Below are 72,089 nucleotides of genomic sequence, written 5' to 3' on the forward strand. Positions count from 1 at the left end.
TTTTATGCCGATAACTATAATACATGTTACCTCATATGAGAATGACACCTCAGAAAAACTTATCATTGTAGAAAGTTCCTCTGTATTTTTCATCTTCAAGCAGTCCCTGAATTAAGGTCCCTGCTATTTAACTTGACCTTTTAAAAACAGTGTGAGCTAGCTGCATTGCAAAAACCACAAGTAAAGGCATTCCTCAAACATTAAGAGATTAATTTTAAAGCAGAACTTTAAATCTAACCCACCAGTACCAAATATTTAAAATTCAGATTTTAGCGAAACCAAACAGGATATACTTGAGCATTACCCAAGTAAGATAAGTGGTTTGCCATTTAAACCGCAGCTTTGAAACATCTCAGCCCCTTAGGGCCACTGATACGAATCCCAGCAGGATTAGATCAAGGGCAGTACATCAAACGCACAGTAAGTGGCTCAGGTATCAGTCAACATACAGTGCTCGCTTTATTTTAGCCCTGTATAAGGCACTGATTATAGGCAACGCTTACCCAAAAGGACATACAAAGGAAGAAAAAAAAATTTGTGGCCTTTTTTAGAATGAAATGGACTCGAACTTAACTCGGATACTCAGTATCATTCACTCAGGCTTGCCCTAAACTTAATTTACATAGACAAGTTTATAATGTATCAAAGATGGCAATAAGATCTATAGTGAATCTTTATTCCATGTCAGGATAGCCAAGACTAGTCCTGTGGGAATACGGTCTGGAATCTAGTCATACATATTACACAGGCCCCTCGCATGTTTTCTAAAGGTTAAATCAGAGCCCAGCAAAGGAATAAAGTGGCTTATAATAACATTACCTTACAAAGTCATCTCAGGAAGGTTGGTTCAAATACAGAGCATTGTGGACAGAAAACCCAGAAGTTATAACTCTGGTAATCAATAGGGGGTCAGATGCCACATCACAACATCTCTTGTACAACCAAAAACAAGTCACAAGAAGCTTGAGAGGATCTATAGAATGAAGGGCAATGAGGCTCAAGGCGTGGGAATGATTGTTAAAGGCTACTTTTTTTCCTCCTTTCTAAACATGTGGAACTGTCTTTTCACTTTCTAGAGTTATTACTGTCTCCAATTCAAAACAAGGCATGACCCATAAACATGTTCTCTCAGTAATCTTAAAATTCTGTCACACTCCAGGGGTAGGTAGTCCCATCAGTGGCAATGTACACATATGCGACCTTGTTATGGTAGTCAACTCTACTTCAGAACAGAATGATTAAGGACTGAGATTTAGTAAACAAAGTTTTCGTTAACTGAATAATAGCTAAGTTTCAAGGAAGTGTAAAATTTAATTTACGTGGTCAACAAACACTTTTCAGTACAAAAAAGGAAAAATGTTAAAATCTTTGGAAAAGGCTTTAAAAAAAATTTTATGTAGGGAAAGCAATTATGAAACTTAAAAAGGCCTCAGGTTCATCACTGTGACTTTTTTGTACAATACTCCTGCAAATGTTGCCTGGTCCAAGTATGTACCAAATTTAGAACACACTAGAAATGACTTTTTAAAAATTGCCTTAGCTCAACATGTCATGACTGATAAAAGAGGATTATGTAAAATGAACCCAAAACCGGGTTATTTTCTTTTCCTGGTTGCTCATATTCCAAATAACTGTTGAGTTTAATGTATACAATCATACAACTACTATTTATAACACTCCAGTAATGAAAATATGTAGCATTCATATGAACCTACCTCATGGTTATTGATTTAAATTTTATTTTTTTCTGAACCAACCCTGTTAGCACTAAAAGGCATGAAAAATGAAAAGGTCTCTTCAGGTTAGGTATACCAAGATAAACCTTTCCACAGGGTGAAAATAAAAATCTGATAAAGACAGCCCTTTATCATCTCTATATTTTCAGATTATCTAGCTAACCATTAGATCAGTTGTAGAGATGAGATTACACGCCTCCTTCCTGAGGAGGCCTTAAAAATTCCATTTCTGGGGTGGCAGGTTGGCTCAGTTGGTTAGAGCACAGTGCTCCTAACACCCAGCTCACCGGTTCGATTCCCACATGGGAATTTTCACCCTCAACTAGAGTGAAAACGACGACTTGACTTGGAGCTGAGCTGTGCCCTCCACAACTAGATTGAAAACAGTGACTTGACTTGGAGCTGATGGGTCCTAGAAAAACACACTGTTCCCCAATAAAAAAACTAATATAAATTTAAAAATTCCATTTCTTGAAAAGGAACTACTGGGATACTGAGCTGGCATGCAATGGCAGTCTATAAATGTTGCACACTTTTTAAAAGGAAATCCCCAGTCCAAGATGACTTTCAAATTTTCCTATCTGCAAAATGAGTGGCACTCAAGTTATTCTTCATTTGACCTACTAAGTGTTAACCCAAATTATAGACTAGAAACTGCAAAACACTTCAAAAAAGCCCCTTTCGAGGTGATACTGATAATCTTTCCACTATTTAACTCTCATTCCTTGCCCCAAACACACAAATCCTGTCTTTTTTGTTGTAGTCCAAGTCCTACTTTACCTTAAAAACTAAGTTTAAAATCTATTTACCCTACTTCTCAAGCTATTATAGCATTTATTGACTGCACCACCTATTTGTTTCGAAGGCTTGGCTAACTTATGTTGTTAATAATCACACCCAGAGTTGGCACAACAATCATTTCTAAATACCACCACATACAAAAAGCACCAAACTGGGTGCTAAGCTATATTTTGGTTTGACCGATCTCATTTCCTATGTTTCAGCTGAGCACCAAGTAATATTAGGTTAAGAAACATACAGAGATTTTATCATGAATATGTGATTCTTTGAAAAATCTTATATAGCTTCACAAGAGTTTTGTATTCATATGTTAAGGTTAAAGGAACAGCTAACAACCAATAGGTATTATTTTGAAAATCTTTGGGAGACTAAAGATTAAAATTTTAAATTATTGATTCCTGACATTATGCTCAATCCCATCAGTTCTGCTATGAGGAAAAGGTAAAAACCAGGAAAATCGGTTATTTCATGAAATTAAGATTTTTTTCTTTCAAATAATTTTAATTAGGCATATGAAAAGTTGCTACCCTGGATTAGAATGCAAGTGATTAAAAAAATGAAATCAAAAGAATATTTCCTGACATGAAAATTATATAAAATTGAAATTTCGTTGTCCATAAATAAAGTTTTATTAGAATACAGACATACGCATTTGTTTATGTATTATGTATGGCTGCTTTTATACTACAATAGAGTAGTTGCAACAGAGACTATGACCCAAAAGTCTTAAAATATTTACTGTCTGGCCTTATCAAAGTCAAATGAGTTAATTTTATTTCTTGTAGACAATTTAAACATAAGGAAAAATGGGGGAATATCTAAATATGTAAATTAACAAAATAATGAGGCACCTTTTTTGGTCTTTAATTAAAATAATATTTTTGAGATTACAAAGCTGCAGTAAGACAGGCACTTTACTACATTGCTGTTAGGAATGTAAACTGGTTTATCTGTTCTGCGAAGCAGTTCAGGAATAGGTATCAGGAGTCTCAAATATCACTTTCAGTGCTGTAAAGAATTTGACCATAAAAACATACCCCTATTTAGTCAACCACTTCCCTATTGATAGCTATATGTATATTGTTTTCAATGTTTTACTATAGAAACAATGGAATATATAACATTTTTATGAATGCTCTATTTTAAAGGTTTTAATGTATTCAACATAAATCAACTGATGCTAAATCTATGGGAGTCACATTTTATGAGAAACAGAGTATTTTATATAATCTCAGAGTTCCGTGAGCTTGCTGGGTCACAGGTTATACACACCTTCAACTTCACGAGACAGTGCCAAAATGTTCTCTAAAATAAGAACAATTTATTCTATGTCAATACTTTTCAGACATATTATTGCCAATCTGATGGAAAAGAATTGTTGCCAACCTGATGGCATCTCACTGTTATTTTCAACAGTCTTTTCCTAATTACTAGGAAGATTCAGTATCTTCTTTATTGACCATTTGTGTTTCCTCTTTATAAAGTGACTGACCAGGTTCTTTGCCCAATATTCTATGATAATATTTGTCTTCATTTGTTTCTTTTTGTTTTGTTTCATTTAGTAATTTGAAGATGAATCCTCATTCTTTTTTTTTTTTTTTTAAAGATTTTATTGGGAAAGGGGAATAAGCCTTTATTGGGGGAACAGTGTGTACTTCCAGGATATAATCCTCATTCTTTTAAGAACAAACTTTATAACCACCACTTTTCCTCCAAAGCTCTTTCATCTTAACTAGATCCGGTATTATTCCCTTCATACTATTTCTCACAGCCCTCTCAATGGAAATAAATTCCTCTTATTGACACCATTTTCACAATTACCTTAAAGCTGTAATGATGTCATCCATTCCCCTCCAATATATTTACATAGAGCACAGAAAATACCCAAATTCCATAATGTGCCTTTCAAAGCCTTCCATAATCTGTCCTCAACCAACATTTTCATCTTATTACTCTCCTATATATACTCTATGCACCAAATAAACTGTACAGTTTGCCACCTATCTCAGATACCCCCTGCTTTCTAATTGTCTTGATCTATGCAGTTCCTAGCACACATCTGATTATCGGAAATTCTTCTTCAAGGAAAGCTCTTCCTTATAATATAATGCCAACAAATAAATATAGGAAAGAATTAGAAAAAAAAATCACCATTTTTCAACCATATGAATAAAATTCATTCAGGTAAGAATCATCAGTTCATGAAAACCCACAGGATGGTAATTTATGAGGAATAGGCTACTTCACATAATCTCAAAATATCCCTCCCCCAAATTACTTATGAGTAACTAAATTGAAGAAATAAAAAAAACACTGAAACCAACTAATCAAAATTAATATCATCAATAAGGGGCAAATACCACGTGCCTCCAAATTGGATGTCTTGAGAAAGACACTGTTACCACTTATGCAGTATTCCAGTCAAAAATGCATAACCATGAGAAACCCAAACTTAGGACATTCTATAAAACAACTAGCCTGCATTATTTAAAAATATTATTCAAAAATGTTAAATGTAAAAGACAGACTAAGGACTTTTTCCAGATTAAAAATTATACATGATTCTTAACTGGATCCTGAACAGGGGAAATTACAAAGGACATTATTGGGAGAATTAATGAAATTTGAGTATGGACTATAGATTCAGGTTGTGTGCTTAATAAATATGTACTGAAATAAAAGAGCTTTCATTCCAAGAATCCACATCTAGGAAATGCAAAGATACATATACCTGAGAAGAGAAACTGACAGGACTAATGTGCTGAAACAGTGTCTGGAGCACTGAAGATTAAAATGAGCAAATTAACAATTCTGGGAATGTTCACAGAAACCATCACCACTCACCTTACTTCAAGAACAAACACATGGTCCACATGTGATTTTTCAATAAAGGCTTCAAGTTTCTAATATTGAACAGAAAACTGTTTAGCTGCCAAAGGAAATAACTGCAAAAGTGTTAGTCACCTATAAAAACATTAGATTCTTAGTTTTTACCAAAAAACAAAATAAATCTAAAAACACACATTATACTGCCTTTTGAATTTTAATGACACTAATAGCTTTATTTAACAAACATTGAGTGACTACTATGTGCAAAGCACTGTGCTAGGTGCCATGAAAGATACAAAGATGAAAAAGACATCGTCCCTGCCCACAAGGAGCGTATAATCTAGTGGGGGAGACAAGTACACAAATAACTAGAATACAAGGCAGTAAACAACAGAGTGGGCAAGTGTTGAATGTGGCCTGAGTGTGATGCTAATTAGCCTCAAGTTTCCAGTTTGAGACACTGGTGATGTAGTGTTGGCTGCTTTGAAAATCCCATCTCAAGATTGGCATAATAGATGTTTAAGTGGTCCTACCCAAGCAGCTGGAGGCAAGAGAGTATGCCAGGTGGAGGGGCTGTTTGAAACACTGTCATACCTACATACATGGTGCTGATACAAGTATGCAGGGACAGCTAAAAAAAGAACATATATATATATCATCTGTCCTTTGGTTAATGGCTATAGCTACTGTTTTAAACAATATACTTTTATATAAAAAGGAATTTGTATAATCCCAGAAAAATCAATTTAAGGATTAATATTAATTCAACAAAGAATCTTGCCATAGGCAATTTTCTTATTTACTAATTGATTAACTTTTTTCTCTAAATATCTATAAAGCTCTTTAGCAATTAAACAGTTAGACATCTAAGTATTGCTGAGTAACAACCTCTTATGTTCAGCCTTCTGAAGGAAATGGTCACATACCTGATAACCTGATATAATACTATTCTAACAGCAACAAGAAGGCCTTAAAGAGATTTAAGGAAAATAATTTTTAATGCGTCAATGCAAATGGAATACATGTTGATTACATACAATTCAATGTCGTTTGAAAATATCTCAACAACAGCATTTGAAACCAGTTAAGGCCAGCAAAATTGAAGTGAGGAAAAAATGTCACATGTCCTGTCTTTCATTGGTTTCATACAATATTACCTACGACTATGGCAATCCAATCTTTCCTTTGAAAATTCCATTTATTAGTATTGACGAGCTTTGGTTTACTTTTAGCTCGTATGCTAATGACAGCTGCTGACCACTTCCCTCTTGGTAGTGCTGACATAAATGGCAAAGTAGAAGCACACTTCCTGGCTGCTTTTCCTACTTCCTGAATTGGAGGGTTGACTGCTTAGCCTGTTTCCTTCAGTGTGTCACTGTGATCCTGGGACCTCTGCTGCTTTCTCTCAAGGAAACGAGCACGTGCATCTGATATGGATTTATCATCATTTCTTCTTTGCATTTTCTTTAGGACTTCTTTTGATATTCCATCTGAAAACATTACAAATTAATTCAGTAAAACTTTAGTTTTGAGATTCAGTACTAGAAATTCAGGTTAAAGAGAAAAAGATGACCTGATTTTTTAATGTTATAGAGAAAAAAGAAAAATAAATTCTGTCCTTTCAAAAAAAACAGAATGCATTCTATGGTTAAAAAATGGTCAGTTTTCTGAGTCCTAAGGAGTCAGAAAAATTGACCCTATTCAAGCATGTAGTGCAGTTACACCCTGCAACAAAGCATATGTCTAATGTTTCTAACATGGCTGTTCTATGATCTTGAGCAAAATTTCTCACCATTCTATTTCTCAGGGATGTCAAGTAAGGATAATATAATTTGCTCCATCAATCAGCTTCCAAAAGCTTTACTAAGAAATAAGTTTTCTTATTTCTCAAATAAGAAATATGTGTGAGCTGAGAAATAAGTTTTGTGTCCTAGATCAGTATCCCAACTGTTTCAGCCTTCCAACTAGGGACCTAACATTTTATGGAAAATAAAAGATCTTCTGAAGTAACAATTCACAAAATTTTATAAACCAAATAAAAATAGTAAAGTATACTGGGAAGCAGTATGGTGTAATAGTTAAAAAAGAGTACAGGACAAAGAATCAGGTTTCTTGGATTCAGAATCCAGATGAACCAATTATTAGCTATGGGATTTTCAGCAAATTACACACTGCTAAATACTTCTTCTGTAAATGGAGATACGTACTTATGTCATAGGGTTATTGTGAAAATTCAATGGGGGAAATACAAGCTTTCAGCACATGGTAAAATCTCAGTCCATACTGTTGTTAATAATGTTTTTGGATAGAGGGGTTAAGAAAAACAAGATTAACTGAAAGGAAAGAAGGAAGTCAAAATAACTAAGTCTGAGACTCATGACAGCTCTTTCCTTTCTGAGTAGATAGAGCCAGACTCTAAGCCATGTAACAATATTTCTGTAATTATATGAGAATTTGGACATTTGTGTTCCCTGGACTAATATCACTAGAACAAGTGATACACTCACCCTTTAGATGTTTTACATTTTCCTTATTTGTCCATCTCCTTCTTGCATCTTCTCTTGCTTCACGTCGGGCCACACTGCTCAAATCATGTGCATTAAATTCATGCAACTTGGGTAACAAATCTCTCACCCACTCATAACGGATTGGACACACAATTCTTGCGTAGACTTTGGTGGTAACTAATACCTCGTGAAAAATTATCCATTCAAGTTTGGTTTCCTGTTCATGAAGCTATACAAAAGAATTCATTTGAGGATGATAACTCAATAAACTGCCTTATTCCACATTAGACCAATCAAATACTAATAGACCAAACTCTTCTGAATTAATCCCTGTATTCTTCAAACAGGAGATATGGGCCTACTCAACACCTTTTCAGTTTTGTGTAATATAGACGTATGCTAAACTTAACCTCAAAGTGAAAAATAGAAGACATTTACATATTACTTATTCCTACACCTTTACAAAGTTCTTCTCTTTATTAAAAATAAGGTACTTACTGCTGAGGAAGGATGAATGTGAACTGGGCTTCCACGCCCATCCATTGTGCAAAACGTTCTCCCAACAGATCTAAAAACAAAAAAAAAAACCAAAGGATAAAGACAATACTGTAAAACAAACAAGTAAAGCACTAAGTCAAACAACGAACTATTATAATATGTTCTCTTACAAAAAATACTATAAACAGGTTTATTCAACTGTCACTATAATTTCTCTGCCAATTCATCTAAAATTAATGATACAACTTAAACAGTCATTTCAGTTAAGTATAAGCATTTTTGGTTAATAAGTAGTAATATTAACAATAATATTGTATTTGTGTTTTAGAGTTTCAAAAATGTTTTCATAATAAAGGCTCAAAAGAACCTGTAAGTTTTGAGAGCCAGGCACTTTATGATCAAAACTGAGATTCAAAAAGTTAGCTAGACTTCTCAAGGTGACAGAGCTAATGTTTGGTGAAAGCAAGTCCCAAACATAAGTCTTCTAACTTAAATATAGTATTCTTTATATTATATTATGTTACATCTCCTTTTCAACGTATGAGTTTCACCATTCTAAAATCTGACAATTAGAACATCTCATCTATACTTTTTCTAATTCATGTTCTTCATATCAAATTCTTATCCTCTTCTATACTTCCCTAAATAAATGTTATTCCAAAAACTTGTCAAAATAATAACCCTCATTCAATCATCACAACTGATTTCCTATAGAACTTATATATATATTCCTATTATAACCCAGATCAGACTGCATTATAATTATTTGTTTATATATCTGTACAGTATATACAGAGGGTGCCGAAAAAAAATGTATACACATTTTAAGAAAGGAAAAAACTGTATTAAAATTGTAATACTCAATATATACCAATAACAAAAGACGAATTCAAGTCACGTGTATACATTTTTTTGGCATCCCCGGTATTTGTATAGTATAAAAATCTTTACTTGAACCATTTGAGAGTTAATTCCCAACCTATGCCCCATCATCCCCAAATACCTGAGCGTGCATTTCCTATAATCAAGGACAATCACCTACATAACCATGATACAACCAACAAAACTAGGGAATTAACACGATACATGACTAACATTTCTTCGGACCCCACTGAAATTCTACCAAATGTCTTAATATCCTTTATAGCAAAAGGATCCAATTCAGAAACATGTATTGTCTTTACTTTTCATGTCCTCTTAGTCTCCTTCATTCTGGAATATTCCCCCCGTTTTTCATTGACCTTCATTATCTTGACACCTTTAAAGGTTAAGTGATATTGTAGTATGTCCCTCAATGTGAGTTTGTTTGTTTTAGGATGATTAGATTCAGGTTATGCATCTCTGGCAGGAATATCACACAGAAGTGATGCTGTGTTTTCATTATATCCTATCAAGAAGAACACAATTTTGATTTGTTTCATAAACTGGTAATATTCACTTTGATTGCTTGATTCAGTGGAGAAGCATCTGCCAGGCTTCTCCACTGAAAAGTTACTTTTTCCCTTGTAATTAACAAGAATTTTGTGGAGAGATGCTCAACTACGTAAATAATTCCATTTGTCATTAAACTTTTAATTTACTCATTTATTAATTTATGATTACAGACCCATGATTTCACATTTTATGCAATGGATTGTATAAACCCTTACTATCTATTTATTTTGATGCTCAAAATTTTCCACATTTGATCAGTTGGGGCCTATACAAACTGGCTTCTGTGTACTTGACACGGCCTCAACCTTCAGTGATCACTTCTTTGCTTGCTGGCAAAGTAAGATGTTCTGGGCTCATCTTGTTCTTTCCCAGTCCTATTTCTCCAAAGAGCCCTGAGTCCTTTATGCGGCAGATGGTTTTTCCAAGTCAAGATCTGGGTACTATGTATATTCATTGCTATAATGGTGTCATTGCTCCCAGTCCATTTCAGAGCTAGGGTATATGTGTATATAAATATTTATAGACACACATATATGTTATATATACACACAGTAATATCTATTTTTATTCCCATTTCTATCTACCCATCCAACTATATTAAAAAAACATACGTTCACAATGATACCCTGAAATTCCATTCCAGGACCACAAAGCTCCTTCTCGTTGTCTCCCTTTCCATATTTCTAACTCCCTACGCCATTATCTTTAATATATTTAATTATGTGATCAGTTCCTCTGTATCTAACGAATCTCCCATCACCACCACTGTTACCCCTTTCCCTAAAGAGATGCCTTCTCTCACTACACTCAAACTCTGACACTAAGCACTGAACAATGCCCATGTGAATGCTTTTCCCATCCTGCTCAGGCCCTGACACCCCACACCAACTTTCCCTTCCTCCGGGATGCCTCCTCAACCTGTTTGGCTTTCATACTCCACAGAGCCATCCCTTTACAAGAAGCCTTGTAATTCAACGTAGGCACTGACACCCTGTGCTGAACAGCTGTCCTACAGACCCCGCCGTCACCCCACTTGAACTCCAACATCCCACTCTGCATCACTGCAGCTCCCCCTGCACAAGTTATGAAAAGGTTCACCGTAGCTGATGTCATCATAATCACAGAGCTTAAATCAAACCATCAATCTTTAATACTAAATAGTTCAATAATGTAGTCAAGCTCATATTGCTTACCTTCGGGCTACATTTTTGAAATAACCTGCACAGAGACATCTTCGTAGTACTTCATGTTTAGGGCCTTCAAAAGTCTCTCTTGGGAAATCACTTTGCTATTGAAAGAATATATATGTGGTGGTAAATCTCACAGAATAATTTAATCTTTTCTTTTGAAAAGTCAGTATTTCTAAAGATTCTGTTTCTGGCCAATATGGAGTAAGAGGGACCAGATTTCCCCTTCTGCTTGAAACAACCAAAAAATAGACAAAACATATGAAGTAATGATTTCCAAAATACTGTATATCATGCAATAAGGGTTAGTGATCTCTGAGAAATAAAAGGTGAGTACTGATCAGCATAGAAATGTGAGGAAACTACCCAAAGCCAGGAAAAGAGCCTCCTACAAAGATAAGAGATTACAATGCTTGGTGCTCACACAGGATTAGGAATGGTGCCTGTTCCCACAAGCCAGACTAGAGTATCTCATAATTTATATGATTTTGGTACTCAGAGGGTCTTGCCAAAATGCTACTCAAGGAAAAAGCCATTATAACAATCACCTGTTTAAGCTTCCTGATCAGTTCTCGAAGTTGAGCTTCAACACGAAATGCAGAAAATAAGCACCTCCAATGAATCCAATGTTTTTGGCACCACGAAGCTGGAGCTCCACTGTAAAACAAAATACCAGTATCTCAAAAATATCTTCTATAAGTGAAAGTCTAACAATCTCATTTCTATTACAAAACTAGAAACCCATAAGCAACTGTCAGCCCTTTTATGAGACCTGTCCAATTACTGAAAAAAGCACTTTAAAGAATTTGAAAAAACAAATTAATGCAGGTATCTCTAAGTGAATTAAAAAATAATTTGCAAATGGGTATCTTTTTAATAACACGCTTTAACAAATATCCAATCATTTTCTCATTTGAGCTACTTATATAGAACCAAAATTCCATAAGGTCATTTTCTGGAAAGGTTTAGGGAGAGAAGAGAACTAATATTATACAATAAATGCCTACTGAGTTAACAGTCACCTGACATAGATAAATCTCACTAATGTTCATAAAAATACCTTGAGGTCTATATCATCCTCACTGAACCGAATTTTCTGCAGTCACCTACGACAGTAAGTACATATTGGAGCTATATTTCAAATTGACAATTTCCAGTACATAGAACTCACATACCTTGATTTGCACTGTTCAAAGATGACAGCTAAAGTTGCAAAGTCGTTAAATCCTCCAGCTTTAGCTGCCAGTTCTCTATGTCTCTGTTCTGCCTCCTTCTGGTACTCTGGATCAACTAAAATGACAATTGGAGAAGCGATTTAGTTCTACTTTACATCAAGTGTTTACATTTACTTTGTTTATTCAAGCTCATTAAAATCCGTCTAGCCCTTTAGGGTGGAATAAAGTGCAACTATATTAACTCTTTCGGGGGGGGGGGGAACTCTAATTCCTCCCGTAATTTCTGTAATTTCTTTTTCTTCTTTTAACGACACTTCCTGAGATTTTACTAGAATAGTAACATTATTTCTCCCAATCCATTTGCCTTTAAAATAGTATTTGGAATTTTTTTAAATTCATTTTTATCATAAGAGTAACCCATGCTTACATGTTTAAAAATTGTGTCAAAGTTCTATGTTCTACACTTTGTCACATTACCCATAAACCAATCCTCAAGGCTAACCAGTTTACTGTGTGTCCTTCAAGATATTTCCTATGTATATAATAAGCATATGTATATAGTGATTTATTTTTACATAAATGGGATGTGTGTTCTGAAACTTCCTTTATTCACTTAATAACAGCTTCATGTCAGTACATACAGAATTATTCCTTGTCAAAATAGCTACATCATATTCCCCAGGGGTATAAGGAACATAACACAATTTAACCAAGTCCCTCCCTATTTATCCAATTCCTAATTATGGGCAATTAGGACATCCATATAGGCAGAACTGAACTACTATGAACTTTTTAGTTTTCTTTTTTAACTTTATATTGAAGTATATAACATACATACAGAAAACTACACAGGTCATAACTGAACAACTCAATAAACATACCATACTAATGTACCCAACCTGCAGATCAACAAATAGAGTATTATCAACATTCCGAAGCCCTCTTTTTGCTCTCCTTCCAATAACTAACCTCCACAAGGGCAACTATTTCATGACTTCTAACCCCAAAGAAGGGTTTTGCCTGTTTCTAAACTTTGTATAAAAGCACTTTATTTGTCTTGTTTCTTTTGCTCAACATTTTCTTTTTGAGACTGTCTGTTACTGACTTTGACCCAATTCTACCCAGGACTGCCCATAACACTTTACCACATAACACTTTACCCAGGCTAATCTTTCAGTCCCATTTTTCAAAATTTCCTAGGGCTCCTTCCTTCATTGTACCACATCATACCACAATTCCTATTCATTCAGTATACCCATCACAGCTAGATTTAGCAGAGGTATCACGTTGCCTGATTTCAGGGAGCAGTACTTATATAAACTACAATGGGAATCTGTAAAGCTACAGTTCCTGGTATTAGGAGGAAAGCAACCTGATTTTTAAAAAATACTCATAAAGATATAAAGACTTCCATCCCAGACTTTTAAGTAGCTTCTACCTATGTTACCTGGGTAACACTGAAGGAAGCTGCTAGAGACAAAAGGAGGGAGACTACAGTAATGTTGAAGTTCATATCATACACAGTTCCTACAATCTCAGCACGTTTATCCTCTGACTAAACAACAGTTTGACTATCCATCTTTAATTATTTTCCCGGTAGACTTGGCATTTTAACTTATTCTCTTTCCCCAGATAAAATTCTATTCAGTTTTACATCATGCATATAGGTAGATGCTACTGAGGCAAAAACTATAAATAAAAAGCTAAAGCAGTAAAACAAGGCTATATTAGCTAAACTCCCTTTGGGAAAGTAATTCAATATTTCTCTATACAGCAATCAATCAGAAAACAAAACTTACACAGAGTTTCAATAATGGTCCTCAGAACTGAAGTGGTCGAATAAGGCTATAGGTGTCACATACCAACAAAGTACCCTTTATTTCTAAAAATATCACAGTTAAAATAATTAAAAGAAAAACTTTAAAAATAATTTAATGTTATTTTAAATTTTTTCTACTTTAAGGCAATACTCTTCACCGCTTAAAAAATATTTAATTTAACAGCTCTCACTTCACTGTCTGACTTCTAAAGCTATATCTATAATAACAGACATTGTGGACAGTTTACTACAGCCAAAGAGGTTACTAAAAATGTTGACAAGATCATCATTTTGATGTTTAAAATCGAGATTCAATGTTATATCTGAGAATACTAGCCAGTTTTACCAATAAGTATATAGTAAACTAAATTAGGTGACCTATAATGACTAAAACCCAAGCCAGAAGAGACCGCTTAACCTATAAAGACTATAATTTAATTTTTGTTGTGTTTGAATTTTTAACTATATACATATATTGGGAATGGTGGTATGAAGAGGTAGGCAGAAACTCTCTCTCAGAGAGACATCTATTAAACTAGTCAAAAGTATAAAAGACAGTCATTCAAGGTCTCTGGCGAGTGACTGAATCTACGGAATTTCCTAAGAACAGTAGGAAGCGTTGCATTCAAATAGGAATGACACTCATCCCCCCAAAGCTTGTGTGAAGAAAGATGATTCCAGAGGGCTTGGCAGCCTGAGAGTGGCACCCTTTTTTTCACCCACAGCTCCTACTTGTAGGGAGGAGCAAGGCTGAGCAGCTAAATGAATGGGGGAACAGTTAAGGACAGTGCAGCCCTCCGTTTCTTTGCAGCTCTATTGTAGAAGAGCTGTTTCCAGTGAGTTCAGCAGCTGAGGAGAAGCTCCCACTACTACCGGTTTCCTAGAGCTACTCAGGTATTATTTTTGTGGCAGCCAGTAAATATCCACAGAGCCCATCTTGCCAAACTTTGTGCTGAGGAAGATACATACTAGTCAGAGGTGGGAGCTCAACTTCCCACCACCTCCCACCTCAAGCTTCTGCTCTATGGGGAGGAGCCAGGAGGGGCAGCCAGTGATGAGCAGGTTCCCAGTCAAGCCCCAGTTAATGCTCCACAGCACAGGGATTCTTCCCAGAGCAGGGTGGGGACACACTGTCAAAAACTGGCAATAGTTTGCCCCTGCAAAGATGCTCAACTTCATTTGGATCAGACCTTGGAACAATTTATGCCCTAGGGCGTTGTCAAAAACAACAGAGCAATTAGTGGAGACTTAACAGTTTGGTATGGTCCTAAACGTGGCAGAGCAGCCAAACTTTAACAGATCAGAGAAACCTGCTAAAACTATAGTTGTCCAATGTTCTGGAAGACTGTGCAGATGCCCAAGGTTGTACTTTTGGAGGAACAAAAGGAAAGGGAACATCTAAGTCTCTGGTTTTGGCTGAAGATAGGACAAACCCATAAATTCCCTGAACCGTGAAAGCTGTCTCCAAACCACACAACACTGATCCAATAGTAAAGGGTAAAAACATCACTGGCTTAAGGGGTCGAGGTACAACCTCCAACCAATCAGTTGCTGGCTGTTAGAGTTGAAATGTACAATAAGCAAAATAAAAACTTCATTCAGTGTGGCTCAACTGTAGATTTTGACAGGCAGAAGAGCGAATCATCAAAATATAGATCAAGGGAGATTGTGCAATCCAAAGAACAGAAGAGGTAACAAAATGAAAAATGAGCAGTCTCAGAGAAATGTGGGGCACCATTAAGCACAGGGAGTGCCAAAAGGAGAGCAGAGAAAGGGGCAGAAAACTTTTTGAGGAAACAATAGCTGAAAGATTCCACAATTTACTTAAAAAAAAAATCTACACATTCAAAGAGTTTAATGAACTCCAAGTAAGATAAAACCAAAGAGAGCCACAGATATATAATAGCCAAACTACTAAAAGCAGCAAAAGAATAATGATATTTTCACAATAGAACTCCAATAAAATTAACAACTGACTTCTCAATAGAAATGATAACGGCCAGAAGATTAAGGGATGATATATTCACAGTGCTGAAAGAAAACAACTGTCAACTAAGAATCCTATATCCGGCAAAACTATATTTCAAAATGAAGGCAAAACAAAGACATTCTCATATAACAAAACCTGAGAGAATTTATCGCTAGCATACCTGCCTTGTAAGAAATAATAAAGGAAATTATTCAGAATGAAAGGAAGTGACACCAGACGGTAATTTGAGTGACACTAAAAAAACAGTACTGGTAAAAGTAAATATATATGAAAATAAAAAAGAGTATACGATTTTTTAATTATATTCCCTTATGTGATTTAAAAAGAAACGACATGAAACATTATCTATAAAATTGTACTGTTGGTCCTATAACATAGAAATGTAATATATTTGACAATAACAACACACATATTATCTATTTTTTTAAAAAGCGGCCTAGGTCTAAGGAAAATAAACCCAATCCTGAAACTAACATAACAATAGAAAAGGCTACTGCTTTATTTATAGTTCTATTTTTGCTGTGTGGAATCTAGAAACACTGATAAATCTCTGAGCTACCTTAGTGCTTTGGGGGTAATTCATGTTTCATATTCATTAACATCACTGAGATCAAGTCCTTCACAAAGACAAGACTTAAAATTTCTCATCAAATCAAAGCACAGAATACAAAGACTATATATATCTTGACAGGGGTTTGGGTTATGGGTGCATGCATTTCACAAAATTAATTGAATCATATACCTAAGACTTACATTTTGCTACATGTAAATTTCACTTTTTAAAAAAATGCAGTAAATATTGAACTCTAGTTATAAAGGGTTGCCTTTCACAGTGGTATAGCTTAGCAATTCTGAAACTTTCGTATATTCTAGGGATAATGGACAACTTCAACACAAACTCTGGACTAGATAATTGTATTACATCAATGTTAAATTTTCCTAATTTTGATACATGTACTATGATTAAATAAGAGATTCCCCTTTTTCTTAGTAAATACGCATGTAAATATTTTGTGATAAAGGAGCACAATGTTTCCAATTTATTCTAAAATGATTCAGAAAAAGAAAATGTATTTTTATAAATATATGTGTATATATATACACATATAATTATACATATATATTATATATATAGAGAGAGAGAATAATTAAGCCAAGTACAGCAAAATGTTAAAAACTGCTGAAACTAGATAAAAGGTATAAAGGAGTTCCTTTACTATCCTTTCAACAACTCTGTAAGTTTGAAATTGTATTTCAATAAAATGTGACCCCCCCCCCTAAAAAAGAGGCTAACACCAGACTGGTTTCATCTATTTAAATATTCCAACAAAGAAAAATATTTCCTTTTTCCGGCCTTATAAGACTATTAGAATTGGATCACCTTCATCCAACTCCCTGGTTTTACAAATGAAAAACTGTGGGTCCCCCCGCCCCCCAACTAGAAGAAAGCAAAGCTAACATGTGACAAACTAAGTTGGGCCCCATACTGACACACCAAGAAAGGAAAGAAGCAGAAGTTTAAAGATATGGAAACCTCAAATTCTCTAAGGGAACAAGGGCCAAACCACCATTTCTTTTGATTCTTAAAAAAAGGTTAATATATTACTAATGTACTATAACAGGGCAAAGGTTCACCATACTATCTTTCCTTACCAGTGAAAGGAAATTAACTCTCAGCCAAGAACATTATATACTCCCTATTTCAAACAACTAAGTTAAAGGATAACGAAATGCAAAACCTGTTTGTCCTCAGTTTCATGTCCCACAGGACTAGGTATATAGTAATCAAAAAATGCTCAGTGAAATACTGAAGATCTAAATAAATGGAGAGATATTCTGTGTACATGGATAGGAAGACTCAATATTGTCAAGATGTCAGTTCTTTCCAACTTGATCTATAGATTCAACAATATTCCAAGTAAAGTCCCAGAAAGTTATTTTATGGATATCCACAAACTGTTCTAAAGTTTATATAGAAAGGGAAAAGATCCAGAATAACCAAATTAGTGTTGAAGGGAAAGAGCAAAGTAGAAGACCTGACCCTACCCAACTTCAAAAGTTACTAACAACCTCCAATAATCAAGACAGTGCGGTACAGACAGAAGAATTGAAAAATAGACCAATCGAAGAGAATACAGGGCCCAGAAACAGACCCACACAAATACAGACAAATGATCTTTGACAAAGGAGCAAAGCATTTCAATGGTTAGTCTTTTGAACAAATGGGGCCGGAACAAATGGACATCCAACTCCTAGAAGATAACACAGGAGAAAATCTAGATGACCTTGGGTATGGTGATGACTTTTCAGATAAAACACAAAGGGCAGGAACCATGAAAGAAATAATTGATAAGCTGAACTTCATTAAAATTAAAAACTTTTGGGGCCGGCCCTCTGGCTCAGGCAGTTGGAGCTCCGTGCTCCTAACTCCGAAGGCTGCCGGTTCGATTCCCACATGGGCCAGTGGGCTCTCAACCACAAGGTTGCCAGTTCGATTCCTCGACTCCCGCAAGGGATGGTGGGCTACGCCCCCTGCAACTAGCAATGGCAACTGCACCTGGAGCTGAGCTGCGCCCTCCACAACTAAGACTGAAAGGACAACAACTTGAAGCTGAATGGCACCCTCCACAACTAAGATTGAAAGGACAACTATTTGACTTGGAAAAAAGTCCTGGAAGTACACACTGTTCCCCAACAAAGTCCTGTTCCCCTTCCCCAATAAAATCTTAAAAAATAAAAATTAAAAACTTTTGCTCTGCGAAAGACAATGTAAAGAGAATGGGAAGACAAGCCATAGACTGGGAGAAAATATCTGCAAAAGACATATCTGATAAAGGACTATTATCCAAAATACACAAAAAAACCTCAACAGTAAGAAAACAAATAACCCAATTTTAAAAGACCTGAACAGACACCAAAGAAGATATACAAATGGCAAATAAGCATATGAAAATAAGGTTAACACCGTATGCCATCAGGGAACTGCAAATTAAAACAACGAGATACCACTACGTTACCTATTAGAATGGCCAAAATCCAAAACACTGACAATACCAAGTGCTAGTGAGGATGTGGAGCAACACGAATTCTCAGACTCCTTGTTGGTAGGAATGCAAAATGGTGCAGACTTTTGGAAGGTTTGGAAGACAGTTTGGCAGTTTCTTACAAATCGAAACATATTCCTATCATACAATTCAGCAGAGCTGAAAACCCATGTCCACACAAAAACCTGCACATAGATGTTTATAGCAGCTTTATTCATAATTGTCAAAACTTGAAAGCAACCAAGATGTCCTTCAATAGGTGAATGGATAAACAAATACCAAACAAATGGAATATTATTGGGCAATAAAAAAGCTATCATGCCACAAAAACACATGAAGGAAACTAAAATGTACATTGCTAAGTTAAAGAAGCCAATCTGAAAAGGTTACCTACTGTATGATTCCAACTAAATGGAATTTTGGAAAAGGCAAAACTATGGAAACAGTAAAAAGATCAATGTCTGCTAGGGGCATGGGGAAGGGATGTAGAGATGAACAGGTGGAGCACAGGGTATCTTTAGGGCAGTGCTATTCTGTATAATATTCTAATGATGGATATGTGTCATTACAGATTTGTCAAAACCCATAGAATATACAACACAAACAGTGATCCCTTTAATTAATAATGTATCAATATTGGTTCATCAATTGTAAGAAATATACCATACTAATAAAAGATATTAATACTAGGGGAAACAGTGCGTGTCTGTACTTTCCTTCAATTTTTCTATAAACCTAAAACTGCTTTAGAAAATAAAGTCTATTAATTAAAAAATAAAGCTAATCAATAAGCTTCTTACCAGGTCTAATGAAGACATTTTCCACAGACAACATTGCTGCTATTGGAAGTAATAGATCTTCACAGTCCAGAGAAGCAGCCTTTATTACTGCACATGTCAGATGTGGAGGGAGAGGGAATTCCACCATTGACAAACCCAGTCTGGTCACATGGCCGCTCCTTAATAGAAAGAAAAGGTTCTTAAGTCTTTCTACCTTAGGAGAGTACAAATGAAATGTTCATCATTCACAATAAATCCGACATAATTTAGATTACCTTAAATCACCTCCAGAAATTCAATTCAATATAGTAAACATGATACACTGTGGTCATTGATAAGAGAAATATAAAGATGATAGATTCCCTGCTGTTAAGGGCCAATACATCAAAAAAAACACTAAACGATGATGCAGAATAAAGTGGTATAATAAAAGACACAAAATGTTATAGAAACATAGAGTGTCCTTGAAGAAATGAGAGAATGATAATTACTAGATCTTTCCCCATTACACAATCATGAGAGACAAGGATTCTGGTTCTATCATTTTGATGCACCCAGCATAATGCCTGGCACTGAAACGGTACTCAGAAATTACTTGTCAAATAACACCAATATCAAACAAAAATAATTTTATGGTATAATTTTTAAATTCAGAATCGAAGTGAAGAAAGACTGAAGACAACTTCTAATTTCAGCTAAAACAATCCTTTCAATTCAAAGAAATCATTTTCTACTTATACAGGAAAGTATTAAGAACCCATTTTAAAAAGAGATTAACATCTGCTGTGGTCAGGTTTTGGGGGGGTTTATATGTTTGTTTGTTTTTACCTGTCAATAGCATCACACTGGTAAAGTTGCTTAAGAGCTTCCAAAATAAGTCTCTCATTAGGTGGATCCAAATAGGGAAACCTGTGTTAAATGAGATATAAAATGAGTTTCCATTCCTTGAATATGGTAAGATTTTATATAGACTTGAAAATTTCTTTAAAAGGTTTTACTTGTCCTATTTTTCTAGCTTTGTTTTTCTTTTTTTAGTTTTAAGCATTCTATGATCATGATTAGCATTCAGCAAAGGAAAAATAACTTTTTCTGAATTACACTCTTCTATTAATTCAAGAAGCAATTCTTTTGGCTTTCCCTTAGCTGGAATACTTTCATCATTCCTGTTTACTTACCTTAACCCTGCCCCATTCTTCATAGCCAGTGTCAACTCTACTCTGTTCTATAGTCCACAATTTTTATTACAATTTTATAAAACAGTGGAGAAAAATTAATTGCAAGTGGACAAAAATTACAAATTGCTTAACAGTACTTCAAAATAGCTTCTGATAAAATGGTAAGTATATTCAATTAATTTTACCATATTTGCTTTATGTATGTATGTATATGTACTTATTTTCTCCTGAACTATATGAAGGCAAGTTGAAAATATAATGCTAATTCACCCCAAAATACTTCAGCATGAATCCCCTGAAAATAAGGGCATTCTCTTACATAACCGCAATACCATTAATGAACATAGGATAATTAAAGCTATTCTTAAAGAGTAACGGAGCAGCATATAACCAAGCATGAATACACATACACACACACACACTTTTACATAAGAACAATTAATATTTTCTGCACTGTATTATTTTTTCCACTGTAGGTCTTGCGATGATAAATCATCTGCTCCAATTTTGTACCTTGAAAAAGGTCCAACAAAGGACAAAAGGTCCAATATCTTATTTTTAAAAAGTCCATTCCAAGATTAACAGCTCTATTTAAAAACAAATAAAGAAAAATCTCACAGACTGTTCCACAGTCAGCTTTCCTACAACTTGTACCAATAAGTCCTGGTCTCTTCTAGAGCAAGAGTTGGAAAACACTTTCTGTAAAAGGCCAGATAGCAAATACTTTGGTTTTGCAGACCATATGGTCTCTGTCACAATTACTCAACTCTGCTGATATAGCAAAAGCAGCCATACATGAATGGGCATGGCTATGTTCCAATAAAGTTTTATTTACAAAAATGGTCAGTGACCCAGAATCATAGTTTGTGACCCCTGCCCTACAGCAATGCCAAACTAGTCAGCTTCCTCTTCTATGTAAGAGCCCTTTCAGGTATGTGAAAACTACAATTATTTTTCTCCCTTGATTATACCAATTACCAATCTGCCAAGCACTCCTTGTATTATTTGGTCTCTCAGAGACCTACCATACCTAATTATTATCTTTTAGAAAAACTCTAGTGTCAAATTGCTCATAAAACATAATAATATCCAATACTGAACTCCAAATGTAGTGACCAACACAGAACAGGAATGCTATCATTCCCAGTCATCTGGACATTGCTGTCTATTAATATAACCAAAGTCTATGCCAGTGGGATTTTTTAAATTGTTTTTCAAACAGAATAATAATTGCAAACTCATATTAAGTTTGTGGTAATCTGATAATTTCAGATATTTTTCACATGAATTTCTTAATGTGCAACCAAAACACAGAATACAAAATGTATCCTTTCAGATCTTTACCTTGTTAATTTTTGCCCAAGGTTCTGGCCTGTTGAGATCATTCTAGATCTTGGTTTTAATCATCTACCAATGAGATATCCAGACATTTTTCCAGAAATCTGATAATCAGGACTTCAATATCTTTATTTAATATTTTCATTCAAAATGCTTATTAGGAAAGAGAAAAGTTCAGCATACTACCAGTAAAACCTCCATCTCGGCTACACTAAGCAATTAATCAATACTTTCTGGATTTGGCTATTTGGCAACTATATACTATTCAGCAGTACTGTCACCTCCTTATTCACAAAGATGTCAGATGTGATCTTGTTAAATATTGTGTTGAAAACAAGAGACATCAGGGTATTATTCAACAAATTCTTGTGATGTACGCATTGTGTAGATGGTCCTGTCTTGAAACTGAAAAGGAAGTGGTTTATAATGACACATTCTTTGTAAACCATTTTGATTCACACTGATTATTGTAAATCACCATGAAATTCTCTTAAACCATTTTCCAATAAACTATGCTAGAGTCTTCTAAGAATCAATGTCAAGCTTTCTGGGCAGTTGTTTCCAGAATCTGCCCTTTTTTTAAATGGAAAAATCAAGGCATTTGCATTTCTCACCATTTTCTACATAATTTCTCATGGACGAACCACAATACCTCTAACATGCAAATTCTTTTAGTACCATGAAAATAATGTTTAAAGCCTCAAGACAGACTCATTTATGGTCGTTAGGTTTTCTCTTATTATTTTCTAATCCATCTTCGTCATCAATTCCTCCTTATCTATACTTGTTCTTATCTTTCCAGTTTTAAAATCATTTGTAATGGAAGAGAAAGGGGAAGCAAAATAACTGAAAAGTTCCATTTTCTTTCTGTCATCTATGAATAGTATGCCATCTACTCCAAATACTGGTTCTATCTCACCTTATTCTACAAACATCTTAAAAAGAAAGGGAGAGAAGTCTGTTTCTTCTTTCTTCTACTTTGGGGACTTAGTATATTCTACGTCTTAAAACTCAAGATGGAAAAATAACTCAGTACAGATGATATTAAGTAATTATTGTTCCTATTTTTCTAATATATGTTTTTCTAATATATGTTTATTCTTGGTCATATGCTGTTCTGCTATCCTTAGTGAATATTACATTTAAATCCGAGTTCATCTGAAAGCTGTTTGGCCATTTAGATTTCTTTAAATGCCTCTGCTTTCTCACTGGTACCATTTATAATTAGAATTTCATGTATTACATGCTTTCCTCTTTCTAGGGCCTATATTCTCATTTTAAAAATCTCTAGTCTCATGATAGTATCCAAAAATTTTTTAATTGGCTTCCCAAGAGTATACAATACATATTTTAATGCATTTAATAATTATTTCCCCTCTTATTGTGAATTTAAAGAATGTGTGGTCACCTTTTCAAGTTCTTGACACTTTACATTCCCAGACAACTAAGACCAAAATTAAGAACAAGACATTACTTTCTTTCATTACTTCCTCTACCATGCATAATATGAAATTTCAAGCCCCTACAGTAATATTCTATACTGTACCAATGAATTATATATAGTTTAACATTTGACTAATTTAACAGTTGTTCTATTTTTTGCTTTGTGTGTCTGAATCTTAAACTACTACAGAGTATGGCTCTGTCTCTCACAGTGTGTGGTACAATGCTGGCCAAACAAAAGATGCTATTGAAAAAAACACTTTCGAGCTGGAATTAGGGTCACTATACACTTTTCATAATAGATAAACGGTGGTCACTAAATAATCCAAATAATAGAAACATGAAGCATACCATAAAGCCAAAGTTAAAATATGGGCAAGAGATCAAATTCCAATAAAGCAACGCAAAGAAGCCTTTTATCAGGGTTTAACTGAACCTTGAGATGTAGGAATGTCTGGGTCAAATACTTCAAAAGAAATTCTGAGAAATAACCTGGTTCCACCGTGACAAACTTTTCTTTTTTTCTCTTTAAAGTTGTCTACATACCTTATAACATCGTGTATGGCAAGGCACTTTAAGGTCAGAACTACAGATGTCAAACTAGTTCTCTTAATCTCAGGGATCACATGGTCAGGCATACACTGGTTCCAAAAATCTTTACTATAGATCCGAAAGCATTTTCCGGAGGAAGTCCTGCCAGCTCGGCCACTTCGCTGTAATGCCTCACTCCTTTAGAAGAAAAAAAACCACAAGTCCCTAAAATGTTCTGCCGGTTTCCTAAGTAATTAACTTCCCATTCCCGAACCAACTAGAAATTATGTAATCCACTATTCTTTAAACAAAGAGGCTTGACATGAAGACTTACTTTGAAATTGGAACCACCTCCAGGATGTCCAACCCTAATCTGGGATTGTGATTTAACTGCTTCACAAAGCCACCATCTACCACATATCTAAGGAAAATACAAACAGTTAAGTTTCTACACAATAAGGAAAGACTTGTTAATTTTCAACTACTTTGCGTTCTCCTTTCCCACCAAACTAACAACTACATGATGATTTTTACGTTAACTGTAAAACTTGAAAGTCAGGAAACTGGAGCCCTCACATTTCCTGGTAGAAATGTAAAATGGTTTAGCCAATGTGGAAAACGGTTTGGAGGTTCCTCAAAATAGCAAACATAGAATTACCATATAATCCGGAAATTCCATTCTCAAGTATACATACCCCAAACAACTGAAAAGAGTACTGAATAAATACTTGTAAACGTACGTTCATAATAGCACCACCAGCACTATGTGCACTAAGAGCCAAAAGGCAGAAACAACCTAAATGCTCATTACCCACTAAGGGATGAATGGATGAACAAATTATGGCATATGCATATAATGGAACATATACTATATTCTGAGTAACTGCTTAAAGGGTACAGGGTTTTATTTTGGGGTGATGAAAATATTTTAAAACTAGATAGAGGTGGTGGTTGTACAATGTTGTAAATGCACTCAATACTACCTAGCTGTTCACTGTTAAATTTTGTTATATGAATTTCTCCTCTGGAAAAAAAAAAAAATCAAACTTGAAATTCATCTCTAGACCATTCTAACAGGTTCAGAATTTAATTCCAGCCAGCTTTTAACAATGCCATTTTAAGCCAAATGGGGAACAAGTCAGGTAAAAAAACAAATAAGGAATAGCAGTAAGTCTACCACGCACTAAGGGAACATTCTGGAACACACTATTTAATAATTTTTGCTGGAAACAGAAATTGACTCAGGCAAGCTCTCCGCTAAGACTATAGTAAAACCATTATTTTTTAAAGAAAGGAGAATAAGAGTGGAAATTAAACTTCCTCTCAGATATGGGTGATCATTTTACCCAAAATATATAGGATTTGTGGGATTCAGCTCCAGCCTTCCAATGGCAGACAGATTTAGGTAAGGACATAAAATACTTTGGGTAAAAGATAAATATCCAAAAGGGATGTGGTTCAAGAGTCTGAAGAACTTCACATTAGCTATCAGTATAGATTTTAAATTTCCCAGTGCTTCTCGACTATATCTATTCAAAAATTTCGTGGCATTGTGGATTACATTAATAAATAAGAAACCTGCATCATTCATTTCACAAAAAGGCAAAAAGTGAAAAACAGTACTGCCCAATAAATACTTCAACATACAAGCTTACTCTACCAAGTGGAGCTGCCAGGTGAGAAAAGGGTTATCAGATCATTGTAGGTATACGCTAGTAATGAGAGGATAGAAAAACAAATTTGGCTTCCTATTTAGTGAAACCAATGAAGCATTATGTATAATCTTAAATTTGGGAAGAGAAAGCTACAAGTCACCAAGTACAAGTATTCAAAAGTGTGAACAAGAATATTATGTACACATCCTACTCCATCTCCTATTCATAGCAATCAATAATTACAAAAAATGGGGCTGGCCCGGTGGCTCAAGACGTTAGAGCTCCATGCGCCTAACTCCGAAGGCTGCTGGTTCGATTCCCACATGGGCCAGTGGGCTCTCAACCACAAGGTTGCCAGTTCAATTCCTTAAGTCCGGCAAAGGATGGTGGGCAGTGCTCCCTGCAACTAAAAAACGGCAACTGGACCTGGAGCTCAGCTGCGCCCTCCACAACTAAGACTGAAAGGACAACTTGAAGCTGAATGGCACCCTCCACACCTAAGATTGAAAGGACAACAACTTGACTTGGAAAAAAGGCCTGGAAGTACACACTGTTCCCCAATAAAGTCCTGTTCCCCTTCCCCAATAAAATCTTTAAAAAATAAATAAATAATTACAAAAAATGATAGGTGATTATAAGTTAAGCAGGTGAGAAGGGAATTAGTAGAGGGCATAGAGAAGCAAACACAATGTTTTATGATTCCCTAAGTGGCTTCCTTGGATTTAAAAGAAATATTAAAAGTTGTACCTGATTCCATCTATTGTCAAAGATGTTGCAGAAATATTGGTGGATATGACACATTTTCTAATTCCAGGTGGAGGTGGCAAAAATATTCTCCTCTGTTGATCTAAAATACATGCAAAGAGAAAATACTTATAACATGCATTTGTAAAACTCATTTTGAAAAACTCATTTCTTTTCATTAAAAGTTGTATTTTCTTCACCTCTTTAATTATCTTGAATTCAAAATATAATAGCAAAAACTATTTTTTCCTCACCTTTCACTGTTAAGATTTCTACATCCATGGAATGATTATTGTTGCTAAAATAAACCCTACAGCAGAGTCCTTTATGTAGGTCATAGCTCCTTTTGAGACTATTTTAAAACCGTGGACCTCTTCTCCATTAAAAGGCAGACGTACACTCAAAAAACTTTTTTTTTAAAACAATTTCAGGGAATTCAGGGACTCTCTGAAGCCCATCCATGGACTACAGATGAAGGACCTCTCTCTGCCTTAAAGACTGATTAGCAAAGTGGGTTTTCTTTTTTCTGTGTCTGCCTAACTCATGATTGATTACCTCTTTAAAGTAATCACTCATTTCCACTACCCACAATTCTAAAGGGTGGAGCCCAACAGCAATGCTTGTAGTATGGCACCTTGCTCCTCTGGCCATAATTCATGGCACCAAAGATAAACATCTCCCCCAAGCTGAGCCAATCGGATTCTCCAATGAATCTGGAATAAGGTCCAAGAGATGCTCAATTGTGATTAGGCTAGTCCCTCGCAAAGAGGAAAACTAAACTTGTGAACCACAGGGAAGTAAGTGACTAATGGACACGAAGGAGATAAAGCTAGTCTAAAGAAAGAAAAAAATGAATCGTTAATGAGAGTTGACGAGAGTATTTATGGGTTCCTGGCACTTCTGGGTGTAAAACAAGTAGAAGGATGGACTTAACTAGACTTTCTTCTCTCCTGCCAGTTACACAGAGAACAGGACAAGAGAGTTAAGAATATTTGTAAGGAAATAATTACAGTATGGGCGAAAGGATATAAGTGAAGGCTGGTAAAGGACAAATATCAGTGCATTTTGAAAACTGTTGAATTAGGAACAGTAGAGTGAGTTGGCAGAAACAGGAAGTAATCATTAGAAAGATGTTGAAAACTGAGACCAGAAATGATGGTAATGACAAAGTCTAAGAAGTAAGCTTTTGAATGAGTGGCTGAAATGGAATGAAGGAAAAGATCAAGTAAGCTAAAGAGGTCAAGGAACTTCCTTGGGTGAATCACCCATTGCCATGCTCTCCAAAAATTAGGAATAGTCATTCCAGAGAGTATACAAATCAATCGACTGGGGTATTAAAATAAATTATTAGCATTTCTGTGTATATTTTTCATAATATCCTTTTCAACTATTTATTTTACATGTGTTTACTATTGTACATTACATATTAGAACAGTAATACATATATATACTTTAAAAAGGAAAAATTTTAAATGTCTGGCTGCATTTGATTTCCACGAGATATACCCATATTTGTGTAGAAAATTCACTTTTCTACTTGAGCAACCTCAAGTTGTTTTCTTTTCAGCAGCCAAGAAAATCTTAACAAAACCTGTTTTCAAATAAAGTACAAAGCATGTTTTCAAATAAAATCCTAGAAAGAGCCATGTATTCTCAATACACAAAACAGACAAAAGTTGAACCATTATGAGAGAGAAAAGGAGTGACACAGATGAACAGCTTTAAAATCATGGAACTAGGCCAACCATCTCATTTTATACATGAGAAAACTAAAGCCCAGAGGTTAAATGGCTTGTCTATACAGACAGGAAAATTCCAAATCAAGTTGAAACTGTCATTGAAAAAAAAAATAATAAATTTTTTAAAAAGTTGAGTAATGCTGCTATTCTTCCACATCATTCCACAGTTAACTTCACAAATAAAAAAGTACTAAAAAGGCAGTTTATAAAAGATACCTGAAGAGAAGTTGTGATATAAATATAAAAATAATTCCAAAAAGATCTATTTCTTTCAGGTTTGATTAATCTGGTAAAAAACATTAAGTGTTAAAAATTACTTAAGTAGTTCTTAGGTTTAGGTAGCTCCTATCTTCTAGATGGTTCAAAGGAGTTACATACTACTTTGCAGTTCAAATTATGTTTACACATTTATTTATTGTCTATTTATTCTACTACAATGTAGCTCTATGAGAATAAAAACACTTTTTATATAAGACATATTCCCAGTATCTATTGCTGGACCATAGAAAGTGCTCAATAAACTTGAATAAACTGATAAACTAAAAATGCATTCTTAAAGATCTTTCTACTTTTAAAATCCTACATTACCCTAAAATTTTACATATGCTAGAAATGTCCTTTCTGAACGTTTATCTGTAATCAATTGTTTTTCAATCAACCCATTTCTAAAACTACCTAATTTGTTGTAGTCTTCTCTTTAAGCAAAATTTCTCTTTCACTTTCCATTTTGTTCACTATAATCAATTAAACAGTCCTGAAACTGCTATTTTGACAGGACTTGTGTTTGTTTCACATTTACATTTATCCATATACTTTAACAACATATTCCAGAAGTATAAGCAAATGCCAGTTATGTTTGTTTATAAAAGTTTGGAAAAAGTTAAATCCATATTATCTTAAAGCATGTTCTCACTCTCTCTCTCCAAGAAGGAAAGGGGAAATTGAAAGCTTTCATTGAGATGTAGTAATTCTCCTGATGACTTCCATTCTCTGAATTTCCTACCTACGAAAGATTCTGATATACCTTACCCCGTCTATCCCAGTACCTAATAAGATACTTGGATATTATTAACAGAGGGTGGAAAATGGGCAAAGAGGCAGAAAGATGTTCCAAAATCTAGCAAGAAATCAGGACATTGAGGACAGACTACTCAACACTCTTAATGGAATAATGCTTTGTGCTCGCTTCGGCAGCACATATACTAAAATGGAATAATGCTCCTAAGATATATGTATATGACATATCATATGCAAAGGCCAACTGAAACTTCTCATAGAATTTCTTGTCCCAAATTTCCCGCAAAAAGATCCCAAAGCATAAATATGTCTGAGAGAGAAAGAGAGAGAGAGACAGAGAGAGAGAGAGAGAGAGAGAGAAAGAGAGAGAGAGAGAGAGAGAATAAAATGAACATTACTTAAGGCAATAAATAGAAACTGTCAATCAAAGGGGGAAAAATGACAATTCTGGAGCAGAATAAAGAGATAAAACGCTGCTCAGCTCAAATTCTATCCCTGCCCCACAAGTCATTTTTGAGTGAGTCCAAAATATCTTAAGAATTCTCACTAACACAGCTGAAAATCAGATTCCTGACACAGAGAAAAGGTTTGAGATAATCAGTAAATTCAGTTGGAAAAAAGATAAAGTAACTAGAAGGAAGCTAAAAAATATGGAAGACAGGCAATCAACATAAGAATAATTGGTACCTCTGATATAGAGAAACCAATAAATAGACAAAAGTTATATTCAAAGACATAACACAAGAAAATTTCGCTGAAATAAAGAATTGAATTTGCAGATCAAAAGAGCACATCAAAAAAGTTCATCTTGTTTGTGGTTGTGTTTACACAGGCATGTACATTTGTCAAAACTCATTGAACTGTAATATTTAAAATAGGCATAGTTTATCGTATGTAAATTATACCTCAATAAAGTTGGTTGATTTTTTTAAAAGAGCACATCAAATTCCAGGAAACGTTAACGTAAAACACTCAACACCAAAAAATATCCTAATTAAAACTATTGAACTTTAAGGATAAAAATAGAAATTTTCAGGCAATCAGACAGAAAAAGCAAATCACTTACAAGGAGGGAAAAAAAATCAGGCTGGCCTCAGACTTCTCCGCAGCAACATTCAATGCCAGAAGACAACTGGACAACGTCTACCAAGTTCTAAGAAAAAGAAAGTGTGACCCAAGAACATAAAACCCAGCCAAGATGTAGTTCAAGTATAAAGGCAAAAGCCAGACATTCTCAAACATAAAAGAGCAACAAAAGTAACACTCAAGAGCCCTTCTAAAAAAACAAGTTAAAATCCACCCTTATCTAAAATTAACCAAAAGTAACATAGGAATGGACAAACCATGGTTTAAAAACAAAAATGATGGTAAACACTGAATATATCTGAATAAAGATAACTAACAAAAATCAAGAGAGGATATATATAGAAGAGGAAAAGTACTTAAGTCCTCATCTTTCAAATCAGACAGTCAACAGGTAAGATCTCCAATCAAATATGGTCTAAAAAGAAGATATTCTTTTTAAACTTTAAAGCAATCTTTTATAAAATATTATCTCATGTGGTAAAGATTTACTTGAAGTTTAACAATTCCTTCAAGTAAAATTAAATAACTTTTAAAAAAGCAATAGTATAATCTCATTTTTAAAAAGCATTTCTATCAACCTACCTATTTATTTATCCTTCTATATGTACACACACACACACACACACACACACACACACACACACACACCTCTGAATAATGGTTTCCTAACATTAAAGATGGTATGTCTAGATGGAGGAATTTGAGGTGATTTCTTTACTTTTACCTTTGTAATTTTGTACACTGCCTGAATTCTTTAAAATGAAACTATCGTTCTTCCTCAATTGCGTAGTATTTCTTTAAAGAAAACTGGAGCAAAAACTAACCAGTGTGTTAATTCTGCATAGTGCGAAACTGTTTTTTGGACTTTTCTGTACTTTTAAAATTCCCACAAAGGGCAAAAAAGCAAAACATAAAAGAGCATATATAACATATTCCCATTTTTATTTAAAAAACTAAACAATAAAAATATATTTAAATGTATAAAGTTCAGAACGATATACCTTGAAACGTTAATAGTGATTATCACTTAACCATGTTGGTGGGATCTGAGTTTATTTTCCTTACTTTGCTGATTTTTTATTTTTTTTTTAGGATGTATTTCTTTATAAGACAAAAAAATTTTTTTCCTGTTTTGGGGGACTCCACATAAAGCAAAAACTGTGATGTGAAGCTCATTAGCCTTATTTCCCCCACACCTTTAATCTTAACATTTAAGGAAACTATTGTAGACAAAGTCAACCTGTAGGTACTTGCCATATGTAATGTCTTTGCTTTGCAGGAAGAAGAAAGTAAACTATTTGGGAATTTTTGCAATAATCTAAATGAGCAGTTCTTCCTCTTTTAAAATGTTGTACACTAATTCACGGTAAAACTCCTTTCCTTTTTTTCATGTATTCTGGAAACACATATACTGTTTTATCACCCACTACTGAATAAATAACCAATTACCAAATACAGATTTGCCATGTGACCTCAGGAGCATCACTTAGCCTCTATCTGTAAAATAAAGAAGTCTGATTATGCAAAAACATATATGGGTATATGTGCTTTTCTAGAGAAAGACAACATGACTTTCATTACCTTTTTCAAAGAATCTGAGACTCTACCTTCCAAAAGAGGCTAAGAAGCACTGAATTAGATAATTATTTTCTAAAATTGTCTAATTCCATGAGAATATTTGTCACTTAAGTGGTAACAGGCATATTTCGGTTCATAAATTTTGTGGGGTTCAGCTTTTCCTATGTAGGAAAAACCTAAAGGACAGTAATACCTTGAGCCAAAGGAGGAAGTCCGAAAAGCAAAAAGGTTTGAGAGAAATAAGAATGAGCTTCTAGATACAGCGTTTGATGCAAGACATTAACAGAATGTCCAGCGGAAAGTAAAAAAGTCCGGAACTCAGTTTAACAATTACTTCATCCGGACTTGTCAACATATTGTACTTGCCCTCAAGAAGGTCACAATTCATAGAGGATGAGACAACCATAACACGAGCTAGAATGTATTAAGTGCCACAAGAAGTACAGCAAAACACAGTGAGGTTCAAGTGAAGAAAAGATCAAAGCCAGTTGTAAGGAAGGAAATCGGGAAAGGTTTTTAAGGAGTTGGTGAAAAAAAATAGCAGGATTTCAGCCAGTGAGAGGGAGAATAAAAGGGAAAGGAGGAGTTCAAGTTAAGGAAATAGCAAACACAGTTACAAAAAAAAGATGTGGGAGGAAAAGGAATAAAAAAAATCACCAACATTTCAAGCTTGAAAGAAATGTTGATGACAAAGGGTGGGGGTTGAAGGAGTTCAGCCGGGGAGGGGGAGTAGGATCACGTAACCTTGGCAGTAGAGAGGATACCATAGTACCTCTTCACATGTGACAGATGAAAATTTTTTGTAAATTAAGGACACATTTTAAGATGTCTCTTTAAACAGTCACCCACCCTGATGACTAGCCCCAAAATAAGAACAAATATAAAATATCCACCTCCTAATTTTTACCTACTCACTAAGCCTAGATATGGGTCATTCGTGAACTCCCCTCACTACAGGCTACAAGCAGGAAACCCTTCTTCCCTCTCCTCATTACCAGGTGCAAGTTTTCTATACCTGAAGCATAATAGGAAATAAAAAAAAGAACATTAAAATCGTGTCTCTGCCCACCACCCAAAGTAGCAATAATAAAGTAAATGCTGTATTGTGTGAACCAGGCTTTAAAAAGAAAGCCTAAGGTCCCAGGAACCTGACACAGTGCTTCACCTAATTCCACCTCACCCATGACTCAGGACCTCATTGGCTCCATCTGTATGCCTCTCTCTCTGCACTGGTATAAACTGCTACAATAAACATTATTATGCTCAGAATACATCACCAGTAGCTCACCCACACAGTGCCCTCAAATAAAACCTTCAGTAATGGCTCTACTCATTCCCAGTCCCACATCTTTCCTATTTACACATGTGCGCCATCACAGAAAATCACATACACTGGGAATTCAGGCTAAAAGCAGGCTGAAGTCATGCTGGAAGGATAATGAATGCCAAGTTATTAAGTTGGCATTTTAATTCAGTAAATAAGGAACAGCTAAAGGTACCCAACAGGAGACTGACACAATCAGAGCTGGGCTTTTGGAAGATTATGTAGAATGGTAAATAAAATCAGGGAAAAAACGCTAGCAGACTATGTTAACAATTGAGGAAAGCAAACTGAGGATATCAAATCTAACAATGATAATGAAAAAAGAAAAAGAATGAATGACCTGGATAGGATGAGGGTAAAAGAAAACCTGTAAGAGTTGCCACTTGTTTGGATTGAATTATCTAGGGTGATATGATTGATGCACACACCAAAAAGCCTTCTGAGGAATCCCAGGAGGTCTAGACCACAAGAGTCTGAACTAAAGACGGCTTTCAGGAATCATCCAGAGAAGTGACAGGTGAGTACTAGGAGACAACTTCACCAAAAAAAGAGAATTCTAAGAAAACAGCAAGCTAAGAATGAAACATTAGGAAAAAGTCACATTTAGAAGGGAACTAAGGCTGGGGAGGGTGGGAAGACAGAAGCCTCAGAGAAAGAATGGTCAGGAGAACAAGATAATTAAATAGTATCCCAGAAGACGGCATTTCAAGAAGGAGACTTATCATTACCACAAAATCAAAATACAAACTAATGGATTAAAAAAGCCATGAGTTTTGAGAAATAGGTTACTAGCAACCTTTAATAGCATAAAAACTGGATTTCAGGATGTTAAACAAGAAGCAAAAGCACATACAAAACATTATTTTCAATGTGGCAGTAAGAAGAATGAAATTTTTACTTTATGTAGAAAAAAATATATACTATGTTTCCCTAAAAATAAGACCGGATCTTATATTAATTTTTGTTCCATTAGGGCTTATTTTCAGGGGATGCCTTATTTTTTTCATGTACAACAATCTACATTTCTTCAATTAGTCATGTCATCTTCTTCTGGAACATCATCATAACATACTAAATGTGTCCGTCTGGCTGAGATCTTAACTGGGGTTTATTTTCCAAGTAGATCTTATTTTCGGGGAAACATCATTCTTGAAAAGTAGACTGATGGGTGGTAACTACCGTGTGTCCCCAAAAATAAGAAAATACCTGGAAAATAAGCCCTAGCATGCTTTTTCAGGATGACATCCCCTGAATATAAGCCCTAATGCGTCTTTTGGAGCAACAATTAATATAAAACCCAGTTTTATTTTTGGGGAAATACAATAGTTAATGGGTAATAACAAAGCCACTGTAATAGTTTTGAATTACCTTATCAGTTACAAAGTAAATTATAAGAATGGATCAAATCCCCAGAAAAACAATGAGAACCTTAAATAACTAAGAATTCCCTTCAAGATGTAAAAATCTAAAAATAGATTTCAATATTGAGAGCAACGGCCTAAAATGACAAAAGAGATTTCCAAAATAGTATGTGGTGTATGGTTATTTAACCAACATATACATTCTTGAACTTTTTTTGTTAATATAAGGATAAGAACTCAACAAAACAAAAATATACATAAAATATAAAAACATTTAAATGCTTTTTACATTATATTAAATGTGAATCCCAGTCAAACTCTAAATAGGAAGCTACGGTTAATTTTCCCCTTAGTTTTACAAATCAAAATCCATAATGAAACAGTTTTACAAAACAAACACTAAACCTCATTAACAACATTTATTATGAACAAATATCAGAACAATAAGAATTTGTACATCTCTCTGAATTTACAAAAGAATAACATCATTCTTCAAAAGTAGACTAATGGGTGGTCACTTAAAAAAAAAAATCTACTCTCAGATATACCTGAATATGTATGATTTCTAGAAATTCTGTGGCCGTGGCAAATAATGTTTGACTTATGGTACTATCAAGAAATTACAGGGCCAGCCAGTTGCTCAGTTGGTTAGAGCGCGGTGCTCTTAACAACAACATTGCTGGTTCTATCCCCACATGGGCCACTGTGAGCTGCGCCCTCCACAGCTAGATTGAAACAACTACTTGATTTGGAGCTGATAGGTCCTGGAAAAACACACACTTAAAAAAAAAAAATTACAGTCCTCATGTCAAAAATTTACCTTAATGTTCATTTTCTTAACCTTCTGTTTTGTGACCTGGGTGTTGATTACAAAAGTGAGTTCAGTTTGTGAAAACCATTGACCTAAACACTTAGGATCTGTGTACTTTTCTGTACATATGTGATTATTCAATAAAAAGTTTCTAAAATATCAAGTCAATTTTTGTATTCAAGTGAGGAATTACCTGTTGTCATAGATCCGTAACACGGCAATATTAACAAGCCATCTAGAGTGGTATCTTGAACATCATAATCATAATCAACAGACTCTGCCATCTGGAAAAGTAACTCACAACTTTTTTCGATTTCAAACTGACCTGAAGGGGGGTGGAGGGATGAAGATAACATCAGCAAAATTAATTTAAGAATGAAACAAAGCCTTCTAGATTAAAATCATTTTTGCATAATAGTTATTTTAAATCTCTGATTTGATCTAAAAGAGATGAACACATAAGTTGTACCAAATCTCAACAATGAAAAATGGAAGAGCCAATTTCCAAGGAATTTAAATCTCTACAGGAATAAAAACTGTTTATAATATTCAAGTCCTTCATCTTGTTCTCATGGTATTTGAGGAAGACTCAGTAATCATGAACATAGCTCAGGAAATACTGTATTTAGGTGCATTTGAAAATACTTAAGCTTTTGAAAATGCAGAGATTGTTACAATGTCTCACTTCTAACATTAGTACAAAGCAGAGTAGGAGGTGAGTGGTGAAATGACTCATTTCCATTAGTAGGATGCTGCTACTTGAAGAACCACGTTAATTTGGGATTTAACTAATCTACTTTTGACCTCCAAAAAAAGGTTCGTTTATGAGACATGGATTCCACACCTTATGTACTATCATACAGTACCATCCCACCACTCAAAGAAGAAAGGAGTTGGTAGGATTTCTTTTGACATAGCAGTATTAATTACTCAGATCCAGAACTTTTTAGTGTGGTAACACCTCTATGTAAGATAGACTAATAAAAATATTAACACTTTAACATTTACTATCTTTCTACTAAAAGGCCACTGTGTTTTACATGTTTACTAATGAGACCAACGTTTTTAATGGCAGTGCAGAATTATATTACATATTTTAGATTTTATATAACATATAAAAACTATTTAGATTATCATAAAAAGCTAGAGCAACATGAGTAGAACCCAGATTTCCCAACAAAGACAATATTCTATCATGGTGCTATATCCCTTCTTATAAGCGGTAAATTTAAACCTGATACTGAATGCTCACCAGTCAAAAAAACCAAGATGTCTCCAGCCATTTCATTCAAATGGATATCCATGGTCACTTTCACAATCTAAAGCAAGAAACACAAGCATAATATGCTAGTAGAAATACAGTCCTCCCTCCCCACCTACCCTTGTTCCACTGAAAAATTAAATTTGGTTCTCAAAAGTTCTAGGACCTATGAGGGCTGCCATTAAAATAACAGGGAACAAATGAATTATCAAACTACTCAATCAATTAGAATCAGATATAAAAAAAGACAAAAAAGGATGCCATATAATACCGCTTGAATATATGCAGTATTTTCTCTGTCCCGTGGCCCAATCAAATTGCAGAATTTTTCTCTGACTGGATAGAGCCTTCCAGGTATATCAAATATTGGACAATTTCCAAAGAATGCAGAGAGCTTGGCTAATTCCATAGTTGCTGACATCACCACGACCTTTAAATGTTCCTTCCTGTTAGGAGATTTCTCCTGAAATAGCTTCTTCAATAAACCAAATAAGATGTCCTGAAAGAAAAGTAAATTTCTAATAAGTCACAAGTGTACCTAAAAACAAAGTTATTTTAAATATTTTCCTTTCCTAACCAAAGATTCCTATTGCAATAGATTAAAACGTAAGTAAGAGGAGGCAATTCTCTATACAGTAAAAAGTTACCCTAATATAAACTGTCTAATAAATAACCAATATATTAAAATACTCACTGTAGTTAGAGTTCTCTCATGGGCTTCATCCAAAATAATGACACTGAACTTGGTAAGATTTGGATCTCCCAGAATATGTTTCAATAAACATCCATCAGTCATATATTTGATTGCTGTTTCCTAATGTTCAAACAACAGTGCAGCAACTTATATACATACATACAGTATTACAGAAATTCACACCTACTTCGCAAACTAAATTTTCCCCCAAAATGTACAGATATTAGGTGATCAAATTAATCTGACTCAATAAAATAGTACATAAAATCGTCTAATAACAAGGATGACAAATTATGAAACTTGTGATCTATACAGAGACAGGAATAAAGAACTAAGGTAGATGTTCTGAGATAAAGCAAAATAAGTGACCAATAAGGAAACACAATGAAGTCAGTGAAAAGTGGTAAGGTAATGTAATGGTTTCAGGTGAGTAAGTCGTGGGAAACAGCAATGAAATGGGATTCATCGCCCTATCTCAACCACTATTTTAGAGAATTCGGGAGAAAAGGTACAGGAAATGGTTAAATATACAATTTCTTCTCATCTCTTCTTCCCTGCTCATTCTTCTATTAAAAAAATAGTGTCTGTGGACTAGCATTAAAATAAGATGAGAATAAGGACCAAAGACTAGAAGTTAATAGTAGTGAAATCCATAAAACTGAAGAAAAAGAACCATAGCAGTGACCACTAGAAAGACAACGATAGTTTGTGGGGAGTCATTCTTGACTTCCAAAAACTATGGCTACAATTGATGGCCATTGCTATTAGGGACCATATGTAAGTCAGGGAACATTTAGTATCTGGTTTAAGATTAAGAAATCCTGAGATAATGTAAATTGTAAATATAAACTACTAAAAAAAAATTATAAACTTGTTAGTGCCACGAATATAGAAGATGCCCAATATACAATACTTTCTTATAGACTTTGTTAATTGAGTTGTCTGTTTTCCACTGACTTCAAGAATATAAACACACAACATGGATGAACCTTGAAAATATGCTAAGTGAAATAAGCCAAAGGACAAAACATTGTATGATTCCACTTATATAAGACAGGCAAATGCACAGAGACAGAAAGTATAAGTTACCAGGGGCTCAGGAGAAGAGAGAAAGGGGAGTTACTGTTTAACAGATACAGAGTTTGTTTGGGATGATGAAAAAGTTTTGAAACTAGATAGTGGTGGTGGTTACATACATTGTGAGTGTACTTAATGCCACTGAATTGTACAGTTAAAATGGTAAATTTTCTGTTATGTATAGTTTACTACAATAAAAAGTTTAAAGAACACAAATGTAAGTTACATATAAAATCCTTACAGCTAAAAAAACATAAAATAAGAGAATCCTAAGAAAAATAAACATAACTGTCACTTATAAACCAATTGAGAAGGGAGAAAATGGGTTAAATATTAGACACTCCAGAGCTAAAGCATTAACTATGGGCAAGAAGAATTAATTCTAATCTGAGGCTTTGTTTTGTTAAAATGTAAATACAATTTCAAAGTTAAAATTTTTCATAATTTTCTCCACTCTTTCTATAAGTTTACAGTACTTAAACAAATACGAACAAAACTTTGGTACCTTAGAGCTGCAATCATCAAAACGAACTTGGTATCCTACTTTGGATCCCAAAGTGCATTTCATTTCTTCAGCAACTCTTTGAGCAACTGATATGGCAGCTACTTTTCGTGGTTGAGTCACACCGATCATACCATGCTGTGAAAACCCTACCAAAAGAGGTAAAAAATAAAATTAAAAAAAAAAAATCACAAAAATGTTAACAGCTGCTTCCTATTAGACCTAAATTGTATCCAGTTAATCAATACAAACTGTTCCATTGTTTCCAAAAGAAAACTGCAAATTAACAACATTCTGTATTATATTTGTATCAGGCATTTTTTTTTTTACCATTTTAAATATCTTTGAAAGGGAGATGCCTCTTACAATTGATGACATTTTTTCTTTATTAATACTATATAAAATAGTGGTATGTCTTAATAGACGGCTTCTTAAGTTTGATGCATTAGAGTAAGTTAATATAAAGCAAAATATTTTTGTTATTTTTAAATGAATAATATCTGATATAATTTTGTTCTATACCAACTACAATAAAAAGTTTTACTATAATGAAGCAAAAGACTCTTTAAAGGTAATTTGTTAGCTGGCTTGGTGTTAGCAGAGTCAGGGAATAAATATTTACCTGATAACATTCTGGAGAAAGAACCAAGAAATAGTAATGTCAGCAACAGATATCAATATATCCCTTCCCTCTGAAAATTATTTCAATACCCAATGTTTAATAGTCTACAGCAAAACAACTTTATTTCACAGCAGAGAATCAATATCTACCTATAATTCTATTTTGAATTATTGCGGTAACTAAAATGGGAAAAATGCCATCTCAACTAATTCTTGAATCTGAAATAAAACCACAAAAAGCAGGGAAGATGTACAGAGAGTATGTCAAAAGAAGAATTAGGACTGTAAAACAAATAGTGGGCATTTGTGCAATACAGAAGTCCTACAGTCTATAAGGGGATATTTTTTTAAATACTCCTAATATTATCCCAGAATAAAATTACCTGCTTCATATAGATATTTTGGAAGTTGAGTTGTTTTACCACTTCCTGTATTTCCAGTAACAATAAGGAATGAATTGTCCCTCACAGCTTGAATAAGCTTTTTTCTTTGTTTTTGAATAGGAAAAGTTGGAGTAGTTCCTCCTTCCTGTGATGTGCATCCTTTCTCTTCTGTAATAATAGAAAAAAAAATTGTGCAATTTAAAGGTCTGTAAAGATATCTCTGACTCAATTTTCCAGAACTGAAAAGAGAAATACAAAAGAATTTTAGGGCTGGAAGAGATCAATCCATGATTTCTCAATTAAATCACCTATGTCCAATTTTTAAGTGAGGGTTTACAAACACAGAACAACTTTTTAGTGAAATCTAACAACTTGAGCATTTGCTAATGCGACTCAAAAGTACTTAACAAAGTAAGCCTAGCACAGGCAATGTATATGCAAGCCTACCTATATAGCAGCACAAAACCCAATTTTATGAAACAATAGACCAGAAACTGCAACACAGCAGAAAATTCTCAGCTGAATTAAAAGCCACCTGTGTTTGCTTCTAATTCATGGTTCAAGTTAGGTCCCTGTTCAGAGTGACTGATATCCCAGAAGGCCAAGTGGTGCGTAACCATGGAAACTGGCTCCTGGAAACTGGCTCCCTCTATACCGTACCCAAAGGCAGGCTGGCGGCCCGACGAGGGAGGGAGGGGGAAGGATGGGTAGAGAACAAAGGCTTTAAGAGCCTGTTTAACAGCAGAGCGCGTCTCGACGTTGGGGTTCACTTTTCTGTCCCCCAATAGGGTTCTCACCCAACTTGGGTCTGGGACCGCCCCCCTCTAGACCAAAGTGTTCATTGGACGCAAAGTTCGCCTCTGGCTTGGAGGACAAGGAGAACGCTCCGGCCTCTTTCGCACTCTTCTCTGCATGCCCAAGACAGACTTTTATCCCCCCAAAACCTCCATGCCTTAACTCTCGCTGGCCTCCGTAGCGTCCCGCGGAACGCACCTCTATCAGCGATGGGAACAGCCGAAGGCCGCTCTTCCGGGGGGTCTCTTGACCGCTCACCGTCCTCCTGCCGCCTTGGCGCCCTGCCCGCGACGGCGGGAAACCGGGACATAGACCTGGCCCGGAGCGGAGGTGAGCACGTCCACCGATCCGGGGAGATGGGAGGGGAAAGGCGAAGACGCGTCCTGATGACGTCGAGCTATTTACTTCCGCGCGTGCGACTCAAAACGAGGGATGGAGGAGCTGTTTGATGACGCGTCGCGTGGCGGCCGGAAAGCTCCGCACCCTCGCTACGTGGCGGGGCCAAGAGCCCAGGACCCACCCCGGAGAGTTTCCAGCCCTTTGCGGGTGTACGCTGAGGCTCGTTTGATGAAACCATCCTCAGGGTCCGGAAGAACCTCCTCCTGTTTTCTCCTCTTGTGCGCAAAAGAGCCATGCGACACGCCTTTTCTTAATGCACAGTGGTCACTGCACGCCTATTCTGCCTTCACACACCGAACGTAATGTGACCCTTTGCTAGGAGCTGGGACCTTCCTAGATGCGACGATTCACGATACACTCTCACCTTGCTCGTGCTGAAATAACCTGTTCAAGACACACAGCTACAGAGTTGCCGAACTTCTAGTTTTGTGGTGTCCAAAACTTAGGTCCCCTACGCTGTTCATTTCTTTCATTGGATCCTGTGTTTTAATTTATGTCCATGCTGATTGCCTTCCCACTTTCCCCAACTAGTCACGAGGGTGGGAACTTTAGAAAACCATACACTCGGAGCCCAGCAAAGTCAGTCAAAGTGGGCCGAGAACATTCGTTGGATTTGCTGGACGGATGAATGAAGGATTGGGCTCCAGAGGAATTAAGATCTCTTTCAATGGATGTGGATTTCTTGGAAACCACAGGAACTGAAAAGATAAATAGATACATGACGATCAGAGATGGGGCTACTTTTCAGAAACGGTATTTTGGGGAGCAGATCTTTCTGTTATAGAACTTTGCGGTTTTGTAAATAGTGTCAATATAACAAAATCAATGCAAGAAGATTGTTTCTTTGACATTTCTACTGTTAGAATTAAACACTGCCAAAGAAGACAACTCAAAATTGTCGTTTCACTATTAACTAAAGGCCACTATTCTATCTGACCAGGCTTCAAAAGATGTCATTGGACCCCCCAGATTTTTCTGTGCTCATTAAAAATGTACTTTAACCAACTCCTTTTAAAAGGGACTAATTATGTAATAACTATGTATGGTGTCAGGTGGGTACTAGACTTATGAGGGGATCACTTTGTAAGTTATATAAATGTCTAACCAGTATGCTGCACATTTGAAACCAAAATAATGAATGCTAACTAGTTGAAAAAGAAGTGTTTTTTCCCCTCTTCTTCCACCTCTCCCACCACCCCCCTGCACTCCGGTTCAAGCCATTGAATGCTAACTAGTTGAAAAAAAAGTGTTTTTTCCCCTCTTCTTCCACCTCCCCCACCACCCCCCTTGTCGCGCAGGGGACCCTGCTCGCTGCGCCATTTGTCGTGCAGGGACTCTGCTCCCACTCCCCGCCCAAGAACGCAGGACACGGTAAGGCCAAAAAGGAACACCCACGGAGCCATAGATAGGGGAGTCAAACCAATATATTCTCGCTGGCGGCTGGGCTGGAGACAGAGGAAGCAGGATCTACATAATCTGCCTAACAGCAGTCCGCTCTTGCCAGCCACCATCTTCTTGCTAGCCCCCATTCCTTTCCTGCTAGCGTAGCCACAGCCGTTATATTAGTGGCCAATGGCCTACGGGTTACAGCTGACGGCCAACTAGCCACAGCTGCTGGCATCTGATCACAGTTGATGGCCATTTACTACCCGAGCCAGCACCTTTCTATGTGAGGCCGAGAGCCTGGAAACTGCTTTTTGGGGTTTTGTCCCCACACCCCTGCACTCCGGTTCAAGCCATTGTTTCTCAGTCTAGTTATGTAGGACACAGCACCCTGGCCCATGCTGGTATTATGAGCCTTGCACTCCCCTCCGGCTGATGCAGTTGGTCGCTGGTTGTGGGTTGGCTGCTCACAGCAGCTCACGGCAGCTCTCGCCAGCTGCCGGCCATTCACACTGGATGCCGGCCACTCACGCTGGCTGCCAGTCACTCTTGCTAGCCACCTGCCACTCACACTGGCCACCTGCCACTCCTGGCAGCACATAGTAGCCTACCGCAGCACACAGCAGCTCACACCCACTTCCGGCTGCTCATGGCAGCCCAGGTCCAGGGAGCACTGTTGTTCACAATCTTGGCTGCAGAGGGTGCAGCTCACTGGCCCATGTGGGAATCGAACCGGTGACTTTGGCATTAGGAGCACCACACTCCAACGCCCTGAGCCACCGAGCGGGCCCCGAAAATTTTTTTATTTTTAAAAAAAGATCTTTGCAAAAACATATATAAATGAGCTGGTGGATGTTCCAATAAACTGTATTTACAAAAGTGTTTTTAAAATGTTTAACATCTCCTAAAATGCAAGTTTGTCAAATTTTGAATGACACCCAATGAAGTGCAACTTTCTAACAACATTATATCTTCAAAACCTGGTGCTACAAGGATAAATCTGGTTATAGGAGAACATCCCAGATTTCTCTCATCCATTAAGGAAATCTCCCAGCCTTCTGGATTCTGTTAGAAATTCAAAATATTACAAATCAGAAGAACAAACCAGAAAAAGCAAAAATACATTTGTAGTACAGGCAAAGTATCGGTGAGCACAGAGCAAGGCATTTCAGTACAAGACAGCTATATCAGTGACATAATAAAGTCACTTTCTAAGAAAATGAGCAGAATCATTTTAGACCAATATAGTTAACAATTTATTGAGCACTTGATAGTCAAACATTTAATACACATTTTTTCATTTATTCCTCACAATAACCCAGAGAGGTAGGTTGTTATCATCCCTAATTTTCACATGTGAGAATCAAGGCTTACATATTGCCCGAGACAACAAAACAAAGAGGTAATAGGACTACAATTCGAGTCCCACTAATCACCACTATACTGTAATGGGAGATGGAATTATCTTGGTGCCTGACATAGTATTTTCTTCCAATCTTTGGTTATCAGCTCTTGTGGAATGACTCCATTCTTGTTTGAGAACCACCTAATGAGAGTATCCAGAATAAAACCTGCAAACCAAGAATGACGAAAAGTAAACATGAAAAACTGAAATGTTTTCTAACATTGTTGGTTTTAAAACCAAGGACATTTAAAATATGTTACCACTAATAACTATGTGCTGGAGGACTATTCCAAGCCTGCAAGATCAACAATTATTTCCTGCCCAGTGAGTTTACAAATAACAAAGGCAAACAAGATACAAATATAGAGTGAAAACAGAAAATACATGAGTTGAATCTGAGAAGAAAGGTCAGTGGTTCCAACAACATTAAATCTATTTCCTGATTTTGGGTAACAACAACAACAACAAAAAAACCTGAAAGAAATTATATTGAAAGTGTGAGAAGTATGAATTGCACCCTGCTGTTATTGCTTCATAAGCAGTCTTTCAAAATGTTCTTCAATCCAAATAACGTTTTTGAGCATCCAAAGCACAGGAAGGAGGCTCAATATTAAAGGTTTACAAAAATGGAAATGAAATTTTAAATCATCTTCAGGAAAGAAAGAAGAGCGTAAAACCAGTTATAATTTAAGATAAATAACTGAAGTGACAGGAAAATTATCAAAGATTTTATTACAATAAAATCCAGAAAGTTAAAAATATTAGACAAGTGGCGATATGTAGAAAGCTAATCATAATAGGAAGTCACGGAAAGAGAGTAATGGTATCAAAGTACATGGATTTTTTCTTAATTAATGAATTTGACCAAAACAATAGTTGTTTTGATAAAGAGAAGCAGATAGAAGCTAGATTGTAAGGGATGAGAAGAGAATTAGAAAGCAAATCAAAAATGTACTTAATGCATTTGGAGATGTCTGGTTAGAATCAACTAAATGAAAGGGAGAGAAAAGAATAGCCAGAAAAAGATGACGCTGTTACAGTTTATGTATGATTTTTAAAAGACTTGGTCAAATGAAATTATTGGGGTACAATTAGAAGGTATGTTTAGGAGAGTTGAAACACAGAGGAACTGATGATGGAGAAAAAGCAAGTTTACATTTTGAAAAAGGATGCAGGACAGGAGGAGAGAGAACAAACTTAGTCAATGTAGGTATTATAAATCTACATTGGTGAGAGATTTTTATACCAAAATATGGATCTGGTTGTTTCTCTGTATTTCCCTCCCTATTTCTATCTTACCTGTAAACCAAGGGACTTTCTTCTACCCCTCACCAGAGCAGAAACAAAGATCCAAAAACACCGCTGACCTAACCGCTAAGCCCAGAGCTTCCTGTGCATGTTTGAAGAACTGGTTATTTCCTCTCTAAGATGCATAAGGCTGGGCTTAGAGAGGGCAGAGAGAAAGGAGAATGTAATGAGAAAGGAAGAACTGATAAAAGGAACAAAGAGCCCTCAACATAGGCAGGAGAAAGAGGATTTTTCATTAATGAGTTCTAATGGATTTCAAGACAATGAGCCATCCTCAAGTGCGGACCACTTCTTGAAAAATTAAAAAGCCAAAACCAATGACCCATTTGTCATGTAGGCCTGGAAAGAGAGGAAGAGGAGCTTGTGCATTCTGGAGGGAATGGAAGCATGAAGAAGAACCTCATTCCCTAAACCAGGTATAACTAGAGAGAAACAATTGGGAATTTTCTCAGTGAAGTGTTGGACCCCATGCCACTGTTGTATAGTCTATTATGCCTATGGGATGGATGTTAGCAATTTGGAAATCTGGAGGAAAATAATTAAATGGTCATATAATAGAGCTTAGAGTTGTATCCACCTTTCAGTCCAAAAGTAAAAGACATCATCACTCTTCTTTCACTTTCTTTTTGATTTTATGTTTCAAGTGTCCAGATATTAAGATCTGAGTTAGTATCACAGGGCCAATCATCAAGCAGTCATTTAACTCATCAATGATATAATTTGAGAGTTTAGTAAAGATTGCAACACTTCTAGCCATTGTCAATGAAATTGATACTTTACACATATGCATATAATCAAATACATGTGAGGGATTCCCATTATTCTATTAGTAATATAGGGCCTCTTTTAAGTGAAGGCTCAATGATTACGCTAACTTCCTATTCATTCATTCATATATTCTCTCAGTATTAGAATGCACAACTCTTATATGCACCCTATTAAATAGCCATGCAGAGGCATAGAAATGCCTCTACATTATCACTACCTTTAAAGGCATTATATGTATTCAAGGAGATAAAATATTTAGAAGAGGAAAAACTAGCTAGAGTGGTCAGGGAAGGCTTGGAGTTAGTGGCATTGGAACTGAGCTTTGAAAGTTGGGAAGATTCCAATGAATGCCAGGGAAAGATCCTGGGTAGAGGAAATCTCACAAAGGCACTACTAGAGTGATCAAAATTTTGTTAATTATGGATTATTGAGAAATCTGCAAAATTAATATTCTATCTCTGGTGATGGTCTCTGTAAATCTTTCACTTGCCTGAAGGTGGCAAGCTGGGTTTATGTGAGAAACTTCAGCATCAACATGATGTGAAAGAAAAATGAAACTTCTATTTCTCTGAAAAAAACAAATTTTCAGTGACATTTAACTCAAAAAATCAAAAAGTGAAAAAGATAAAAAATTTACGAACATGATCATTAAATACTGCACATATTTAGTATTACTCATTTTAAGGCACATAGATTTTACATTACAAATATTTTTCACTTTATATTTAAAATTTTGTTGTCCTTACTGACTTCTCAGTTAATAACACAATTCTTTCATTAGAGAAAAACAAGAAAAAAGGAGCTTATACTTTTAAGTATTATTGAAATCTGTGATAAATATTGTTTATAAGTCTTTTGGGGGGTGGTCAAGTTTATCAAGGCAAAATTTCCAAATGATAAAACTCATCCGTTTTACTGTATAGTTGTGAGTTTTATGAATTTTGACAAGTACATATGGTTTGTAACCACTACTATAATAAAGATACAAAACAGTTTTATCACTCTAACAAATTCCCTTGTGCTACTTTATGGTCAATTCCTTCCTTAACTTCTAGGCTCTAGCAACCACTGATTTGTTTTCAGTCTATATAGTTTTTGCCTCTTCCAGAATGTCATGAATGCAATCATATAGTATGTACTCTTTTTTGGCCTGGCTTCTTTCATTCAGCATAATTACCTGAAGATTCATCTATAGTTGAATATAATTGTAGTGTGTATGAATAATTCAATTCTTTTTATTATTGAGTAGTATTCTACTGTATAAATGTACCACAATTTGTTTATCAATTCCTTAGCTGAGGGATATTTAGGTTGTTTTCAGTTTGACGTGATTATGTATAAAGTCATATAAACATTCATGTACAGGATTTTAGATGACCATACATTTTCATTTCTCTTGGGTAAATACCTAGAAGTAGAATTGCTGGGTTGAATGATAAATGTATGTTTATAAGAAACTTGCCAAACTGTTTTTCCAAGGAGGCTGGACCATTTTGTATTTCTACCAGCCATGTATGAGATTTCAATTGCTCCACATCCTTGCTAGGGCTTGGTTGGTATTGTCTGTTTGTTTGACCCATTCTATTAGGTAGCAATAGTATGTCATTACGGTTTTAATTTACATATTCCTATGACAATGATGTTCAATATCTTTTTAGGTGTTTATTTGTAATCCTTATATCTTTAGTGAGGGATCCATTCAAATCTTTTGCTGACTTGTGTGTGGGAGAGAAGTGTTGCTTATTCTCTTATTATTAAGTTTGAGAGTTCCTTATAGATTCAAGTCCTTTATCAGATATGTGCTTTGCAAATATTTTGGCTAGTCTATGATTTACCTTTTCATTTTCTTAATTGTGTCTTTCAAAAAGAAGAAATTCTCAATTTTGATAAAGTCCAATTTTATCAGTTTTTTCTTTCGACTCTTCTTTTGATGCTAAGAAATCTTTGCCTAATCCAAGGTCAGAAAGATTTTCTCATATGTTTTCTTTTATAGTTTTAGGTTTTATATTTAGGTTTTAATCTATCTTGAGTTGCTTATTTTGTATGGCAACTTGTATGCTTATTTGTAAGTTTTTTTGTTGTTGTTTTGTTTTGTTTTTCAGGTAGATGTCCAGTTGTTCAAGCACCATTTCTTCATAGGGGAAAAATTTAGCAAAGGAAGTGACTTACACTTTTAAATTATACAGTTGAAATCTGTGATTGATCTTGTTTGAGAGTTTTTTTCAACTTTTTAAAAATATTTTTTTCGTGTGGCCGGATGGCTCAGTTGGTTAGAGCACGAGCTCCTAACAACAGGGTTGCCTGTTCTATTCTCACATGGTCCAGTGAGCTACACCCAGTTAAAGCACAAGTTCTCAACAACAAGGTTGCTGGTTCAATTCCCACGTGGGATGGTGGGCTGTGCCCCTTGCAACTAAAGAATGAAACCGGCAACTGGATTTAGAGCTGAGCTGTGCCCTCCACAACTAGATTGAAGGACAACAACTTGGAGCTGATGGGCCTTGGAGAAACACACTGTCCCACAATATTCCCCAATAAAATTTATTTTAAAATAAAAAGATTGAAAAATAAATAAATAAAAAGATTGTTTTCACTTTATTTTCCAAATATTACACCCTATTTTAAAAGAGCAATTTGTGTCTTGGTTCTCCTATCTCTCATTTTATTTCACTTCTCAGTGTCAGGATTTTGAGGCATTTTCAAAAGACACTATCTCTGCACTAATGAGAATTGTAGAAAGGTAAACTGTAGAGAGTGCCATTCCCCACTTTAGAAAGGCGAAAACTGAGACTTCAACATCTTCAGTGATTTACCCAAGTTCATATAGTTAGACAAAGGCAGAGTATATTTTTAAAATAATAACCTTAGACATTTAAAACTAAAAATATATAGTCTCTGAAATTAAAAACTCAATGGACAGTTCAAACAAATCAAGAGAAAATAATGAAGTTTCTACTTCTGACAGGCTTGAGGAAATCAACCAGAATGTACACATAACTGTGAAGAGATAGAAAATATGAAAGACAAATTCAGAGGTGTGGATAATAGAAAGAGAAAGCCCAATATATGCTTAAAAGGAGTTCCAGGGGCCGGCCCGATGGCTCAGGCGGTTGGAGCTCCATGCTCCTAACTCCAAAGGCTGCCGTTTCGATTCCCACATCGGCCAGTGCGCTCTCAACCACAAGGTTGCCAGTTCGATTCCTCGAGTCCCAAAACGGATGGCGGGCTGCGCCTCCTGCAACTAGCAACAGCAACTGAGCTGGCCCTCCACAATTAAGACCGAAAGGACAACAACTTGAAGCTGAATGGCACCCTCCACAACTAAGGTTGAAGGGACAACAACTTGACTTGGAAAAAAGCCCTGGAAGAACACACTGTTCCCCAATAAAGTCCTGTAAAAAAAAATGAAAAAGAGTTCCAGAGTTATAGAATAGACAGAATAGGAAAGAAGCAATGTTTGAATACACAATCACTGAACCCCATACAGTGAAAAAACAAAAATCATATACACTGAAACAAAAGAACACAACAGAAAGAGAAAATCTTAAAAGCAAAAAGATACAAAAAGATTTCCTACAAAGGAACAATAATACATTTTTCAGCAGATTTCTCATCAACAAAAATTTAGGAAAAAGACAATAAAGATCTTGGGTCTGCATTGATATCCAGAAACCCAGGGGTTTCCTCTTCCTCTGGGCTAGTGCTTACTTACCCTTTCCAACCAAATATTGACTTCTGAACTAATCGCAAAGGTTTTTTTCTGACACTGTAGACTGAGAGCAGAAATAAATTATGCTATATTAGTAAAGTTGCAAAAGTATACTTGCAGCACGATCCCATACAAATACAAATTTAAACACAAAAATAATAATATTGCTTATGGATATATACCTATGTAGTAAAATTATAGAACATGGGATACTAACTTCTGGATACTGGTTACCTGTAGTAAGTAGGGAAGAGAATGAGGGAGGGTTGCTTCAGCTATATTTATAAATTTTATTTCTTTTAAAAGAAACTGAAACAAATAATACAACATGTTAAGATTTGCTATTGGATACATAAATGTTTACCATGTTATGTTCTATCGTTTTTTATATATTGGAATATGAACTCAACATTAAAAACCCCAAAATATCTCACGGAAAAATCTCAGTGAATAAGCCTATTGTGCAAGTAAAAAATTAAATATTTATAAACACCTTCTTACTGGTTATGAAGACATTGAAGGAGACTGCAAAAACATCTTTTTGACATCAATTGTAAACACAGCTTATAGGGAAGGCAATACACCTACCATACAACATGTCTTCCCAATTATCTCTATGACTTAACTACCTCAGAGAAATTGAAAGAAGATCCTTGAATTCCAAGACTATATTTCTGTATTTTATGATGCATCCAAAACAGTGCCTTCACCAATGTTTAGTATTCTTTAAAGGAAGGAAAGAAATGGAAGCATATAAAAGGTACACACTTCCTTTGATGTGTGATTTAGTGCTTCAGTGGTTTGGCTTATCTGGCTATTCATAGGTTCAAGGCAATGTAGTTCTTTTGTCATTGGAAGAATTAGATCTCTTTCTAGATCTTCAGAATTAGAATTTTTTCTAATTAGAATCTTTCTAGAATTAGAATCTTTTTCTGATGCCAAAGAAGACAGAAAAGAGAGAAAGGGGACAAATTTAAAAAAAAAAAAAAAAAGGTATAAAATCCTTCAATTAAAAATTAGAATGCACTCTTCCTCAATGTAACGCATCTCAAGCTCCAAATAGGAATTTTGTGAAAGTCATTTTGAATTCTATTTTCATAAAAGGGTTAAATAATGAGCAGTTTAAAATATGAAATTATAAATTTAGTTTTTCTCTCCTTGATAGTCATAATTTTTTAACACTGTGGCAAATATAATTAGGGAACATTTACCAGGCTCCCTCAAAAAGAAACCGGAACAATATTTGGGGAAAATAAATAAGTATTTCATAAACCCCCAGTTCCCAGTTGTCTTGCAAGGAAAGACTAGTAACCCTATCAGGATCCACTGCTAACAGTCTCTTTCATGGTACAGAAAAGTTGCTCTGTCTGCCATTAAGATGGAGCCATACAGGGCACACCTCCTTCTAGTGAAGCAAGAGGATAAAAAGAAAGCCTGTTAAGAAAGAGTGGAAGGTGAAGGGGGCCCTGAATGAGGCAGGGAAAGAGGAGTTAGACCTCTGTGTCTTGAGTGCTCTTCTCCAGGTCAACTTTCTAGAGAAGGAAGACACTCATCATATATTAGAGAGCATGGCATGAAGAAAACGCTGAAAGTAAAAAAGGGCTCATGTCCTGCTTCTATTTGACTTGGTGCAACGTCCAATACAGTGAACTGTTCAGCGGTGACAGAGAAGTGGGTGGATAGATTAGCTTGAAGCAGTGGCCCTGTTTTTTGTGTGGCCTACAGGGGGTCCTGGTGAGAGAGGACAGAAGTGGGGAAGAGTCTAGTGGAAACTGTGAGGCTGCAGTGCATAGAACAAATGGCCTAACCTACAGACCCAGTAATGATACCAGCAGACTGTCCAACAGCTAGGTAAGACCTGCCACCCGTCCACAGAGATGCCATTGTGCCACAGGGACAGATTTCCATCTTGAGACCCCTTCAGGGGGTCCTCCTCTTCTCACCACCATAAGGTCACGAATCCTTCTATACAGTTAGACACGATATAGAAGGGAAGCAAGGATAAGGGGGAGAAATGTGAAAAATTTTGCTCCTACCCAAAAGAAAATGTATTATTCAAAAGTGACTATTCATTTCAACTGTAAAAGATTGTTAGCTTGAATTGACAAGCTTAAAGTCTGTTTTGTTTTCGTTTTTGTTTTTTTCCTCTGTCTATAGAAGCTAGCAAGGAAAATTAGGTCCATCAAAGAAAATAAAGAACAATATTTTCTTTGTATATTGGAATCATAATGTAGGTACATTTTTGACCCCACGATGCACATTTTTATAGGATTATGTTTCCAGGTTGTTTTTTTCTGCTGATGTGAATACCTTTCTCAATTCACATGAATTACCCCTTTTGAAATAAAGTGTAGTCCCCGTTGTGGTGACTCCAAATGCAAATACCAGCTTTGTCTATTCTGGAATTGGCAGGTGTAAAGCATGAAGCAAGGGGCAGTAAGGTTACGAATAGACTCAGTTCAACAAAATTAATGTGATTTTACAACACGACAACAAAGAATAGACTCTGTTCTTTGCAATCACAAGAAAATACCCACCCAGCCGGTCTGCCCTTCTTTTTAATTTATTCCTTTCCCTGAGTCTAAATGCACTTATAATTAGAACCATAGAAAGCCACGTGCACCATGACCGTGGTTCCTCACCACTGTGACCATTCACAAGCCACTTCATAGGCCTGTCCCAGCATCTAATAACAAAAGGAAAACATATGGCAGATCATGATAATGATTTTGTGTCTTTCTGTAATGATGGGGGGAAAAAAAACCTGATCCTGCATAATAATCGCTTTGTTATTCATGGAACTTAACCGACATTTCCTCATGAATTTTAATGTGCCATCCATTTTCTCACGACTTATCCCCACAATTCTTTGTGCGCCTTTGCAGAATATTATTCTCTTATCTCTTTCTTTCTTTCAATGATGTAATTATTCTGTCTAAGCCAAAAGGCTTTAGGATGTTGCCTTTTTCCTGTATTGGTCAAAGAGCTGGCCTAGGATGACATTACATAACCTAGAAAGATCAAGCTGTGCACGTAACGATTTCTGCACTTTTTTTCCTATATGTATGTTACTTAATTTTTAAAAGTTTATTTTTTAATAATTATCTGGAACATCGAGAAATCATAAATTTGTGCCTTTTTAAAGGAAATCATATTTAGTTGCACTCATGAATGTATGATTTTCTCCTGTATTTTAAAAGGGAATCATTTGCAATATTTTTTTCTTCCTAGTCCTCTTTTGAAGGCATAATTCATATCGAAATTCAGTCCTATATTATTTGTAGACAAGTAATCTCAAAATTCCATAAAACTAGGCTAGATTTTAAGTTATTTAAGGACACAAACTGTCTCACTGATCTCTGTATTCTTATCTTTATATATTCGAAGACTTCCAAATAGAAGACCCTCATAAATATTTGCTTAATAAATAAAGAGTATCTTTTGCAGAAAACAAATCAGTGGTTGCCAGGTCTGGAGATGGAAGGATGAAATTGCCTGCAAAGGGGGTGTAAAGAAATTTTTACGGTGATGTTAATATTCTACAAATTAATTATGGTGGTAATTACACAACTGTATGCATTCTCAAAGGCTGTACACTGAAAAATGATTAATTTTATTGCAGTTATCTCAATAAGCCTGATTTTAAAAGAATCTTGTCATAATGTCATGGTTTCCTTATAGGAAATAACTGATAACAAATGCTGTTAACAAATAATTAGAACATTCTTTACATGATCAAATAACCTGGTTTTAGATCAACCTTGAAAATTCCTAATTCCTTGATCAAGTGATCAACAATTTATTAAATACTACCATGTGTTTTGTGCTATACTAGATGATTTACGTTCTCTTTTAAATTCTTGCACCAACAAGTATTGTCAGATAAGAATTGTTAATTCTGTATGATATACATTGAGGCTCAAAGAGATTAGTTAGGTAAACTTGTCCAAGACTGTATATTTTATTTTTTAAAAATCAGTGCATGCATAAACATGGTTTCAAAGGGACTAGATTGAACTCTTAGTTGTGATTTAGGAATTTTAAGGTGTCAGATGATTTGATGCAAAAAGTACCTATGGCAATAAAAATAAAATTTTAAATTCAGCAAATAATTATTTATTTACTTTGTGACAGGCAGTATGCCAAATAGTTCAGAGAATGTAATGCTGAAAATATATGCACTTTGCTTTCATATTCCATATTACATGGATATGAGACGCATTAATAAATAGCAATAATACCACATAAAGTGTGGGGCTAGAATACGATTAGAAACAATCTTGCATTGAAGAAGGAGGAAGTATCTTCAGCCTATACTGAGTAATTTAAAAAACACAACCAGCCACCAAGAGGAATTTAGAAGAGGTTCAGGCTTAGATGACTGTGAGATCAAAAAAGAAAAGCAAAAACTTTTCTCCTTCCCTTGCTCTGTTTATTTATTCTCAGCTCAAAGCTCATCTAACAAGCAGCCTTGTAAGAGCGTGCCTAGTTGGATGCTAATCTTTTTAGACTTTCACATGGATACCTCTCTTACTTCATTCAGCTTTCTGCTTTGGTTTCCTTTCCAGAGAGGCCTTTCCTGAACATGCTACATAAAAGAGTATTTCCTCACTCTCTAGCTCTCACTTCCTCTTTATTTTTCTTCATATCATTTATTACCATCAGACATTATATTAAATATGTCCATTTAATATAATGTATTTAAGCTCCTTGGGTAAGGACCCATTTGTCTGGTTCATTATTGTGTCTCCAGCACCTCAATTAGTGCTGTATACTCTTTGTTCAGTGAATGAATGAATGAATTTTAGACAGGTCTTGCTGATTACAAAAATTCATCTCCACATTTTTCAGTCTTCACTTGAAGTTCTTCCGATTTTGCACTTTATGGTTATTTGACATTTGCTAGATATTAATAACTTAATATTAATATTTTGAAGTGGAAATATACTTTTTTGCAGTAAAGCTATAACAGAAGAATTTGAACTCTAAGGTGTGTCTATGATTTAGTGTAAGGTTTCTGAAACTGAATTGTGCCAACTTCCGCCTCTTCTCTATGTCTTAGCCTGAGTTTTCTAGAAAACAAAGCCTGAGACAAAGCTCAGAGAACTCATTTTTATTGTGCATAGGGAGGGGGGTGGGTGGTGAGGGGAGATGAATACATATCCAGGGAGGAAGGGGAAGGGGCAAAGAGCCACAGCTTCTCAAAGAGACACAACTGGTTGTTTGGTCACATGCGACATCTCTGGAGAGGCTGTGAGTCTCAGAACTATCTGTTGGAGGGCAGAGAAGAAGGGCAAAAAACTCATCTCTCATGCATTTCTGAGCTGAGTTATCTGGCTTCTCCAAGAAGCCCCTGGGGAAGCCAGAACCTTCATAGGTTCAGACAGGCGGAACCAGGTTCCTGAAACTGCTGTTGCAACCCAGTCCTCGCCTCACCTCATTCCCATTGTTATAAAGCCCTTGACTCTGCTATTATCTCCTGATACTTCTCTGCCAAGGAAGTAAGCCAAGTGTTTGAGCCCTGGGATGCAGGAGGAGCCAAGAAGATCAGGGATGATATACACTCCCAGAAATTATTCAGGGCAATTATTTTTAGCAACCAAGGTCCCAGATGCATGTGTGCTATATAGCTATACCTAGCCAGCCTGTCTCCCAGTGCTCACTCCTCAGTGGTATTTCTCATCTAAATTCCGTAATTTTGCACCTCGTTTCTTTCATATGTCTACATTCTCTTCCAAAATAGTGGCTTTTTTTCTTAACTTTGAAAATTTTGTTCAGCAATTTAAAATGAAAAAAATTGCATTAAATGCATCATATAATTAATCTTGAATACTCTTTATTTTTTAGATTGGGCATCATGAATTCCATGAACAGGTATTTGGATTTATTAAGCACCTGCTATGTGTTAAGCACTGTTCTAAGCATTAGGACTACAGTAATGAATAAAATAGAAACTCCTGCTCATGGAGCATACATTTTAGTGAGGGAAAACAGATCATAAACCATGGGAACAAATAAAATATTTATTATGTTGGATGATAATTGTTATGGAAAAATAAAGAAGGGAGGTTTTCTTTTTAACTCAATGATCTCTTGAGTAGACAACTGTGAAACCCTTCAGAGAGCCAGAAGAAGAAGATGTGAATGGGGCTGCGGAACAAAGAGTTCTGTAGGATTGGAACTCTGGGTGAGGCCTGTGGCCAGGGAGTAAGGAAGTAGCCTGGGGAGATAGAGCATCATGGTTTCTCTGTGCAACTCTGATAACAACTTTCTCTAAGGAAGTTATAGGCAGGACACACTGCATGGAGCATTGTATCACTGGGATAAACAATTGCTGTTAACTCAGCTTTACTCCACAAACAGATACCATGCAGTACACCCTACAGAAGCTGGCAATTTCTTCTATATATCTGAGATACAGCTGCCTTGTAACTTGAATTACAGTCTACCTTTGGGGACTTGGTTCTAGGACCCCTAAGGATGCTCAAGTCTTTTATATAAAGTGGTGTAGTGTTTACATATACCCTACACACATCATCTCTAGATTACTTGTAATACCTAATGCAATGTAAATGCTATGTAAATAGTTGTCATACTGTGTTGTTTAGGTAATAATGACAAGACCAAAATGTCTGTACATGTTCAGTACAGACGCAACCGTCATAGGCCTAACTACATAACACATTTCAATAATAATGTAACTTTTTCCCCTGAATATTTTTGATCCGTGGCTGGTTGAATCTACAGATGTGGAACCTCAGATAGGGAGGGCTAACTGTACTCTTCATTCTTACAAGCAGTATACAAGCTACAGAACTGAATGAGATACAGAAAAGCAACCATTTATTCTCTAAGGAAATTTCATGAAGTATATGCTGCACAGAGCTTTATGTTCCTTCTCTATGTCAGGTACAAATACTGGAAAGTGAGCCTTCATTTACAAGTAGGATACCCGAACCTTCATTAACCAGGGGAAGAACTTGGAAAGTCTAAAGAAGGACCCTAGCCAAGAGAGCTCGGGGGGAGTATTCTCATATGGTAAATATTGGAATGAAATTAGGTGGAGATGAAAGATCTTTCAGAGAATCAAACAGCAGATGTCAGTTATTGATGACTAGCTTGATACAGACATCTAAAAATGAAGATCTCTAAATAAGACTTCACTTAAGCTGGACAGGTATTTAATCCCAGAATCACAGAGCTAAATGGTCTCAACAAAGTTAGATGGTCAATGCTCATGACATCAAACTCAAAGTGTGGGTACCCAGAAATAGAAAAATACAAATATTAAAAGTTACTCTGTTAGACCACTGAGTAGACCACTCCTACTGAAGGGGCTCATTCATTTCAATTAGTTACAAGTGCTCACAAATTATCTATGCCAGGTACTTGGCTAGATGTTAGAAATACAAACATGAGCAAAATGTGACCTGGGACTTGCTCTCATAGAGTTTATAGTTATGACTATAACTAACAAGGGCTAATAAGAAAAACTCATTTGCATAGACCTGGAGGACAGACATGGTCAGGGAAGTGAGGCTTGGGCTGAGAATTGCGGGCTAAGAGTGGAAAGATTGAGCAGGAGAGTGAGCATTCAAGGTTTTGTAGTCCCTCAAGGATTTTGATCTTCATTTGAAGATCACTTGGAAAGCAATTGCAGGTTTTTAAGCCAGAGATTTAAATGTTGAAAAGACTGCTTTGGATTCTGATAGAGAACAGGTTGTAGATGGACAAGAGAAGCTTCAGAGATACCATTTAGGAGGCTATTATAGCAAGTTCCAGGCAAGAGACAATAGCTTTGATCCAGAAATTGTCCACTTAATTGCCTAAATAGCTGCATTGCTTTTTGTGTGTGTGTGTGTGTGTCTCTAGTATATTGTTTATTTAATATATTGATTATGATATTAACAAGATGGACTTCCATTTTTCACTAAATAAAATTTCACATTTTCTCAGTATTTGAAACTCAAAATTATACAGTCATTATTTTTAAGATAAAACAATTATTTTTTAATTCAGTGGTTTTTCTTTGATGACTAGAAATTCCTTGTAATGTTATTTTAAAGATAAAATGCATTTTAGTCCTTGACTGTTAAACAGTTTTTATCTTTACAGAATATTTTCACAATAGTTGATTTTTATTGTTAGCTATGTCATTCCATTTCATTTTAAACCATTTTATCTGTGTCATCCATTTAGGGGAGCTCATATTGACATACGTAACAAGAAGGGGAACACTCCATTGTGGCTAGCAGCAAATGGTGGACACCTTGATGTGGTTCAGTTATTGGTGCAAGCAGGTGCAGATGTGGATGCAGCAGATAACCGCAAGATAACTCCTCTCATGGCCGCATTTAGAAAAGTAGAAGCCTTTCATCCTCATTCACATGGCTGTTTCTCAGTTAGGCCATTTATTCCATCAAAATCAGAGAAGTCAGAACAAGACCAGATAATCAGAGGCCTCTCTTACTGGGGCTCAGGTAGAGAAAGCACTTTTCCTCAGGACGGCAGTTAGCCCCAGTAAAGCAAGGCTCTTTTCTGCTTTTTTAAAATGAACTTTATAATAAGCCTTTTTCCTTAAGTTTCCATCTACTTTCCCCTCCCCCCATCTCCTTTTTAAAACTTCACTTATAAGGACATCCAAGGGCTGTGAAGTCACAACCCCCAAAACACAGATAACCAAATAATTTTAAATGTCTTTGCCTCCATTTTTACTGATTCCAACAGGTGATTTCTACAAGCAACCAAACATTCACTGAAGTCATTTCAGGCTACTATGTGTCCCTTGAACATTATTTTTATTGCTCTAAATAAAATAATTGAGAAAATGTACCACAATATGAGAGATTTTCTATGAACTTAAATGGAAAGAGGTTTGTCTTCTTTTGAGAGATTCTTTTTTAAAATCTTGCTTTATATTCAGTCATATACAGGACCAGCTTACAATGGCTACTGTAAGAACTGGGGATGCAATGGTGAAAAATACATAGTCCCTAGTCTCACAGAGATTATATTCTAGAGGGGGAGGCAAGTGGAGTAAAGTATAATAAGTACTATAACATAAGTAGCACAAAAGACTAAGAAGACATGAGAATGCAATACAGTATCTTAGATTGGATCATGGAACAACAACAACAAAAAAAGAACTTTAGAGAAAAAACTAATAAAATGCAAACGAAGTCTGTAGTTTAGCTAATAGTGTCTATCACATCTAGGTTCACGTTTTAGTTTTGACAAATGTACCACAGTTATATAAAATGTTAAAATCAGAGGAAGCTGGGTGAAGCGTATACGGAAATTCTATACTATCCTTGCAGCTCTTCTGTTGATCTAAAATTATTCCAAAATAAAAAGTTTGCTTAGAAGAAAGAGAAGAGGAGGAGGGAGTGGATAAGAAGGAGATCAGGGTGATACTCAACCTAATTTTGGTGTCAAGGAAGGCTTTCAGGGAAAGTAATGTTTAAGCTGAGAACTGAAGGACAAACAGACGTTAAGCAGATAGAGATATAGGAAGAGGTGTTCAGAAATGTTTGTAGAATGTTTAAAGGGCCAGAAGCAAGAGAAAGAATGACAAATTCTAGGATAAATAAAATTCAGTATGGCTGGAGCTTATAATAGAATGGGGGAATGATAAGGAGAAGAGTGGTGGAAGATAAAGCTAGAGTGGGAGGACACAAACGGTATTAAAATTCACATTGAGAAGTTTGTATTCTATGGCAATTCCAAGAGGAAATTAAAATGAGTAATAAATATATTTTAACTTCTTTTACTAGCAGTCAAGTAAATGGAAATTAAGGTAATTGAAAAACATTTTAACTTATTTAATTATTAACTATTTTTAAATGATATTTTTTGCTAATGAGCATATGAACAGGGAGTTTCTTACCCTCTGCTGGTAATAGCAATCTTTCTGGAAAGATATTTGGCAATTTAAATACAAAGGTCCAGAAATGTTCATATCCCTTTATACTTTCAGTTTTACTTCTGCGATGTTATTTTAAGCAACTAATTAGGAATACATTTAAAACACACAGTATGAAAAGATGTTTCTCATCATTATTTGAAACAACACATAATTTTAAACAATCTAGGTTGCATAATTAGGAACATAATTAAATAAGCGATTATGTTTCCGAGCATTATAAATAACATTTACAAAAAATTTTAGAATTTTAATAACACAGATTATAAATATAGATGTATAGTATATGTATGAATATAACATGTATATGTATATATAATCAGTATGTATGTGTGCATTAATATCTGTCAACAGAACCAGTTACATGATTTGCAGGGCCCCATGCAAAATGAAAATGCAGGACCTCTTGTTCAAAACTTATTAATAATTCCAAGACAACAACAGGAGAGCCTTCTACCAAGCATTGGGCCCTTCTGAATATGAGTTGGTGTGACTAATCAGGTCCCATGCCCTTGAAATTGGCCCTGACTGTAGGAAAAAACTGAAAGAATATATTCTAAAATGCCAATTGTGATTATCTTTAAATTTTAGGATTAATGATGATTTTTATTTCATGTGTTTTATAAATTTTCACAAGAGGTGTATACTACTTTTATAATTAGTGAAAAAATTATAGTATGTCTTTTAAAAAGACCCAAATTATACTGAAAGCAGCACTACAATGAATTGCATTATATTTTGGCTTTAGGCTCTTTAAAATATCCATTTGGGGCCACAGGGAACAACAGATATTCTTTTTAAAGATTCTATACTATGTTTTAAAGTCACTGTAGAGAATATAGCAGCATATAAAAATGAAACCAGTTCTCTGCTAAGTCCAAAAAGCAAGCCAAGCTGAACCACAAATATCACATTTCCATCTATTTTTGTCCCATATAGAATTAGCTTTGGTTGGACACTGAACACTTGCTTGAATGGTGGAATGCTGCAAATGTCTCCTCCCGTGTCCTTAGACCTACATTCATATAATTGACAGCCTATACTGGCAAGAGGATGGAAGACGTGCAGGAGACCTATTGCATCTCGAGCACTTAATAGTTCAGTGAAGGATGTAGCAATACATTTTTTTTTTAATTGGAGAAAGGTTGCATCTGGAAGACAATAGAAGACACTTGAAGTGAGAGAGCATTGAGTGAGTTAAAAATCATACAGAAGGTATTTGCAATGCATTCTTTTAGAAGTTACAGAGAAGCCTTAACAAGTTGAGTCATTAAGTGACTTATAACGAGCCATTTTGGCACTAACAAAAGCCAAAGCACAAAAAGCCAAGGCAAATCACTTAATCCTTTTAGTTCTCTAGCAGACAATCTGTCTAGGGACAAAGGATTGTCTCTGCAGACCTCTTGAGTGCAGGCTTCCTATTTCGGAGTTATTCTCTACTGTACTGCACACTCAATCAATCCCCCTTTCCCTTGTGCAATTTCAAACAGAAGGAATATAAACAAAGAAAAAGAAAAATGATTAGTAATTTCCCATCCCTTTCTCTCTCCCATCTTCTGTTAATGGTGCATCCTGAGAAAAGCCTTTCTTCAGAGAACCTACTGAGGAGGTAGGGATGCAACAGAAGAAGCCAAAACAGGGCCACTTGCTCTACTTTGGAAAGGGAAAGAGACCTAAAGGGGACGATCTTGGGGAGAAAGAAGAGGAGGAGGAGAGGAAGTGAGAATGTCAAAGACAGGGAGGGAGGATGAAGAGATGTGAGGAAGAGAAAAGTGAAAAAAATGTGAGGCTGATGTTTGAGAAACGTTGGGGAGAGAGAAATTTTCCAGTAGGTATTTAAAAGGGGCTGCTAGTGATGTGTTACATAACCACCTCTCTATTTCCCTTGAAACCTTCATCAAAAAATCACTACTCGCCAATATTGTTGCAGTGGGATTTCTGTTTGGATGTGATGACATTTAGAGAGTGACCTCTGTGGGGAGTTAGAGAGGGCCAAGGAATGTCAGATATATTTATGTTACCGATTGGAGAGAGAAAAAGGAACTCCTTTCCTTCATGTGTATTTTTTAGAAGTGTAGGGGAAGAAAAGGTTTTCCTCTTAGAGTCCCTGGCTGGGTCTGAAAATTAAACTAACAAAGACAGATTAGCAGGACAAAAGCATACAAATTTATTTAAGCTTTATGTAACACGGGAGACTTCATAAGGAAAGGAACATCCAAAGAATTAGACCTGAGTGAATTTATGTGAGGTTTGAGGAAGAGCGGGCAGTCATATAGAAATATGATTAGTCAAGGGGTTTGATCTAAGTGTAGTAAATTGGTGAAACTTAGTAAGTAAGGCCTATTTGTTTGAATTCTTCTTGGCATCCCTTCATCTTCAGATCTTACAAGAATGCTACTTTCCTCCTGGTAAAAGGAGGGCACCTCTCGCCTGAGTGATGACCCGTTTCAGCCCCCAAGAGGGAGGTGAAGGTCAGAGTAAACTTATTGCTTCTGCTGTTTTCTCACCCTCCATCAGCTTAAAATATTCCATATACCAAGGTGCCACCTTTTGAGGTAGCATGTCCTGAATTCCATCACAAGCAAAGAGGAGGATAACACTAATTTTTGTATCTAGTCTGTAAATGTGCACACATTTAAATTGTACTCATTCACTGATTACTTATTAATTTAACAAATATCACAGCAGTTCCTACTATTTGCCAGATACTGTGCTGATTGTTCTTGGGGATAAGCACCCAGTAATACAAACCTGTGCCCTATTGGAGCTCACAGCTTAATAGCTTATGGTCAAGTATAAGGAAAAGACCCAAAACAAGTTATGAACAAATAGAGCACGTAAAGGTACTATAAGATGGTATTTTTTTGTTTGTTTGTTTGTTTTAAAAAAAGAAAAAGCAAAACTTTTCAGCCAATTTAATTAGAAGCACATTGTAGTTTTATTACAATCTGACTGCAAGGGAAAGGCTTCTAGGAGACCAAAGATTGACTCTTGGAAGAAATATTTTATAAGAAATCATGGCACCCACCTGCGTGGATTATATGTTGAAATAATATTATTTTGGGTATAATGGGTACATTATTAAAATTGAAAAAAAGAAATACTTTATAGGAAAATAGAAAAGTTAATCATTCTTTTAGATTGCATATAAAAGAATGCTTATTTAAGGTCACTCTAGTCAATTAAATGGAGGGGGTGATTAGTTTTCCCAGGACAGATCCTAATCCAGTTAAATTTCAGAAAACTTCCCAAGCATTTTATCAGGAATGCTAATTTCTTCCCAGTCCAGGTTTGGGACAATTTTTCTCTTACAGTGTATTTTTAAAACACATTTTAAAGTACCTGTACTTCTTTTCAATTTTTAGATGTAAATATATTCTATTTTCTTACATAAGTCTGTATATAAAACATAGTGATCACTTCTTTTTGTTGTGAAATAAGCAGCTGAGATGGAGATCACAATGGGAGTCCTTGTTTAATAGAACTGGCAGGGAAGACATATCTGAGGAGTTAATATTTAAGTTGGGGAAGTCAAGTTTTTGAGGTCTAAAGAAAGACAAAAATCTAGTCAAGTGAGATGAGAGGGAAAAGCATTCCATTTGGGGAAACAGTTTGTGTGAAGGCTCTGAGAAAGGAGAGTAACTCTGTAGATGGCATTACCTGAGGAAGGAAATGTAGGTTTCCTTCTAATTCAATTCAGAAAGTTGAGAGATGGGCTCTGATTGGTCCGTTCTGAGCCATATGCCAACCCTTGTGGTTAAGGTACTATGAATAATGAGGAACTAGGGTGAGGTGCTAAGACCACAGGAAAGGAGAAGGGAACCCAAGACTCAGGGTGACTCCTCTTCACATTCCCACAGAAGAAAGACTTTTGTAGAAATTGATTCCCTAAGGGCACCATCATTTTCTGCACCATCAGATAAGACTGACTTATATAATCAGTGACATCAGGGCAAGCCATTGGAAACAGGAGCACTGCACTGAAAACGGGAATCCAGAGGCTTATACCATCAAATATGGTTGATATGCTCTCTGCTCTGCTGGTGACAGGGTTTATGAAGCAGGTCCTGAACCCAAGTACTGCTGGCTGAGGGTGTGTCTTCCTTGCAGACCCAACTCTTAAACATGGGTTGGAAGGATAAGATAATAGAGGAATTAGGAGGAGCCCTAATTTAGCCTCAGGCTAAAGCAAGTTTCAATGCAGTTTACACAGAACTGGTCCCTAGATCTGCTTTCCAATGGTTTAAAAGTTGAAGAGTGAGATAGGGGAGACGATAGGCCCCAGATCTCCAGCAGATTTTGGTTAGATATGTGATTGTCTTGAAATAGTGTTCTATTAGTCAGGACTCTTAGTTATAAAGACAAAAATGCAACTCAAACTAGCTTAAGCAAAAAGCAATTTATTGGATCACATCCTGGGAAGAACAGGAGTGTGTGTTAAATTAAAAGTTTCTGCCCCTCATTTCTCATCTCTTCTTGGTTTGGTTTCATTCTCTGACTTCACATCTTCATTCTTGGTATTTTCAGCCTGTCTCCACCACTTTGTGGGGAAGATAGCTCCACTATCCCCAGGCCTATAGCACAGCATAACAACATCGCTTTTCTCTCCAAACTTGTATACATCAAATCCTAGGGAAGGTCTCTGGATGCCATGCTTGGTCAAGTTCTAACCTCAGGACCAAACACACTACTCATAGGGAGGGGCTCTAATTGGCCAGATCCTGGTCATGGGTCCCGCCACTTAAGGCCAAGGCTGTCAAGAGTTTTGTGACCCAAAGTCCTATGAAATGGGAAAGGTTCGTTCCCAATCCTAAGGATGCTACAGAGACAAAAACAACCAAATCCAGATGGGAAGGGAAGTTAAGGATAAATTATCTTTATGAGAGCAGTGCAAAAGAAGAGTAAAAATGACTACAATCTAGCCTGGCCTTCCTCTTCCAGCACTCAATTAAATTACTCTTCTTAAAGAGTAACTTTTTCATGAACTAAAACTCAGAATTTTTTTGAAAATGCAGCAGGAAATAATCTTGCTCTCCTCAGGCATGTAGAGAAGGGAAAGAACTGGATGGAAGTGGGTTCCCCAGTGAGGTAAAGGAGGTATAGAAAGGGACAGAGAGAACTAAAGATACTGGGCCTAGATTTACCTCCAGAAGGTATGGTAAGAGACAGCAGGCAACAATCCAAGAAAGCATGGGCCTAGCACAAAGTTGAAGTTCTCAGATGGTACATGTTGAATGCTTCCCTTCATAGATCTCCAAATACTGACAGTCACCTATCTGTCAGGAAGGTATCTAGGCTGAGGTTATGGTGCCTACCTTCAGTCCCTGGTATGATAAGAACAGGGACTGGTAAGAAGGCAGGGCCCCCAAGTATAGAGAGAGTTTCTAAGTTAGTGATTCAGGCACAGGGAACAGATGTCTTTATGAGAACTGATTACCAGAAATTGTGGTCTTGGAGACAAGTCAGGAGCCCAGTTATTGGAGCAGGGGGTCAGAGCTGGTCTAGCAGTGAGTATGCTTTGTGTACCAAGTCCTTGCATGATGAGTAAGAGAGTATCTTTTAGAGGTTAAGATTTATTTTAAGGACCAGATGGTTGGTATCTTTGGAGAGAATAGAATTTGGGAGTCGGCAGGTTCTGAAAGAAACAATGAAAATTATTTACTATGCAAGTTGAATAGAATGTGTCTTGATCAAATAAAGTCCCAGAGCTGCATTAAAGTACTTCAAGGGAGATTTTTTTTTTTTAAAGAGTCCACATCTGATTTGAAGCACCCATGGCTGTGAGAATATCATGACTAGTAAATATTAGGTACAATGTTGGACACATTTGGATAAGAATAATTTGAGATTTATATTCATCTCCAAGATGAGCCTCTCTGTGTGAAATTGTATGGATAAAAATGTGGCTTCAGTTTCAAAATGGAAACCTGGCACCATTTCCTTACAAACTAAAAACACAAGTGAATCATTTACACATCTAAAAACCAAGGATGTTATACCTCCAGTAATTTGGATAATGTTGTGGGTTGAGTTTTGTTTTGTTTTTTCTTTTTAAAATACTAATTAAGCCATCCATCACTTCAAGGTGACAATTTTCTCAAGTATGCTCTTCTTAAAACTGTTGAATTTTATTTAGTTTCCTATAGCAAGAAGAATTGTGACTCCTAGGGGAAACTCTCATGAAAGTGGCCATCTGTTACTATATTGGGGGGTTGGGGGTGGAGGGAGGTGTGGAGGAGTCTTCTTCTGTCCTTTCCTTTTGAAAGCTATCACTCCCACTCCACAGGATTCTGATGGCCCTGTCAATTACATGGGTTTGTGAATCAGGCTGTCCAAGCAGAATATTTAATTCCCCTAGACACACACTTGTCCAGGAAAGAGCAAGTGACATAATCTAAGTCCTTTCCAAAAATTAATGAAAATGTTGGGGCATTTGGAATTGCTATCCGTGAAAATAATATTAGCCTGGGCTGTGGGTAGCTATCTTTGCTTCCATTGGAGAAATTCTGCCTGAAAGTGAAGCTACACAGAGGAAAACAGAAGAAAGAGGGAGAGACATAAAGAAAAGTAGGAGAGGTTTAATGACATGATTTGCACTCTTCGATCCAGTTAAGTTTGAAGCAGGACCCATTCCTTGGACTTCCAATTTCCAAGAGCCCATGCATTCTCTTTGTTGCTTAAATTAGATTGAGTTAAGTTTCTGTTATTTTATAATTGAAAGAGTCCGGACATTCAAAAATCAACAGTTCAGCCACATAGAGCTTGTGGCACTATCACCTGCCCTGGTCACCACATGAATACTGACCAGAGATAAGTGTTATTAGTTTTTACTTTATTGGACAGACATTTGAGAATCAATTTTTGTATTATGTCATTTTCACTGTTTGCCTCCATTTTCTATTTGTTGTTGCAATTGCATGCGGTGAGGGTACATAAAATAGACTGAATAGTTAATGAGTTCAATTTTAATTTAACACTAGGGAATTCATATCAAGCCAATATCATTTTCTTTAAAGACTATTCAAGAGTCTTATACCAGTCTAAGTGAAGCGATCACAAATTATGAAAGGAATTTTAGTTTTCAAGATTGTTACCTATGTTAGGAGATAACGAATCATTTTCATCTTAAAGGTCAGACCCACTGTGTCAGTTGTAGCTACCAGGACTGCTGGGTTGAGCAGCATTTTGAGGTCTCATTCAGGGTCCATGGGAAGGGGACCCATGATCAAGTAGTTATTTTTGCCAAGGGGGGCAGGAAGAATTGGTGCCATCTCTGCCAAAAGCTACTATCCATTTGAGAACTCACGGGCTCTACATTAGAACTTATAGATGGGAGAATAAAATAAAAGAAGGGAAAATTGTGCATGAGCTTAGAAAAGAAGCGTTTGGAGAGTAAAAATGTAAGGAGCAATGAGAGGTAGAAAACTGACAAAAAGAAAAAGGGGTACGGTATTACTTTTGCTGTGTAAGGCTAGAAGAAAATTACAGGGGTTTTCAAAGTTTTCTAACCAGTGGAATAGTTGGCAAAAGAGTGTATTCTTAGGTACTATTATTTTAAAGGTATAATTCTTTCCTTTATCATAAAAGTGAATGAATATGTTCATTGTATATTTTCAGAAAACACAGAAAAAAATTTGTCACCTAAAACTCAGCTATTCTACAGGCAATTTGCATGAAAGTGTTTTTGAGAGAAAGTGGGCTGAAGCCAGTGAGGAAGCAGAGTAGTTAGATGGGGATAATAGCTGATGGCTCCAGCATGCTAAAGCTTGCCAGTCAAAGGCCACCAAGAATGCAACTGTAGTCAAATATAGTTAGGTTTATAAGCTTGCTGCAAAGGGAGAATGAACACTCCAGGATCTGGGGGTGTCTAGGTTTAGAATCAGTTGGGAGAGTCTTATTAGGGGTTGGGCTTGTGCTGGTTGAACTGGGGGGGGGAAGCAAGGGTTTGTCCTAGATTGAGTTCTGTGAAGAAGCAGGGGCAATTCAATGATTGGTTATCTTAATTTTTACCTAGGAGGCTAGAGTTACTCCTGTAGCTAGAACAGGGAAGTGTTTGGTTACTTTCGTGGTGGTTTAATGTCCTTATTTCTGTCTAAGTTCGGATATGATTATGGTATGGTCCTGTTATTGTTTTGTTCTACTGTGGTCACAGAGTGACCTTGTCTAATTATTGTTACTCTGTGAAAACTATTTATCATCAGTGGGGGACCAGGATGGCCAGCTATTAGCTGCCAGCTATCAGCCGTCACAATGTTTGTTTGTTTTTTCTCCACTTTCTCAATCAGTTATTAATCTTGGATTCAGACTTGTACTCAAGTTTCCACATGGAACTCTATGAAACCCAGATGACAAAGTGTGACCAAGAGTATGAAAGAGGGCTAGCTCCCTGTTTCGGTAGAGCTGCCATGCAGCACTTGGACAGTTTACTGCTTCAGGAACACTCTTGGCCACGTGGGAGTATCCGCTCCAGGACTGGGGTCAGGGGTGAAAGAGAGCTGCTGCCCTCCAGTGGCTTTTCAGGTAAGCACATCAGTGACTGTACTCCAGCTCATGCAGAGACTTCCTGAAGATTTCCAGGGACAAACATCCCAGGCAGGGCAGGAGAAAAAGAGATTTGTTTGGGAACAAGAGGCAACAAGAAGCAGTAAAATTGCATATGTTACTGTTAATGTGACTGCATCAGTATTCTCAGCATGGTGAAACCTGGAAAAACAGGCTTTCAATGAGAACAATGAGATTTTATAATCAGAAGGTGTTTGTTTAAGATAGAATAAGAATTTAAACATTTGTGTTTAACTAAGAAAAGACCATGCAATGTAGAAATGCAAAATAAAGATAAGGGGGTTAGAAAACTTTTTTATATCAAGGGTTATATAAATAAAGGTAAAATTTTACTTAAATTGAGGAGGTTGTTGAGAAAATGGAACCATTGTGTATTGCCAGTGAGAAGGAAAAATGGCGCAGCTGCTGTGGAAGACTGTATGACAGTTCCTCAGAAAACCTAACTTAGCATTACCATATGATCTAGCAATTTCACATTTAGGTATCTACCCAAAAGAATCAAAAACAGGGATCCAAATAGATCATTTTATACCCACATTCATAGCAGCATTATTCACAATTGCCAAAAAACAGAAACAATCCAAATGTCCATCAACAAATGAATGAATAAATAAAATGTGGTATATACAAACGAAGGAATTATTATTCAGTCTTAAAAAAGAAAGAAATACTGACACATGCTACAACATGGATAAACCTTGAGAACATTATGCTAAGTGAAATAAGCCAGACACTAAGGACAAATATTGTATAATTCCATTCATAGGTGGTACCCAGAGTAGGCAAATTCATAGAGATGGAAAGTATAAAAGAGGTGACCAGCGATGGGGGAAATGGGGAATGGGAAGTTATTGTTTAATGGGTATAAAATTTCTGTTTGGGATGATGAAAAAGTTCTGAAAATAGGTAGTGGTGATGGTTATACAACATTGTGAATGTACTTAGTACCTTTGAATTGTACATTTAAATACAGTTAAAATAGTAAATTTTATGTCATGTATATTTTACCACAACAAAAAATTTTACCACAAAAAAATCTAGTGGATTCAAAATCTAAATGGATTCATTATTTTATCTAAAGAAATATGAAATATTTCTTTTGTGTTTGCTTTAAAAAAATTTTTCGAACCTTGTTGGCTGGTTTTTATTATGCAGTAAATACATTTAAAGGGTATTGCTATTATATACTTTAAAATAGGTTATAATTTAATGGCCTCAGGCCTTTGGATTTGTCCCATGGCCAGATGAAATAAAACTGAAGGCTGGAATTTTTCCACCCATATTTTAGAGAAACAGCAATTTAAGGATTTTCTGCTTTTTTTGTTTGTTTGTTTACCAGGAGTTTTTGGTATAGAGGATAAACTTAAAGATACTGTAAGTCAGCTATTGCCAACTGAATTAATAGTTGATTTTGATTCCTGGTTACTATATTCAACTTTGATTATAATTAGAGAAAATAAGATGATTCTAAATAGAAGTCTAAATAAAAGCATATTAAAAATTGATTTCCAAAATCGCCCCACAGTGGAAAATACTGTTTTACTGCTATTGAAGTTTGAAGTTTTTCAAACACAAAGGGTATGTTATAACAGGGGAAACTGATGCTTCCCAGAGTTTGAATCAGGAGCTCTGAGCTCCAATTTACAGGGCTTTGTGTGAGTCTAACTGTGCCCAGTATAGTGCCTGGGACATAGTAGGTGGGCAGCAAATATGTGCGGAATGAGTGGATGATAAATTAATGTCACTTCCTCTCTCTGAACCTCAGTTTTGTCATCTGAATAAGGAGGGAGGTGGGTCTCAGTTCTGGCTGCACGTTACAATCACCTGGGAACCTTTTAAAACTACTGATGCTGCAGAGTGGAAAAGGAATGAATTTGGATACCTGTTACAACATGGGTGAACCTTGAAAACATTATGCTAAGTGAGCTAAGCTAGACACATGGACAAATATTGTATGATTCCACTTACATTCAGTCTTATAATAACTAAGTAGAAAAATCCTCTTTGGGCTTGAACAGAGAATATTTCAAGAAGGAGGAGATGGCTGCCCCTGTCTTCCCCGACCTATTGCCTATGAGACCTGCTTCTCTATGTTCTCTCATTTTCATTCCCATGATCACATTTACTCCCAGCAAAGTGGCCAACAACCTTTTGCAGAAGGCCAAATGTCATTCATTCCTCTGTAACACACCACCAAGTCTTGTCTAAGGAAAATTTAAAATGAATTAATTTCAGTAAATAGAAATTGTGTATATACAATAATATATTATAGCATAATAACAAATATTATATGTAATATGCATGTATGCGTATATAAATACCATGTTATTATATAAGTAATATATATATTACATTTAATATAAATATGTAAAAACAATATAAATAATATAAAGGCCAAGGCAATCTAAAATGCATCTCCTAAAATCTGAATTTCTTCACACGGCATTCTAGGATCTTCATAATCTGTCCCCTAACTTTCTCTCCAGCCTTGTCCTTCGCTATTTCCCTTTGTATCTTTTGTGCTCCAACGGTGTCTAATTGCTCTCAGCATCCTAAATAGGTCAGTGCTTGCTCAGACCTGCACACCTTGGAACATGAGAGTCCCCTTGCTGGGCGATGGAATGCCTCCTGTCCTCATACCTGCTCTTCAGCTGTCACCTCCTTTCTGAAGCCATCCTTAACTCTTCCAGGCTGGGTAGACACCCCACCTTTGATCTCTCAAAGCATTTGGGCACACAAACTTTCCTGAATATAAGACTCAGCTATGGTGTTTGTTAACTAATCCAGGATCTCAGCATTTCCATAGGAGAAGACTGGTAATCTGTATATTTAACAAGTCACCCACAGGTTCCCATCTTCAGAAAAGTTTTGGAAACATCCCTGTAACACTTCTCATGTTACCATTCTTTGAATTATCTGTCTTTCAACAGCCTCCCAATTGCATTTATTCATTACTGCATTCCCTGTCCCAAAATAGTGCCCAACTCATGTAAGGAAGCAAAATATGAATGGATAAAAAATCTAATGTATTTGTTTCTTATCATCAAAGTCTTAGAAACATTGAGAAAGCACTTTTCTGAGTTCTCTTATTCCACCATTACTATACTTTAGCCTTTGTTCAGTTGTTCTTAACTGGGTTTGTTCTTCCTTCCTAGCACCTCAGCTAGTCACTTATTTCCCATTATTCTGATACTACACATCTTCAAGGTCTTACTGTATTACTGATGCTGTAATTAAGCCTCACTTTTCTCTGTATGAAGTGAGAATGTTAATAGTGTCTATCTCATAGGTTCTTGTGTGAGAAGTAAATGGAATAATATATGCAAAAAACTTAGCACAATGTCTAATATTAGGAAGTGCTGATAAATGAGGTAATAATAATGACAAAGACCAATCAGACTCAGTAATTTTGGAGGTGTTATTGTCTTTGTGAAGCCCAAGTAAAAAAAAAAAGAAAAGAAAGGAATACATAATGTGATACTTTGAGCCGTTTCCTTGAAGGGTACACTTGAAGACTTAAAAATCCTTTCTCCTATTGCCATATTTCAACATCCTTTCCAATTCAGCCTTTTCCCCCTTATCACTACAATAACCCACATTTCATGGCAAAAGATAGTATTATGAAGAAAGAGAAAAGGGTCGGCATACAAACTTTCTCCCAATTTGGGAGCTTATCTTTGAAGATTTTCTCTAAATATT

At 36.0% G+C, this 72,089-nt stretch overlaps 1 protein-coding gene across 2 annotated transcripts; it reads right to left on the minus strand.

Moving 5' to 3' along the window:
• Nucleotides 1–5,567: 5,567 nt before the first annotated feature.
• On the minus strand, nt 5,568–41,322 carry DHX40 (DEAH-box helicase 40). 2 transcript variants are annotated; one of them, XM_081028997.1, is made up of 18 exons: nt 41,133–41,322; nt 40,140–40,307; nt 39,139–39,284; nt 37,557–37,676; nt 37,134–37,361; nt 36,854–36,920; nt 35,795–35,926; nt 26,689–26,788; nt 24,621–24,707; nt 24,302–24,484; nt 20,628–20,708; nt 19,821–19,978; nt 12,168–12,282; nt 11,541–11,649; nt 10,999–11,093; nt 8,372–8,441; nt 7,874–8,102; nt 5,568–6,856 (listed from the first exon to the last, which is right to left on the minus strand). In XM_081028997.1, exons 1-18 carry the CDS (start codon nt 41,242–41,244, stop codon nt 6,717–6,719), a joined length of 2,340 nt encoding a protein of 779 aa, XP_080885123.1. In that variant the 5' UTR covers nt 41,245–41,322; the 3' UTR covers nt 5,568–6,716. The 2 variants fall into 2 exon arrangements, with proteins under 2 accessions (XP_080885123.1, XP_080885122.1); XM_081028996.1 differs by having other exon boundaries at nt 24,621–24,734.
• Between the last annotated feature and the right edge of the window lie 30,767 nt (nt 41,323–72,089).

Source organism: Rhinolophus hipposideros, assembly GCF_964194185.1.
Source record: "Rhinolophus hipposideros genome assembly, chromosome: 20".
Classification (NCBI taxonomy): domain Eukaryota; kingdom Metazoa; phylum Chordata; class Mammalia; order Chiroptera; family Rhinolophidae; genus Rhinolophus; species Rhinolophus hipposideros.

Excerpts from the sequence above, each read along its gene's own strand:
- DHX40 (XM_081028996.1), bottom strand. The coding sequence starts at position 41,244 with ATGTCCCGGTTTCCCGCCGTCGCGGGCAGGGCGCCAAGGCGGCAGGAG. Across the intron at positions 39,285-40,139 it reads AAAATATCTATATGAAGCAG|GGTTTTCACAGCATGGTATG; the intron begins GTAATTTTATTC and ends CTCTTTTGGTAG. Across the intron at positions 19,979-20,627 it reads CAGTGTGATGCTATTGACAG|GAGCGGCCATGTGACCAGAC; the intron begins GTAAAAACAAAC and ends CTTTCTATTAAG.